Source organism: Vicia villosa, linkage group LG5 (genome assembly GCF_029867415.1).
Source record: "Vicia villosa cultivar HV-30 ecotype Madison, WI linkage group LG5, Vvil1.0, whole genome shotgun sequence".
NCBI classification, from domain to species: domain Eukaryota; kingdom Viridiplantae; phylum Streptophyta; class Magnoliopsida; order Fabales; family Fabaceae; genus Vicia; species Vicia villosa.
Window position 1 is genome coordinate 102,540,102 of NC_081184.1, and position 72,089 is coordinate 102,612,190.

The window sequence follows — 72,089 nt, forward strand, 5'->3', positions numbered from 1 at the left end:
AAAAAAGATACAGGGACCAAAATCCAAAACACGCTAACTTACAGGGACGAAAGCATTATTTAAGCCTTAAATTAATTAGGATAATGGATCAATCAGTGTAATGGGCCAAAACAACTTAACCAAGCATGTTGGGCGCGGTTTCGTACGGATCAGGGTGTAGTGGACTGGGTCAAACCCAGGACCCAACCCGGTCCTGTTCATCCTCCATCTTCCCCATGAAACCCTAGCGCAGCCACCAACCTTCAAACCCTAAAGCTGCGTTTTGCCCCAAGCCCATGAACTTCAATCAAATCCCAGCAAAATCTCAATCAAAACGAAATCAAATATATTATTAATCAATACAATCAAATCTAAAAAAAAATGAAAACAAATCTTCAAACAACAGAAAATGAGATCAAATCATAACTTAAACAAAATAATATTTTTCATTAATCAGAGACAATCTTACATTGAATCTAATCTTTAATCGAATCAACAATTAACAATAACCTAAACTAATTGAATTAAATCAAAACCTAATCTAATCTAATCTTTCCTAACTGAAAATCTAAACCCTAGGCTATAAAAGAAAAAGAAGAATTAGATGAGGGGAGGACGGAAATTTCTGGAGAGAACTTGAGGGCGCCGCGAACACCTTCAATCACCTTCATCGCACCTGCAATCACGAAGAAGAAAAGGAGATTAGAGAGGGATCGAGGGAGCATATGTAACACCCCTTTTCTAACCCCAAATATATCATTTAATCACACAGAGTAATCATGCATAAGGAAAAGGGAGTCACATGTTATTTTCATCACAATGAAAACCTAAAGCAAAACATCCAACATTCTTAATATGCAAAGATCATATTTGTAACACAATGTAAATCTCATGCTTTCATACATTATGCATAACGCTTGCGGAAAACAATTGAATTGCTATTAAAATTTCAATGAATATATCCCATACTATATTCATCTACCAATATCGAATTAACATTTAAATCCACAATCTTGGCCACATAGCCTCAAACAACATATCCGAGATCCCAAACAAATACGTCCGAATATCCAACAAAACATAGGGAATAGCAATATCCAAACATAAGCATAAGTCAAAAATAAAATCCCCCCCAAGTGTTACATGATCAGAGCATATGACTCGCTACCTAATCCAATAACAAACTCAGGAGCTCCTCGGCTAAATCCTCGGATTAGCTACTACTCGTCGAAACCTGCACGTTATCAACGAAGGATAACATTCAAACAGAAGGGTGAGAATTCAAATTCTAAATAGAAAATATAATAATGGGAAATGCAACATAATTAAGCATACATTTCAAGAATTCATCACTCTTCACAAAACATGTATTTATCTCCGATATAAAGTTAACATGTTCAATACAATTGATCATCACAATTAATTCACAACCTCATATATTGACAATTTACATATATACACATATATCACTCATACATATATATTTCACATTTCACATCAAATATGTATTAATCACATGTATCTCAATCTCATCACATTCTCTAATTCATATAAAATGATTCATCATTCCACATATATGCATATCAATCAAATTCACATCCACACATTCATACCACATAATCACACATAACAACATTTCACACCGACACGTGCGACTCAAGTGTGACTCTATGCGATATGCATGTGGATCCCTCCGTTATCATTTCCGGTCATGCCGATTGTCATTCTCTCTAGACTAGATAACCACCTCAAAGCCCCATACTCGTTAAGCTTTCAAACCCCGTACTCGTTAGGTTTGGGCCAGCAAATAACCTTCGCGAGATTACCCAACATTGCCACTTTCAAAGACTCATGCTTGTGTACGTGTGCAACAAAACAAGACTCATGCATTTAAGACGATCTCTCTATCTCTTAAACTACACAATCACATCTTTCCAACCTTGCACAACATTACACAACATGCAATTCAATCCAATCTCAACACAATTATCATTTAGCATTCCATTACATAATACATTCAATTACACCTCACACATGTTATTTAATCATTTAATAACACATTTTGAACATATAGAAGTAATAGGTATGCAAGTCAAGTCTTAAACAAACAAGAAAATATTTTTGAATATAGTTCGCGCCGCCAACCCTTGGTCGCGCCGCGAAGTAACAGACAGAAACAACGTATTTCAAAAATGCATTCAGTTCGCGCCGCATCCACATGTGCGCGCCGCGAAGTACAAGGCAGAACCAAATCATTTCAGAGATTCATTCAGTTCGCGCCGCCACCTCTCGTTCGTGTCGCGAACACAGTGCATAAGTGAATTTTCTGTGTAAACTCAGCACAGTTCCCTCTTTTTCATTTCACCACTCAATTCACAGTTCAGTTCATCATTTGCACACGAATTTCACATACATAACATACACATAACCCATATGTATCCTTAGATTCATCAAAGTTTCATTAATTATGCAAATCCATGAATTTCACCCAAATCCCAAAGTTAGGTTTTTACATTCTTTTCATCCAACATGTTATAAATCAAAACCCACCCATAGAATCAAGTAAAGAATCATGAATTACATGTTATTTCTACCCATTCCAAGCATAAACAACATCAAACAACACAAATCTCTTGGATTATGAAAATACCCAAAGTGAAATCCCATGTTTTTAACACATACAACATTACCCAATCATAGATTCTACAAGAACTTGTATTCAAACCCTTACCTCTTGAATTTCTCCTTCTAACTTCAAGAATCTACAATCCTCTCCTCTTCTCTCTTCTACTCTTTTTCCTCTTTTCTCTTCTCTACTTTTCTTTCTATCTTTCTATCTAATTTAGGTTAACTCATAAAATTCTCTTCTAACTCTCATTATCTCATTGGGCTTAACTCACCTAATACTCTTTCTCACTCAACTAAGCCCATTTAACTAATTTCAAATAAAATTCTACCATTTATTAATTAGATAAATAACATATTGCCACCCAATTAAATAATTATCGCGCAAACAATAATTAAATAAAACACATAAACAATTATCAATTATCAAATAATCCTAATTAATTAAATCTAATAAAAATAGGATGTTACAACTCTCCCCCACTTAAAAGATTTTCGGCCTCGAAAATTACCTCAAACAAACAACTCCGAATACGATTCCTTCATCTTATCCTCGAGTTCGCAAGTGATATTACCATTGGCGACTCCACCCCATACCACTTTCACCAAAGCAATCTCCTTACCACGAAGCTTCTTCACCTCTCGATCTTCAATTCGCATAGGTGATGTATCAACCATCAAATTATCTCTCACTTGAACATCATCTAATTGAACAACATGCGATGGATCCGCAGTATACCTCCTCAATTGAGACACATGGAACACATCGTGAAGATTAGAAAGAGACGGTGGTAATGCAATCTGATATGCCACTTCACCTACTCTCTCCGAAATCTGATAAGGACCAATGAAACACGGAGTCAACTTACGCGACTTCAATGCTCTACCAACACCCGTTATTGGCGTAACTCGAAGAAACACATGATCATCCTTCTCAAACTCAAGAGCCTTCCTCCTCTTATCATGGTAACTCTTCTGACGACTTTGAGAAGCCTTCATCTTCTCTTGAATCATCTTAACCTTATCCGTTGTCTCTTGAATTAACTCGGGTCCAACCACAACACTCTCTCCCGATTCATACCAACACAAAGGAGTCCTACACCTTCTACCATAAAGAGCCTAAAAAGGTGCCATTCCAATACTCGAATGGAAACTATTGTTATACGTAAACTCAACCAAAGGTAAGAAACTATCCCAATTTCCTCCTTGTTCCAAAACACAAGACCTCAAAATATCTTCAAGCGACTGAATAGTTCTCTCCGATTGACCATCAGTTTGCGGATGATACGCCGAACTCAAACGCAACTTCGTACCCAAAGCACTTTGCAAACCCTCCCAAAATCTAGAAGTGAACCTTGGATCTCTATCCGAAACGATACTTGACGGAATACCATGTAAACACACAATCTTCTCAATGTATAACTTAGCAACTCTTTCCATCGAATAGTCCATCCTCATCGGAATAAAATGAGCACATTTCGTCAATCTATCCACAACGACCCAAATTGCCTCGCAATTACTCGATGTCCTTGGCAAACCCGAAACAAAATCCATAGAGATACTATCCCACTTCCACTCGGGAATAGATAACGGTTGGATCAAACCAGACGGCTTTTGATGTTCAATCTTTGACTTTTGACAAGTCAAACACGAATAAACAAACTCCGCTATATCCTTCTTCATACCTTGCCACCAAAACATTTTCCTCAAGTCTTGATACATTTTAGTAGCACCGGGATGAATACTCAAACTACTTCTATGCCCTTCCTCAAGAATTCTCTTTCTCAAATCCATAACATCCGGAATACAAACTCGATCACGACATCTCACAATGCCATTCTCGTCAATCCAAAAATCACCACCTTTACCTTGGTTAATCAATGTAATAATGTCAACCAATCTTAAATGCGATTTCTGGCCTTCTCTAATCTCATCCAAAATATCACTAGTAAGCTTCAACATACCAAGCTTAACACACGAAGACGTCGCTTCACAAACCAAACTCAAATCTCTAAATTGTTCCAACAATTCCAATTCTCGAATCATCAACATAGACATATGCAATGATTTCCTACTCAATGCATCGGCTACAACATTCGCTTTTCCAGGATGGTAGTTCAAACTAAAATCATAATCCTTCAAGAATTCCAACCATCTTCGTTGCCTCATATTCAACTTTTTCTGATCAAACAAATACTTTAAACTCTTGTGATCACTGAAAACGTCAAACCTTGATCCAAACAAATAATGCCTCCAAAGTTTCAAAACAAACACAACGGCGGCCAACTTTAAATCATGTGTCGGATAATTCCTCTCATGAACTTTAAGTTGCCTTGAAGCATAAGCTACCACTTGCCCTTTTTGCATCAAAACGCCTCCCAAACCCAACAATGAAGCATCACAATACACCACAAATGGTTCAAACGGATCTGGCAAAATCAAAATAGGAGCAGAAGTCAACCTTCTCTTATGCTCTTGAAAATTCGATTCACATTGCGAAGTCCAAATGAAAGCTTGTCCTTTCCTAGTCAACAACGTCAACGGCAAAGATAACTTAGAAAATCCTTCAATGAACTTCCTATAATAACCAGCCAAACCAAGAAAACTTCTAATCTCAGAAACAGACTTAGGAGCTTCCCATTGAGATATAGCTTCAATCTTTGACGGGTCAACAGAAATACCTCCACTAGAGATCACATGGCCAAGAAAACTCACTTCCTTTAACCAAAATTCACACTTCGAAAGCTTAGCAAACAACCTTTTCTCCTTCAACACCGATAACACAATCCTCAAATGCTCAGCATGATCATCTTCATTCTTGGAGTAGATCAAAATATCGTCAATGAACACAACCACAAACTTATCCAGATAATCATGAAAAATCCTATTCATATACTCCATGAATACACCAGGTGCATTGGTCACACCAAACGGCATAACAGAATACTCATAATGACCATACCTCGTCCTAAAAGCAGTCTTCTGAATATCCTCCGCCTTCACACGAATCTGATGATACCCAGACCTCAAATCAATCTTGCTAAACACACCAGCTCCAACCAACTGATCCATCAAATCATCAATCCTTGGAAGTGGATACTTGTTCTTAATTGTCACTTTGTTCAATTGCCTATAATCAACACAAAGCCTCATAGAACCTTCCTTCTTCTTAACCAACAAAACAGGTGCACCCCATGGCGATACACTAGGACGAATAAACTTCTCCAACAAATCCTCAAGTTGACTCTTCAACTCTTTCAACTCAGAAGCAGACATCCTATATGGAGCCATCGATACAGGACTAGTTCCAGGAACTAAATCAATCGAAAACTCAACTTCACGTTCCGGCGGTAAATCACTTACATCCTCAGGGAATACCTCCGCAAAATCACAAACTATTGGCAATTCATCAATGGTTCTCCTCTCATGCACATTGTCGCTACCGCGAAAAATGGATCAGAGTCGCCACTAATATATTTATCCCATAAGGGAAAGGAATACCAGGAAACCTAACTCGAATAAGATCAAGGTCTTTCGACCAGAGAATAGGGTACGGGAGTCGGTTACGCAAGGGGAAGGTGCTAGCACCCCTCACGCCCATCGTACTCGATGGTATTCACCTATGTTTGTTTCTATCTAAAGGGTGTCTAATGTCTAAAACCTAAATGCGAATGAATGCAAAAGAAATACGGGGAAAAGAAGGAATTATTTACAAGTGTGCTCGCTTAGGCCCCGCGACCCAATGCATACGTATCCTTTTCAGGAATCAGAGCGACCGTAGTTTGGCTCCATAGTTTCCATTTGTTTTGTGTTTTTTAGTTGAACAGCGGTTAAGGTCACAATCCACGATGCTCGACCTTTGGAGACTTATACGCCTATTTTTGGAAAGGACTTAACTTGTTCTTAAGCAGAATGAACTTTGGTTTGTGTTTTTTATGTAACTACATGATGAACAAAACCCAATACAAGGTTCCACACCACTTCATTACTTTGTTTTAATTTGAACCTTTATTAGGTGTTTTAGATGTTTTTGGTTGGGTATTTTTTAAGGGGAATTTATTTGCGATTAGAATCACATAAAATGTATAATGATCGAGAAGCAGATTAGGGAATGAATCCCACTCACTTCTATCCCATTATATAATGTTCAAGAAACAGATTAGGGAATGAATCCCACTCATTTCTATCCCATTAATTAATGTTTGAGAAACAGATTAGGGAATGAATCCCACTCATTTCTCTCCCATTAGGTAGTGACCGAGAAACAGATTAGGGAATGAATCCCACTTATTTCTATGCCACTAAGTGATTGAGAAACAGATTAGGGAATGAATCCCACTCATTTCTCTATCACTTTCTTAATGTGATTCGCCTCTTTATTTATTAGTGTTTTAAAGTTGAAAAGAAAAAGAATGAACAAAGGGGAACTAATCTATTCTCTAATCTAAGTTATTCTATTCTACAAGTGGCCCTAAGATTAAGGATGAGGGACCTCTACTTATGTTATTATGCATAGATTACAACCTAAGTTGTTCTATGTGACTAATCTTAATGAAGATTGAAGTCACCGTCCTAAGGGAACATGGTAAGCATATGGTAAGAGATAAGAAAAGCAACAAGCAAGGTAGGTGACTTAATGAAGTCCCTAACCAAGTCTACTCCTAAGAGAGACTACACACAATGAATCCCAAGAGAAAACAATCCACAAAAGGTGAAGGAAGAACAAACAATCGTCGCCTCTTAAACTAACAACAATCAAAGTATGAAAGAAGAGGCAAAGCATGAAAATGGGAGAAGGGAGCTCTAAGTCAGTAGCAAACCAAAGAAATTAATGTCCTAAATCAAACACAAAAGCATCATAACATCTCACAATAATATCCACAAAAAGTTACCCAAGTATCGCATGAATCGTTACTTAACAATTAGCGAACAAACATCAATTAATCGAAACAAAAAGCAAAAGCAAATGAACGCATGAACTAAACTTGAGGTCAGTAGCATATTAATTCTTTTATAGGCCTAATACCTCACACCAATCTATGTTAGTCAACTAGCTTGAAGCAACACAATGTTCTAACAAAAACTAGACAAAACTAGGTCAAAACTAGCTAGTAAATTCAAATGGTGAGTGAAGTTAGAAAAATGTAATAAAATGATGGAAGTCAGTAGTGAACAGCCCCTAATATGTTTCTAAACTACCATAAAATCATGTCAAGAAGTCTCATACAAAAATATAGGTCATTTGGACAAGTTTTGATACAATCGCTAACTAAAAGCAAGTTATTTACATGTAAGAAAGGAAATTCGAGTAAAATAAGAAGACACAATTTAAAAATCTAATTCCAGGTCTTAGGACCTCTAAACATCCCTAATTATATGTACAAAAAGAACCCAAGTCAATTGCATAAATGCAAAGCAAATTATAGGTCAAATTCACATGGTTATCCGTTTAAAAACGCACATTAATCGGGTATGGAAAACCTAATGAAAACCTAACCAAAACATAGAATTAGACTTTTATTTTTTACACACAATATGGTGTATGAGTCTGCTGATATCACACAAAAAATGGCAATTAAATTCTATCCGTAAGGCATTTAACCCAATTATTTTGCAAAACATATCAAACTTAAAAAGAAAATGAACATGTTGAAAGAAAGGATTTATTAAATATAGAAAAACAATTTCTAAAAATCTACAAAAAACACTAAAATTATCTACACACATTGAACTATCTAAAACATATTTTTATTTATTTTTTATTTCAATAGAAAAGGATTTATGAAGCAAAAGTTAGAAGAGAAACAAGTTTCAAAACAATTCTCAAAATCTGTCAGCCAGGGGGTGTGTTAGTGAAATGGTTTGAACTAGAAACTAGTTACTAGCGTACGGGCCTGATTCTTGGGGGTGTAGGAATTAACTGGCGCTAGGCCCATATCAAAACGTGGCCCAGCTTCCATCACATGTCACTTTATTTTATTTCAATTATTATTTTATTTTTTAATCAGCATGTGTGTAGTCATCTATTAATGAAACGTGACACACAAATAAAAACCATGTGAAATCAATTGGTCAAGGCTCATTTAAGTGACTAACAAACAAAACAAACTCTGAGCCAATCGCGACTCAACACGTCACCAATTAATCATATGAAAAAGGACAAAATTGGAAAGAACATAATGCATGGGCTAATAGAGTGTTACCACGTCAGCTGAGCGGAAAAGAAAAGAAAAAACAAACAGTTGCCGGAATCACTATTCCGGTCTTCTTCTCCGGCGAGGAATACGGCGGAGCCACACATTTTTTTCCAGAAATGCAAAAAGCCTATGTCTTTCCACTCAAAATCTCACGTAGATCACAGATCCGGTGTTAGATTTTCCTAATTCGCTCTCTATCATGCAAACCGAAGGCGTCAAGTGAATCCTAACATTCAAAAGTTCCACTAATGCACACAAAAGTGACACCAAAATACTCCTCATGCTACAAGGAACTCAAATACGCAACTCATACATTCATACGAGAACTATATCACGCAAACCGAATTCATGTTCAATGAAAACAAATTCATGCACCATATGCAACACATACAATGAAAACATGGCGGTCTAATTGTCCTAACCCAATCCCTGATGACGGGTTCCAGGCCTATACATGCTTCTAATGCAAACGAGTAGAGCTTACTTGTTGCGAATCTTGATTCAAAGAAATGAAAGAAAATTCTACAGCTGCGTTCCAATCCTTGCTCCTTGAGAATGATGATGATGATTTGCAGTGGAGAATGAGTGCGCACTTGAGAAATGAATTCAATACTTGCAGCTTAAATGATGATGATACTTGCTTCTCTTGAAAGTGATGATCACAAAATGATTGATGAAGATGATGGTGATGCTTTGAAGCTTGTATCAAGTTTCGATTGAAGCCATAATGGTGATTGAAAGGTGATGAAGATGATGATTGTGTGAGAATGAAGATGAAGGTTGATGAGTTTGTTACAAAATTGTAACAAACTTTGTAGAGAGAGAAAGAAGAGTGATGAGAGAAAAATGAGTCGTGAGTCTGAAATGTGTGTGTGATTTTGATATTTATATCATGAGTGTGCATTGTTGGTTATGGTGAGGTGTAGCATAGCTTAGCCTTTCTCTTCCAAACTTAGTGTGCAAGGGTTGGTATTTATAGTATGGTCTTTCTTGCCTTTTCACGTGTGACTTTCTATGCATGGATATTTGGAGAATAATGATAATGATGTGTGCAAGAGCATGGCAGCAAACTGCAGCCATGGTGCCTCAGCCAGAAATTATTCCCTTCCAAGTCACTCACTTTAGAGTTCTCTAACTCTTTAACCAATCACCCAAATACTCAAATCTTGGTCTCATCGTAAAGATGGCATGTAATAGCACATGATTGGTGTTGGAAGGGTCTTGAAACGGAGCTTAGAAGCATAGTAAAAATGACCATGAATTCCACGTGCTGTTTATTGCAATACCATACCCAAGCATGACCTGAGTCCAAGCCTGGTATCCTCGCAAACGTGACTTCCAGGGGCACGACTTTGACGCTTTAAATTTCCTTAACCATACAACCAAAACGCAAACTCTCTAGTTCCATGGATAGAGGAGGCGGCAAAGAATAGAAGGGCCTTAGGTTTTCCTTCAAAAGATCTTTGTAATTCCCTGAAACTCAATTTGAAAATAGCGCGCCACGTGTTCGATCATTTGCTTGCGCTAGCAAAAAAAGCTGCCTGGAAACTTGACCTGACTCAGTGATAATCTTTCGACTTTGGACCTCCATATCTTTTGATCTAAGCATCCTTTGAAAAAACTTCAAACTACAAAGTTACTAAACTCCAAGAGATTAACAACTTTCATGTTGAACTCGTTTCAAAATTTTGCCAGATGACACATGTAATATAGGCCTGAAGTGAACTGCTCGACCATTCCCAAAACTTCAAAAATTTCTCTAAGTATAGAACTTTCCATTTATGGAAGCTTCATATTTCAACTAACTTCCATTTTTGGTAATTTTGACATTTCCTTGATTTTATTTATTTCCTCGACTTTCTTTGACCGACTTTCCACCAAAAGTCAATACTTGACAGTCGACCTCAATTTTGACCAAAAAGTTAACTTTTCCTGATTTTTCAAATTGCAGATGAATTTCCCGACTATTCCGTTTCGGAACCAATTCTCAATCAACTTCCAACCAAATAAACTCCAGTGAATGATATTTCTTTAAGACAGCCATATTTCACGTCCACAATCATTTCCTGATTAAATCTTGACCAGAAAGTCAACAGTGTTGACTTTGGTCAAACCCTAATTTGAAAGCTTTGACTCGGAAAGAATAAAACCCTGATTTTAGGAGTATGCCGATGGAAATGATCCTCTATAATCATACTTCAGATCCTTTCTTCTGAACCAAGAAATTTTCTCAATAGGAGCTCTCTTTGTCACTCTTCTTGAACAGTAACGGTAATATGGATGAATGTAATGGATGAATGGCCTATATGAGGTATGCACATGAATGTAATGTGAAGGCCAGTTGGATATAAATAAATGGGCAAATTTTGGGGTGCAGCACACATCTAAGGTTGCCAATAACATAAAAAATTCAGCCCCATCTTGAACAGATTCACCAACTTGCTTCGCAGACAAAAACAAATCTTCCTTAACACCAATCTCAGGAAAAATAACAGTCTTATCAAAACAATTGATATACACACGATTAAATTCTAACCAATTTATACCCAAAATCACATCAAGTTGCTCTAACGGAAGACAGACCAAATCAATCCCAAAATCTCTACCAAAAATACTCAAAGGCCAATTCAAACACACAAAAGAAGTAGAAACAGAACCCATAGCAGGTGTATCAATAACCATACTTCTACGCATATCAGATAACACAAGATTCAATCTCTTAGCACAATCCAAAGAAATGAAAGAATGTGTCGCACCGGTATCAATAATAGCAATCAAAGGTGTACCATTAATGAAGCACGTACCTTGGATTAGCCTATCATCGGTAGAAGCCTCCGCACTAGACAATGCAAACACTTTCCCTTTCGCTTGTTCCTTCTTTGGCTTATCACATTTGGTGCTAATGTGACCTTGCTCTCCACAATTGTAGCAAGTCACCTTTGAACCACCTCTACACTCGTTTGCTTTGTGACCACTCTTGCCACACTTGAAACATGTTACCTCGACTTTGGAACAATTAACAGCACGATGTCCCTCAACTCCACATTTAAAACACTTAATCGGAGCACTAGATCCTCCCCCACTTGGCTTTCCGCCAAAACCAGCTTTCTTCTTATTGTCGTATGGTTTTCCACGGAATTGACCTTTCTTATAATTCATCGCCTTGTAGTGAGAAGCACTCTCCCTACTATCCTCATCATAAATCCGACTCTTATTGATCAACTCATGAAAACGGGTAATTTGTTGATAACCAATCGCCTTCTTGATATCTGGTCTCAAACCATTGACAAACTTCAAACACTTTGACCTCTCCGCATTCATAGTATTGTAGTGAGGACAATACTTGATAAGCTCTTGAAATCTAGCAGAATACTCCGCCACGGTACCATTTCCTTGCTTCAACTCAAGGAATTCCACTTCTTTCTTTCCACGACAATCTTCCGGAAAATAGTTTTCCAAAAATGCATCGCGGAAACGATCCCAAGTAACTTGAATGCCTTCCTCATCAAATCTTTGAGCCATATTGCCCCACCAATCCTCAGCTTCCTTTTCCAGCATGTGAGTACCAAACTGCACTTTCTGAGCATCGGTGCAATTCATGACTCGAAAAATCTTCTCAATCGCCTTCAACCAAGCTTGAGCTTTATCCGGTTCATGCTCACCCTCAAAGATTGGAGGATTGTTCCTCTGGAACTTCCCTAAAGCACGGTACTCATCATCATCACCATTCCGATTTCCAGCATTAGCTTGAGGCATTTGGCCAAGAGATCCAGCCAACATCCTCAATGCATCAGCAATGGCATCATCATTCCTTCCAGCAACCATCATCCTACGACAACCAACAACCCAAAACAAACAAAACAGTATCGATCGTGTCAGATACACAAATCTAATACAACAGAATTAAAGACATTAACGACTCTGACCAACTGGTCGACCATGCTCTGATACCACTAATGTAACACCCCTTTTCTAACCCCAAATATATCATTTAATCACACAGAGTAATCATGCATAAGGAAAAGGGAGTCACATGTTGTTTTCATCACAATGAAAACCTAAAGCAAAACATCCAACATTCTTAATATGCAAAGATCATATTTGTAACACAATGTAAATCTCATGCTTTCATATATTATGCATAACGCTTGCGGAAAACAATTGAATTGCTATTAAAATTTCAATGAATATATCCCATACTATATTCATCTACCAATATCGAATTAACATTTAAATCCACAATCTTGGCCATATAGCCTCAAACAACATATCCGAGATCCCAAACAAATACGTCCGAATATCCAACAAAACATAGGGAATAACAATATTCAAACATAAGCATAAGTCAAAAATAAAATCCCCCCCAAGTGTTACATGATCAGAGCATATGACTCGCTACCTAATCCAATAACAAACTCAGGAGCTCCTCGGCTAAATCCTCGGATAAGCTACTACTCGTCGGAACCTGCACGTTATCAACGAAGGATAACATTCAAACAGAAGGGTGAGAATTCAAATTCTAAATAGAAAATATAATAATGGGAAATGCAACATAATTAAGCATACATTTCAAGAATTCATCACTCTTCACAAAACATGTATTTATCTCCGATATAAAGTTAACATGTTCAATACAATTGATCATCACAATTAATTCACAACCTCATATATTGACAATTTACATATATACACATATATCACTCATACATATATATTTCACATTTCACATCAAATATGTATTATTAATCACATGTATCTCATTCTGATCACATTCTCTAATTCATATAAAATGATTCATCATTCCACATATATGCATATCGATCAAATTCACATCCACACATTCATACCACATAATCACACATAACATTTCACACCGACACGTGCGACTCAAGTGTGACTCTATGCGATATGCATGTGGATCCCTCCGTTATCATTTCCGGTCATGCCGATTGTCATTCTCTCTAGACTAGATAACCACCTCAAAGCCCCATACTCGTTAAGCTTTCAAACCCCGTACTCGTTAGGTTTGGGACAAGCAAATAACCTTCGCGAGATTACCCAACATTGTCACTTTCAAAGACTCATGCTTGTGTACGTGTGCAACAAAAAAAGACTCATGCATTTAAGACGATCTCTCTATCTCTTAAACTACACAATCACATCTTTCCAACCTTGCACAACATTACACAACATGCAATTCAATCCAATCTCAACACAATTATCATTTAGCTTTCCATTACATAATACATTCAATTACACCTCACACATGTTATTTAATCATTTAATAACACATTTTGAACATATAGAAGTAATAGGTATGCAAGTCAAGTCTTAAACAAACAAGAAAATATTTTTGAATATAGTTCGCGCCGCCAACCCTTGGTCGTGCCGCGAAGTAACAGACAGAAACAACGTATTTCAAAAATGCATTCAGTTCGCGCCGCATCCACATGTGCGCGCCGCGAAGTACAAGGCAGAACCAAATCATTTCAGAGATTCATTCAGTTCGCGCCGCCACCTCTCGTTCGTGTCGCAAACACAGCGCAGAAGTGAGTTTTCTGTGTAAACTCAGCACAGTTCCCTCTTTTTCATTTCACCACTAAATTCACCGTTCAGTTCATTATTTGCACACGAATTTCACATACATAACATACACATAACCCATATGTATCCTTAGATTCATCAAAGTTTCATTAATTATGCAAATCCATGAATTTCACCCAAATCCCAAAGTTAGGTTTTTACATTCTTTTCATCCAACATGTTATAAATCAAAACCCACCCATAGAATCAAGTAAAGAATCATGAATTACATGTTATGTCTACCCATTCCAAGCATAAACAACATCAAACAACACAAATCTCATGGATTATGAAAATACCCAAAGTGAAATCCCATGTTTTTAACACATACAACATTACCCAATCATAGATTCTACAAGAACTTGTATTCAAACCCTTACCTCTTGAATTTCTCCTTCTAACTTCAAGAATCTACAATCCTCTCCTCTTCTCTCTTCTACTCTTTTGCCTCTTTTCTCTTCTCTACTTTTCTTTCTATCTTTCTATCTAATTTAGGTTAACTCATAAAATTCTCTTCTAACTCTCATTATCTCATTAGGCTTAACTCACCTAATACTCTTTCTCACTCAACTAAGCCCATTTAACTAATTTCAAATAAAATTCTACCATTTATTAATTAGCTAAATAACATATTGCCGCCCAATTAAATAATTATCGCGCAAACAATAATTAAATAAAACACAAACAATTATCAATTATCAAATAATCCTAATTAATTAAATCTAATAAAAATAGGATGTTACAACTCTCCCCCACTTAAAAGATTTTCGGCCTCGAAAATTACCTCAAACAAGCAACTCCGGATACGATTCCTTCATCTTATCCTCGAGTTCCCAAGTGATATTATCATTGGCGACTCCACCCCATACCACTTTCACCAAAGCAATCTCCTTACCACGAAGCTTCTTCACCTCTCGATCTTCAATTCGCATAGGTGATGTATCAACCGTCAAATTATCTCTCACTTGAACATCATCTAATTGAACAACATGCGATGGATCCGCAATATACCTCCTCAATTGAGACACATGGAACACATCGTGAAGATTAGAAAGAGACGATGGTAATGCAATCCGATATGCCACTTCACCTACTCTCTCCGAAATCTGATAAGGACCAATGAAACGCGGCGTCAACTTACGCGACTTCAATGCTCTACCAACACCCGTTATTGGCGTAACTCAAAGAAACACATGATCATCCTTCTCAAACTCAAGAGCCTTCCTCCTCTTATCATGGTAACTCTTCTGACGACTTTGAGAAGCCTTCATCTTCTCTTGAATCATCTTAACCTTATCCGTAGTCTCTTGAATTAACTCGGGTCCAACCACAGCACTCTCTCCTGATTCATACCAACACAAAGGAGTCCTACACCTTCTACCATAAAGAGCCTCAAAAGGTGCCATTCCAATACTCGAATGGAAACTATTGTTATACGTAAACTCAACCAAAGGTAAGAAACTATCCCAATTTCCTCCTTGTTCCAAAACACAAGACCTCAAAAGATCTTCAAGCGACTGAATAGTTCTCTCCGATTGACCATCAATATGCGGATGATACGCCGAACTCAAACGCAACTTCGTACACAAAGCACTTTGCAAACCCTCCCAAGGTGGTTTGGGGGGTGGTCGACGGTGGTCCAGGGTGTTTTTTCTGGATTTTTGTTTGAGTGTGAGGAGAGAACGAGTGAGGGAGAGTTTGAGTTTAGAAAGAGAAAGAAAGTGAAAAATGGGAGTGGGATGAGAGTGAGGGATGAGTGATCATCACTCTGAATTCTTGAACGAACGCCATGTGGCCCTTCCATAGCCACTTGGCAGGCATACCGAACATGATTCGGTGCCTCTCCTCTACCATGCACCCTCTAGATCAAAACATGCAGGCCATTGAGATTCAACCTGATGGATCCTGGCCTTACACGCCATTAGACGCACACCACACCCCATACGTCCTCGTCACACAGGATCCCAACGGATCCAAAACCTCATTGGGCTTGGCCCTTACTATTTGCACACCCCAAAATTGCTATCCTACTCAAAACACCCCCTGCAAAATAAAGAAAACTAATTAAATTATTTTGTTAATTTTAATTGATTGTTTAATTGAGTTCTTAATTTTCTCTTCGGTCCGATTTTATCTAATAGTCGTGTTGGTGAGAAATAAAATAATAAAAATACACTTATTTTGCTAAAAGGTTTTAACCATCTTATTGGTTACGATGACTAGCATATTTCCCTTTATCAATTCGTTATTATTTGTAATCAAATCTATTGATTATGAGGAGCAACGATAAAATTAAAAATAACTAATTTTTAAAATACATTTATTTGCTATTAGTGATAATCGTACCTATCGATTAGAATTGTTAACAATCCTTTACTAATCTATTAATTATGGTGATCAAACCTATTGATCATTGCGATTAATAGTGCGTATTTAAGATCAGGGTTGTACGCTGCATTTAAAACACTTTTCATCTTCAAACTACGGATTTTCAACACTTCGATAAGGTAACTCAAAATGCCTTCACAACCTCATATTAATTCTAAGGAGGAAACATGAATAGTGACGAGTAGGGTGTCCATATCCTCCTATTGAAATAGTCATGATCCTGATTCCTACGAAGTAGGCAATCCTCGAGCTTCATGGTCAAGGTGGAGCAGTTACTACTTCTCAAGAAGCCTTAAATCCAAAGTTATAGATCTCTATAAATATCTACACCCTGGGGGTGAGGGGGAACAATCCATTATTCACCAAAATTATCCTAGTAATAGAGCTTCTCACCCTCGCGAGCTAGCTTTGTCCTCACAAAAAACACCGCCTAAACATAAATCCTCACCCTCCTAAGCTTTCCCTAAACCTCCGAAATACTAAAGCATCTGGCCAACCATACTAGCTTAGGGGTGACACGCGTCTATACTTGTTTTAGCAAGAACTGGTATGAGAACCAATAATCCTTCCTTTGTTGTTATCACCATTAGACACAAAGCCTCCCTTTTCAGGAGAAAAAGAAGAGAATTGAGTTTTTTCTCAAGTCATATGCTTTGAATAGTCACTATCCGGGTACCACTTAGGGTTTGCTATTGTAAAGTATACCTGCATTGATAACTCAAGTCTTAACTTTAGGTACTCAAATTAACATGGGTCTTTTAATGTTAATGTAATGCATATTCTCCTTATATTTCCAACTAGGATCATAATTGTAGAAGTAAGATGAAACGAGCATTTCTTTTCATTTTCATTTCATCATATTCTTTATAGAAGTGAGAAGGTAGATAAAGATTTTTACCATCATAACTTTTCTTAACTACAAAAAATAGAGCGTCATGGCTTTTTTATTGCAATAATTACATTTAAAAGTGTTGCATTTAGAGGTTCATAATCTAGATCAACTTTTTTATAAGATTCTCTTTGATTAACTAAATAAGATTCAAGTTATTTCTTCTTTTGATAAACTTATCAAGTGTGTTATGCCAATCGTCAACTTTATTTTTCAAATTATTGCATTTTTCACACTTGGTAGGTTGAACCATACTCTCTTGAGAAGGAGAATAAGAGGAAGAGTTTTAAATTAAAAATACTTTGTTTCCCTTTAAGGATATATATTCTTTCAAAAACTTTTGATTGTCTATTTCACGAGAAGAGATGGTAGTATTAGAGGTAGAAACAATATGTGTTTAATTTACTTGATTCTATATCTATTTTTTACATATGAGAAATAATTCATTATAAGTAAAGTAAGAAGTTACTTCATCATCTACATGATTTTCCATAAAATAGATGTTTAGTTCTTTTTTTATTATTAATATTAGGATTCCATATCATATCCATTCCTTGATATGTATGACTTATTTATTTCTTTTTTAGGTCTCCTAAATTTTCAGATGTCTTCTGATTCTGGTTCTAAGAGAAATTTGGCATTATATGACCTCTCTTTTCAAATTGAAAAAAAGGTCGGGAGAAACAAATCTTGATGCTTGTCATGCTTCATGAATCTTTTGAATTTTATAACTAGCAATGTCATATCTTTATCGGTATTTGAATATTTGTCTTCTTCGATTTTGAGAGATAGATTTTTCTTCTTTTTGTCTCCTTCTTCATCATCAACTAGCCTTTTCAGGTCCATTTCATGTTCTTACAATTTACCAAACAAAGTAGCCAAATTCATAGAAGACAAGTCCATAGATTAAAAAATCAAAGTGACTTTAGGGTGAAAATAATGTTTTAAGCATCTAAGAACTTTTATAACCAAATCCTAATTTTAGAAAACTGTACCTAGTCTTATCACGATTAACAATGTGAATAAAATGTTTTTCTATATCTTGGATGTTTTCTTCAAATCTGTACTCGTGGGTCAATGTATTCATCTTAACCCTTTTTACCTTGGTATTACTTTCATGAGTAACTTGAAAGGAATCCCATATTTCATTTGTAGTTTCACATTGAGAAACACGCAAGAACTCATCGATATCGAGAGTCGTAATGATAATAAGTTTTGCTTTTTTACTGCCTTGCATTTTTTCCTTATCCTTTTTGGTCCAAATATTTATATCTTTGTTTTCTACAACTACATCAACTAGATGTGTGGGATCAAAATGATTATTTTTAATAAAAGTTTAGATATCATAATTCATCCCATCTATAAATATTCTCATATTCTCTTTCATCAAACCATACCCTTCTCTATTGAAGCATCAGAGTCTGTTAAGTGAATAATTTAAATTCATTTCCTACCTCTTTAGATGATTAGTCTTATAACAGGAATTAGGCTCTTATAACACTTGTTAACCAAGCGACTCCAAATATAAGGGGGCGACATGTGATATTCTGATTTCAAAAAATAGGTATATATAAATGATTTGATTTAAAATGATTTATGTTAGAAGATAAAGATATGCATAGGTTAATTATCATAATAAAATAAATGATAATACACAAAGAAATAATTAGCATAACAAAAATAAATATTAGAAAATAAAAGAGGAAAGGAAAAAAAGATCACGCTTGATATCTATTCTGGTTTGGATAAAACCACTATGCTTACTTCAATCCCCGAGACTTTTCTCTTGAGATTTTCACTAAAATAAACTTGAGCTCCTTTTGCAGAAGCAACCTAAACCACTGATCGCGACTTTACGTGTCTATAAATCTGATAACTGCAAGTGCACAGTCGTGTCGTGTAGTTTTAAAAGATATCGAATCCACAGGGACTATGAATCGATCTACCGTTATCTAAGGTTACTATGTAAAGCTAGGAGTACTAAAATTTCGATTGTTCCTAAGGGAAAGTGATTGTGAGAAAATAAAGAATAATAATAAAAGACAGGTATCAGTATGTATTTCGTTTAACTAAAGGTAATCCGAAGGTCCATTGGCTTTTGCATAATTAAATCAAAAATCTTTACTAATTCCATTGATTAAAAATCCTCGTCTCAAACTTTCGCTCTGTTGATTCAGACTACTATCCTAATCCTAATGTACGCTTTCGCCATCCCATTAGATTTTAGAAGAGCTTTTTGGAAACAATGTAATTAATAAAATGCCTATTTTACGAGGTTGTTATCTATTTAAATCTCCTAATCTCAAACTTTCGCTCTGTTGACTCGGAGCAAGCTAATAACCCTAACGTACGCTTTCGCCATCCCGCTCGAGTGTAAAAACAATTTTTGAAAATAAATAAGTTCCAATTAGTTTTAATACGCTTTCGCCATCCTTAAAACTAATGTCCTATGTCTACTATCTGGTTAAAGATCTCAAACTTTCGCTCTATTGATTTTAACCTTTGACCGTCCTAACCCCTCAAACTTTCGCTCTATTGGTTTTAAGACTTACTAATTAAATTAGACATATAAACCAAAAATAAGTGATAATTAATAAAACATAATTAAGCCAATTTATTTCGGATCCCTACGGTTAACTTACTTTACATACCGACACCTTTAGTAATTTAGCCAGACATATTAATACGATTAAACATGCATAAATCGGTTCGGTTCATAATAATAAGCATATTAAATGGCATATAATATATCATGCAAACAAATATAAATAAGGCGGTAAATAAAAACCTGAATTAAATAAATGGTAACTGGATCTTCAAGTACTGAACTTCCACCACAGGTTGGCTGGATCGTTCTTCGGAATTTAAATGGCAGAAAATAAAAACAAGGAAATAAAACGATAAATCTAACGTAAGGCTAGATCTACGAAAAGTTCACAACAATTTCCAGTGTAGAAATCGTTGTGAGAAAATAAACGGTTGAATGAAAGCAGAATAAAGAAAAGCGGTTCGCGGTACAATTTCGGCAGCACTTCGTTGGCAGGAAATCAGACAGATTGAAGTGAAGTGGCTGGCTCTATTTATAGGCGAGGCTTTGAAGTTGCTTTGCGCGAAAAGAGGAGCTTCCAACAGACTTGGACTCGGAGACGTGCGTCTCCGCTTTTTTGGGGACTTCGTTGAAGACTTGAGACGTGCGTCTCAAGTGGAGAGAATGTAGGGGACTGGAGACGTGCGTCTCCCTTCTGCTGACGTGTCCATTGAGACGTGGAGACGTGCGTCTCCACTTGCTTGTATGGTTTGGGCTGCTTTCCTTCGTGGGCTGGATTGCTTCATTTGGTCTTTGGGTCTCTTTCAGCAGACTTGGGCCTTATTTGCACTCCCTTTTTACTTCAGCACCCATTTTTCATCTTTTAGGCACAAATAGTGGTCGTTTTAGCTCCATTTCTTCTCTTTTTCACAATTAGTCATAATAAGAGTGTAAAACCTGAAACAAAGCAAAAACTCGCGTAATATCATAATAAATCAATATAATAAACGGAAAATGCTATAAATATCTATGGATTTCAAGCTAAATATACGATATAAAATCGTGTTATCAAATTCCCCCAGACTTGAACCTTTGCTTGTCCTCAAGCAAAATAATAAGATAAAGATAAATGAAACACACTTCCACCACGTCGTTCGGTCATACTCAGCTACATAGTGTTCTTATTTGAAAATAATGATAATGATCCTAGCAATAAACTTATAGTAACAACACTAAACAACTCCCAGTATGCATACCAATCGGAATCATGCCATTATAGCTCGACCTTTTTGACTCGTCATCATGTTTTACCCTTTTCATTCGTGCGCAATCACATTAAGCCCATTATCTTGACACGCACATAGCAGAGTAGTCGGTTAGTGACTATGATCCTTCTCATGGAGTTCTGGCACAATATGTGGTATACTCCTTAGCACTCATTTGTAGATTATGGGGAATCGGAAAATAGTCCTTCCTACCAAGTTCAGTACCAGACGACTTCTGAACCAATCGACAATGAGTTTTTAAATTCTTTGTATTTGAGATTTGCGACCGTTAGGTTAAATGATCTTGTGAGGATCACCTTACTTAGTAGGCACATTTCTTCTTATGGTTAAGCACATAATTATTATTATGAGGATCATACACTTATATTCATCGACTCTCTGCGTAGTTTGTATCTAAGACGGTGCCGACTGCTAGAATAAACTACTAAGGGTTATTTCAAAACTTAAAGTCGATGGTTTTGGTATAACGGGTATTCAAATCGGTTACGCATACTTGGGGGTTTTAGAGTGTTGGGACAATAAGGATATTGACTATATTTAGTTTCAATGCGTTGAGTGTTTGAGTAGCTTTGTATTTCTCGAACGTGTGGGGTTTGCGTTTATCGTTTAGGAGCAAAAATTTTTGTTATGGCTCAAGAAAATGGAAGAAATTGAAATAACTACGGAATTATACATATAAGACTTAAATTCCATAAATATTCTTTATTGAATTATAAAAACATTACAAGGAAGGGAAATAACTGAAGGGAAAAATAAAACTAAAGGAAATAGAAATAATACGACTCCCCCAGACTTAGATGATGCAATGTCCTCAGTGCATAAGAACTACTCCTCATTGTTGCGGTTTCGAGAACTGCTCGCGCCTCTTGTACGAACACAGCGACGTCTATCAGGAGGAGAGTCATTCACACGAATGTCAAGATCATGCAAATATGTAGCAATTTCAGTGTATTGACTTTCGTTCCTAATAGCATAGTCACGGTGCTCCTGTTGCATCTCTCGGATGAGCCTAATTGTTTCAGTTTGGTTTGTCTGCATAGCTTGAACGAGTTGATCTTGGCGTTGAATAGCAGCATACATGGCTTCAAGAGTGATAGGCGGAGGGTTGTTTGGAAGAGGTTGGTTGACATCAGCTTGCCCTTGGTTGAGTTCTTCTTCATTTGCATCCATAGGTTCATTAGGATGTTCTTGTTGGTCATCTTGAGGGTTGTCTTCAATAAGCCTCCAACGCTGAACATAACGGATGTTGATTCTTTCAGGGCATGGAAGGATGACATAAGGAATAGGAACTTTGTTGACGACCAAAGTGTATCGGCCATCATGGCGGGGTGAAACCAAGTGGGAGTCACGGCAGTAGGTGAGATCGAGTGACTGAGCAGGCTTCATGAGATGTGAGAGTGAGAGGAGCTCGTCACCAAGACCAAAAGCACAGGCCAAGGAAGTAATAATGCCGCCAAGCAAGAATGGATTTGTAGCGGGGGCGTTGACTAAACCTTGGATGTGTTGGAACATAAACGGTGCGGCATTGAAACAGATATTGTTAAGCGCACAGTAAAGGAAAAATAATTCATTTTGGTTTACCTTGTGGTTGTTAGATCTCGCAAAAATAGTATGCCCCAAAACACGTTGAAAATAACGTATAGCGGGGTTTTGAATGTGAGAAGCATGGAGAGCTCTCCAACCGGTAGGATTTTCTCCAGTGAGATTGAACCAAAATTCAAAAGCGAGATCCTCCCAAGATCGACCATTTAGTTCTTGAAAGATTGAGCGGTGAGCAATTGGTGCATGATTAAAATGCAAATATGAAGCTACGACATCTTGATCTAGAGCATATTCACGGTTGAACATCTGAAATTGGATGCTACCGGTTGAGAGTGGTTGATTAGAGGGAGTGTCGTAGTTGAAAGAACTCAAAAATTCTAAGACGAGCGGCTCATAAGTAGGTACGGGTTCGGTACAGAGATGGTGGAGGCTAGATTTAGTGAGCAAACGGGTAACACCATCAATGAGATCCAAAGTTTCTAGACACTCGGTGTTCACAAATTTTGTGGGAACAACCGAATGTTCGTAGAAAGCGACATATTTTGTTCGTTGAGCATCATTGTCATCATCTCGGAAGATAATGTTTGAAAGGTCGGGAGGTGGTCGCTCGGGACGCTCACTACGGATGAATGAACGTGGAGGCATGGTGAGTATGGAAATGAAAAATAGAAATGTAGTGTAGAAAAATAGAGAATGGTATGAAATTTGTGAAGAAGAAGAGTGGTGGTGGTGTGGTTTTATAGTGAGGTTTGAAAATGGTGTGGTTAATGGAGAATTAAAATGGATTAATGGTGGTGTTTGAAGTTTGAATAGAATAGAGAAGTGGGAAATGAATGGAGTTTAAGAGGTGAATGATGGAGGATGAATGAGGTTTATGGAGTTTAAATGGAATAAATAGGGGAAGAATGAGGAAGAGTGAATTTTGAAATTCAAATTCAAAATTCAAGAGGGAAAGAAAAATGGTCTGCGTGGTCAAATGCAGACTGCTGGCCTTGGGAGACGTGCGTCTCAGGCAGTCAGTCTGCTGGGGCAGAGCATGGAGACGTGCGTCTCCTGTCCCCTGATTCTTGTCAGCTGGTCCCACACAGATAGAGACGGGCGTCTCCTGTTGCAGGCAAGTGGGTCACGCATGCAAGTGACCAGACAGTGCTGACAGATACCATAAATTGTCCATCAGTTCAGAACAGTGTCGAATTTTAATACTATTAACAGCAAAAAATGATAACCAGGCAAGTATATATAGCAGTCAATAGCAGTGTAATATAACACAGTAGCAGTAATCAAAAGAATTTTGCATTTAATATTAAACCAGTACTGAGTGTTAACAGAAGCAGAAAGTAAAAGTGCAGAAAAATGAAAATCTAAACTAGGAATAGAAATTACTAAAACTAGAAATAAAATATAATAGTCTAATACGGTAACATCTAGCCACGTCTATTGTTGTGCTCATTAGACTGAATGTGTTTGAAAACTTCGTCGAACTGAGCATTTACGGTGTCGATAAAATCGAAGAACTGCATTTGCAAAGTGTGTAGCTCGTTGCGCACATGTTGTACATCTTGTTGTAGCGCAGTGATGGCTTGCTCGTGCGTATTCAGATTAGGCATTCTTTGATTCACCGATGCGGTAGATGTAGCGGGTTGTTGTTGCTCGAGCTCGACATCAGTCATATCAACAGTGTAATCATCAACGGAATCTTCAGAACGAGTTTCAGGCTCATACTCAGATATAGGTTCATCAACAGGAAGAGGTTCATAATCAGGAATGGGTTCATCTTCAGGATTAGGTTCATAGTAACCAGGAGGTGTTTCAGGTTCAGATTCAGATGCAGGCATTTCCTCATCAAAATGTTCATAAGCTTGAGGAGTTTCAGGTGATGGCTCTCTCTCAGGAATCTGACCATAGTAAAGCCAGTTGGCAGGGTTGTGCACACTCGTCCTAGGATTCGGTAAGGTGAACTGATACCAAACTTTGTTATCAATGAGCAATTCAAACCGATTAGGTCCAAGGTTACCGATGATACCTCGATTAAAGCAGAAATTGATGTCCATAGAGGTATGGGTACCATAAGGTGTCAATCTAAGCAAAGGCACTCTCATTCCTATGGCATTAGCAATCATAGTGACAAATCCGCCGATCCTAATGGGTGAAACTTCGTCTTGCGTGATGCGCTCGAAGTTTGTTAGCATGAATGCGATGGCATTGACCGGGCGATTCTGAGAGGAGCAGAACATGATGAATAACTCTTCTCTAGTAACTTCAGTGACATTATCAGGCTTTCCAAAAATATAGTGAGCAAGGATCTTGTGAAAGTAGCGGAAAGCAGGATTGTGGATGTTCTCAGATTGAAATTCATTCTCTTCAGGGTTGTCGTTTCCAGTGATCTTGCCCCAGTATTTTTCCAACTCCCAGTATGGAAGATTTTCTTCAGCTACTTTGGCGTATGCATCAGGTCCATGAGGTAGTTCTAACATTTCAGCAAAATCTCGGATGCAGAAATTAAACTCCATACCAAAGAGTCTAAAGAGAATAACTCCTTTTCTCAGCCCTTGTCCACAGTTTGGAAGATAGGTCAGGGAGCTCAAGAATTCCAGAGTGAGCTTTCGGTAAGTGCTAAACTTGCGGAACAAGTGAGAACCAGTCCAACCAATTTGGTTAAGCAGGTGTAGGATGCTTTCTTCGATACCAAGTTTCACCATAGTTGGTTGGTGAGGATAGCAAGTCAAATCCATGTGTCTTTCAGCCAGCTTATTAAATCTTGCTTCTTGTCCTCTACCACGGAACACAACTTCCATATTATCAACTTCTTGCATCGTAGTTAGTAGTTAAATGAAAAACCTAGAAGTTGAAAATATTAAGATTAAGTTAGAACTAGGCTAGTGTTCATTTTTAAAAAAAATAAAATTAAATAAAACAAGTTATAATAATAATTATAATTATAAAAAGGAAGTATTTTCTCGAATTAAGATAGCAGCTATAATTATAATAATTATTATAAGATGTATGAAAAAAAATAAGAAAATTAAAATTTAGAATAATTAAAAATAGAATAATTAAATGAAAATTAAAGGTTAAAAATTAAAAATAAAATAAAAATAAAAATAAAAAGAATAAATAAATGTTGGTTGTCTCCCACCAAGCGCTTTGTTTAATGTCGTAAGCTCGACGATTTTAAAATAGAAAGCTATTTTTTCGAAAGAGCGGGCAGTTCGTCAAGTTTAAAAACTTCGATGTTTTCATCGTATTCGAGATGATGGTAGTACTTAAGACGTTGCCCATTTACGACAAAAGGTTTGACGGTTTCTCCTTTGATTTCTATCGCTCCACTTGGAAATATGTTAGTTATTTCGAAAGGGCCAGACCATCTAGATCGTAACTTACCAGGAAATAATTTTAGTATAGAATTAAATAAAAGTACTTTATCGCCTATGCTAAAATTTTTCCTAGATATACGCTTGTCGTGCCATTTTTTCGTTCGCTCTTTATAGATTTTGGTGTTTTCGTAAGCGTCTTGTCTAAGTTCTTCTAATTCGTTTATGTCTAGAAGTCGTTTCTCACCAGCTGCAGTGTAGTTTAGGTTTAAGTTCTTAATGGCCCAATAGGCTTTATGTTCTAACTCTACCGGTAGGTGGCATGATTTTCCATAAACGAGTTTGAATGGGGTAGTTCCTATTGGAGTTTTGAAAGCTGTTCTATAAGCCCATAAAGCTTCATTTAGCTTGGTTGACCAATCTTTCCTAGATATAGCAACAGTTTTCTCCAATATTTGTTTTATTTCGTGGTTAGATACTTCTACTTGTCCGCTTGTTTGTGGATGGTATGGTGTGGCTATTCGATGATTCACTCCATATTTTCGAAGGAGTTTCTCAAGTATTCTTGAAATGAAATGGGAACCACCATCGCTAATTACCAATCTTGGCACACCGAACCTAGGAAAGATGACGTTTTTGAAAAGTTTGATAACTACTCGTGTATCGTTTGTAGGAGAAGCAATAGCTTCTATCCATTTTGAAACGTAATCGACGGCTACGAGTATATATTGATTTCCAAACGACGACGGAAACGGTCCCATGAAGTCTATTCCCCAGACGTCAAATATTTCTACTTCTAGAATGCCTTTTTGAGGCATTTCATCGCGTCTTGAAATGTTTCCAGTTCGTTGGCATCTATCACAGCTTAGTACAGCAAAATAAACGTCTTTCCACAGGTTGGGCCAGAAGAGTCCAGATTGAAGGATTTTGGCGCAGGTTCTAGATGTGCGATGGTGTCCTCCACACGGTGCAGAATGGCAGTGTGTTATTATGCTTCTTATCTCTTCCTCGGGTACACAACGTCTAAAGATTCCATCGGGGCCTCTTTTGAACAAGAGTGGGTCGTCCCAATAGTAATGTTTTAGGTCATGGAAGAATTTCTTCTTCTGTTGGTAACTTAGATCAGGAGGAAGCACACCAGCAGCTAGGTAGTTTACGAAATCTGCATACCAAGGTGTGTTAGATTGGGCTAAAGCTATTTCTGCTAATTTGTTGGTTTCAGAGTTTGGATGGTATGGTTCGAATTCATTTGCTTCTAATTGAGCGATGAGTCTTTCGTAAGGGAAATCATCGTCAATTGGTACTTGTTCGGGTTTCAGATTTTCCAATCGAGAGAGGTGATCTGCTACGACATTTTCAGTGCCCTTCTTATCTTTAATTTCCAGGTCGAACTCTTGTAGTAACAAGATCCATCTCAAAAGTCTTGGCTTAGCGTCCTTTTTGGTTAGGAGGTACCTAATGGCGGCGTGGTCAGTGTATATGATTATTTTGGCTCCTACCAGGTAAGAACGGAATTTGTCTAATGCAAATACGACAGCTAATAATTCTTTTTCTGTCGTGGCATAATTCATCTGAGCTTCGTCTAGGGTTCTACTCGCATAATATATGACATGTAGTTTCTTATCCTTTCTTTGTCCTAGAACGGCTCCTACAGCATAATCACTTGCGTCACACATTATTTCGAAAGGCTCATTCCAGTCGGGAGGTTGCATAATTGGCGCAGAGATTAATGCTCGTTTAAGCGTTTGAAATGCTTCAGTGCATTTATCGGTGAAAATAAATTCGGCGTCTTTCATAAGTAGTTCAGTTAAGGGTTTGGTTATTTTAGAGAAATCCTTAATGAAGCGTCGGTAAAAACCAGCGTGTCCCAGAAAACTTCTTATTTCTCTAACGGTTTTGGGAGGTTGAAGGTTTTCGATAATTTCGATTTTTGCTTTATCAACTTCGATTCCTCTATCGGATACAATGTGTCCAAGTACAATTCCTTGTCGAACCATGAAATGACATTTTTCCCAATTAAGGACTAGGTTTACGCTTACGCATCGTTTAAGCACCATTTCAAGGTTTTCTAAACATGTTTCAAAACTTCCTCCACAGACAGAGAAGTCGTCCATAAAGACCTCCATTATTCCATCTAGGAAGTCGGCAAATATTGCCATCATGCATCTTTGGAAGGTCGCGGGTGCATTGCAGAGTCCAAAAGGCATTCGTCTATAAGCGAATGTACCATAAGGACAGGTAAACGTGGTCTTCTCTTGGTCGTCAGGGTGAATAGGAATTTGGGAAAATCCGGAGTATCCATCCAGATAACAAAAATGCGAGTGTTTAGCTAGGCGTTCGAGCATTTGATCTATGAAAGGTAAAGGGAAATGGTCTTTTCGGGTAGCTTTGTTTAGCTTCCTATAGTCAATGCACATTCTCCATCCAGTTTGGGTACGTTGTGCTACAGATTCTCCTTTTGCATTAGTGATTACAGTGACTCCTCCTTTCTTTGGTACGACGTGAACAGGGCTAACCCATTTACTATCGGATATAGGATATATTATTCCAGCTTCTAGCAGTTTTTGGATTTCCTTTTTAACCACATCGCTCATAATAGGATTTATTCGCCTTTGATGTTCCCTAGAGGTTTTACTATCGTCTTCGAGCATAATACGGTGCATACACAGAGAAGGGATTATACCTTTCAGATCTGATTTGTTATATCCTAAAGCGGTAGGGTATTTTCTTAGGACATTAAGTAATTTTTCAGTCTCGGTTCGTCCTAAGTTGGCGTTCACTATAACTGGTCGGTTTAGTTCTTCGTCTAGAAATTCGTATCTAAGATCGGTAGGAAGTGTCTTCAGCTCTATAGCAGGTTTCTTAGGTCCAGGTATAGGATCGGGAGTTAAGGCTAAGCATTCACTCAGGTGGTTATCTTGATATTCCTCACGCCAGTTGTCATCTTCAAGAATTGGCGGCATAGGAATTCTTAGGATCTCGGTTTCCTTATTTGGTTCGGATTTTATTTCCTTGACACACTCGTCGATTATGTCAGCAGAACAACATGTGTCAATTATAGAAGGTGCTTTTAGGAATTGGGAAAGTATAAATTCTATTTTCTCTTCTCCTACTTCGAAAGTAAGCTTTCCTCGCTTTACATCTATAATTGCACCAGCGGTTGCTAAAAATGGTCTTCCTAATATGATCGGGATGTTAGAATCTTCTTGGATATCCATAATGATGAAGTCAGTTGGGATGTAGAATTGACCTACACGAACAGGGATATTCTCTAACATTCCTACAGGGTATTTAACTGAACGGTCAGCTAGTTGAAGAGACATTCTCGTTGCTTTAAGCTCACCTAGATTGAGTTTCTTACAGGTCGAAAGAGGCATCAAACTAACACTAGCTCCTAAGTCGCACAAGGCTTTCTCTATGATGGTTTTTCCAATTACGCAGGGTATAGAGAAACTACCAGGGTCTTTCAGTTTTGGAGGCATGTTATTTTGGATGATAGCGCTACATTCAGCGGTAAGCGTTATAGTTTCGTTATCCTCGAGTTTCTTTTTGTTTGATAAGATTTCTTTTAAGAACTTAGCGTACGAAGGCATCTCAGTTATGGCTTCTGTGAACGGTATGGTTATGTTTAATTGCTTCAGAAGTTCTACAAATCTTTTAAATTGCGCTTCGGTTTTTGATTTAGCTAATCTCTGAGGGTAAGGAATTGGTGGCTTATAAGGTGGTGGTGGAACATAAGGTTTCTCTTTTTCGGGTTCCACTTCGTTATTGTTCTCATCAGTCTTAGCAGTTTGTTCGTCAGTTGTTTTCTTTTGGGTTTCCTTTGGCTCTTGTTGTGACATGGGTACGTTTTGAGTTCTAGGATCTATGGGTCCATCGTAACTCGTTCCACTTCGTAGTGTTATCGCGTTCGCATGTCCTTTAGGATTGGGTTGAGGTTGAGCAGGAAACGTGCCAGCAGGGGCAGCAGTAGGTGCTTGTTGTTGAGCTACTTGTGAGATTTGAGTTTCTAACATTTTGTTATGCGTAGCTAAAGCATCTACTTTGTTCGATAGTTGTTTTAGTTGCTCGCTATTGTGGATGTTTTGATTCAGGAAGTCTTTATTGGTTTGTTGTTGGGAAGCTATGAAGTTCTCCATCATGATTTCTAGATTTGACTTCCTAGGGGTGTTTTGAGCAGCTACAGGCGCTTTTTGGTAGCCAGGTGGTACAGCAGGTGCTTGTCCAGGCGCGTACAACGCATTGTTGTTCTTATAAGAAAAGTTCGGATGGTTCTTCCATCCAGGGTTGTACGTGTTAGAATAAGGGTTTCCTTGAGCATAGTTTACTTGATCAGATGGGACTCCAGTCAAGAGTTGGCATTCAGCAACTACATGTCCAGTCAATCCACAAATCTCGCAGTTAGGTGTTACAGCGGCAGCGGTGGCTGAAGGAGTGATGGTTAAGTTCTCGATCTTTTGAGTTAAAGCGTCTACTTTAGCGTTAACGCGGTCTATACCACTTATTTCGTACATTCCTCCTTTGGTTTGGGCTTTCTCTAGAGCGGCTCGTTCTCCACCCCATTGGTAATGGTTTTGTGCCATGTTCTCTATGAGTTTGTATGCTTCATCATGGGGTTTGTCCATTAATGCTCCGCCAGCAGCGGCATCTATAGTCATTTTAGTGTTATATAAGAGACCACCATAGAAAGTATGGATGATCAGCCATGGTTCGAGTCCATGATGAGGGCATATTCTAAGCATGTCCTTGTAACGTTCCCAAGCTTCGAAGAGTGATTCGTTATCTTTCTGGGTAAATCCGTTGATTTGACCTCTAAGCATAGCAGTTTTGCTAGGCGGAAAATATCTAGCTAAGAATAATCTTTTCAATTCGTCCCATGTGGTTATGGAGTTCGAAGGCATGGATTGAAGCCACGCTCTAGCTCTATCTCTCAAAGAGAAAGGGAAAAGGCGTAATCGAATAGCTTCGGAACTAACGTTGTTAGCTTTGATAGTGTCGGCGTATTGCACGAACACAGATAAATGGAGATTGGGGTCGTCTACAGGGCTTCCAGAGAATTGATTCTGTTGAACAGCTTGGACCAACGAAGGTTTGAGTTCGAAATTGTTTGCCTCAATTGCAGGTGGTGCGATACTCGAATGCGGTTCAGCGCGCGAAGGAGCGGCATAGTCTCTAAGAGGACGAATAGCAGCCATCTCTAACTTCGGGGTGATTTGATTAATTTGATCAGTAAAAATCAATTCCTGATTAATCGGAATTTCTGCTACTTCGGGAAGATTGCGAGCTCGACGTTTGACGTTAATGAAACGTTCGATCTCGTTAATTCGTTGTATTAAATCTCCTCCTTGTGAACGAGTATTTGGCATACAATCGTTCAGAAAGAAAGGGAAGAATTGTCCTAGTCTCTACGGTGTAACAGTGAGTTACGATATCGACTTAAATAGTCCCCGGCAACGGCGCCAAAAACTTGATCGCGACTTTACGTGTCTATAAATCTGATAACTGCAAGTGCACAGTCGTGTCGTGTAGTTTTAAAAGATATCGAATCCACAGGGACTATGAATCGATCTACCGTTATCTAAGGTTACTATGTAAAGCTAGGAGTACTAAAATTTCGATTGTTCCTAAGGGAAAGTGATTGTGAGAAAATAAAGAATAATAATAAAAGACAGGTATCAGTATGTATTTCGTTTAACTAAAGGTAATCCGAAGGTCCATTGGCTTTTGCATAATTAAATCAAAAATCTTTACTAATTCCATTGATTAAAAATCCTCGTCTCAAACTTTCGCTCTGTTGATTCAGACTACTATCCTAATCCTAATGTACGCTTTCGCCATCCCATTAGATTTTAGAAGAGCTTTTTGGAAACAATGTAATTAATAAAATGCCTATTTTACGAGGTTGTTATCTATTTAAATCTCCTAATCTCAAACTTTCGCTCTGTTGACTCGGAGCAAGCTAATAACCCTAACGTACGCTTTCGCCATCCCGCTCGAGTGTAAAAACAATTTTTGAAAATAAATAAGTTCCAATTAGTTTTAATACGCTTTCGCCATCCTTAAAACTAATGTCCTATGTCTACTATCTGGTTAAAGATCTCAAACTTTCGCTCTATTAATTTTAACCTTTGACCGTCCTAACCCCTCAAACTTTCGCTCTATTGGTTTTAAGACTTACTAATTAAATTAGACATATAAACCAAAAATAAGTGATAATTAATAAAACATAATTAAGCCAATTTATTTCGGATCCCTACGGTTAACTTACTTTACATACCGACACCTTTAGTAATTTAGCCAGACATATTAATACGATTAAACATGCATAAATCGGTTTGGTTCATAATAATAAGCATATTAAATGGCATATAATATATCATGCAAACAAATATAAATAAGGCGGTAAATAAAAACCTGAATTAAATAAATGGTAACTGGATCTTCAAGTACTGAACTTCCACCACAGGTTGGCTGGATCGTTCTTCGGAATTTAAATGGCAGAAAATAAAAACAAGGAAATAAAACGATAAATCTAACGTAAGGCTAGATCTACGAAAAGTTCACAACAATTTCCAGTGTAGAAATCGTTGTGAGAAAATAAACGGTTGAATGAAAGCAGAATAAAGAAAAGCGGTTTGCGGTACAATTTCGGCAGCACTTCGTTGGCAGGAAATCAGACAGATTGAAGTGAAGTGGCTGGCTCTATTTATAGGCGAGGCTTTGAAGTTGCTTTGCGCGAAAAGAGGAGCTTCCAACAGACTTGGACTCGGAGACGTGCGTCTCCGCTTTTTTGGGGACTTCGTTGAAGACTTGAGACGTGCGTCTCAAGTGGAGAGAATGTAGGGGACTGGAGACGTGCGTCTCCCTTCTGCTGACGTGTCCATTGAGACGTGGAGACGTGCGTCTCCACTTGCTTGTATGGTTTGGGCTGCTTTCCTTCGTGGGCTGGATTGCTTCATTGGGTCTTTGGGTCTCTTTCAGCAGACTTGGGCCTTATTTGCACTCCTTTTTTACTTCAGCACCCATTTTTCATCTTTTAGGCACAAATAGTGGTCGTTTTAGCTCCATTTCTTCTCTTTTTCACAATTAGTCATAATAAGAGTGTAAAACCTGAAACAAAGCAAAAACTCGCGTAATATCATAATAAATCAATATAATAAACGGAAAATGCTATAAATATCTATGGATTTCAAGCTAAATATACGATATAAAATCGTGTTATCAACCACCTTTCAAAATAACCCGAGCTTTTGCACATGATTAGCTAAAAGAACCTTTCACAAACAACCAGAGCTTTTACAAAAGCTCAACTCAATAAGATTTTACCAAGTTTTTAACAGGTTTAGGTTGTAACCTTCAATTATATTACAAAGAGATTATATGAAAACCATAATCTATAATTAAGAATTTCACCACTACACCATGACAACACAACTCTAAATTGAAACTTTGCACTATCTTGGTACTAAGACAACTCTAGTAAAAATGAACTTCATAAACAAATGAGAGATAAAAGGATAGTAGAGAGTATTTATTTAGAAAATTGGTGTGTTTTGAAATAAGGATAAATTTCCTTTATTTAGAAGAATATATCCTTTATTTAGAAAAAAATGTGGCTAAAAAAGGAAAGAATACATAAGCATTTTAAGCTTTTAATAGATTGAAACATGCACCAATCAATTAGTCGACTTTACAAGATATTTTTCTTAATTCAACATAGTCTAGCACTTTACAAGTTATTTTTCTTAATTTAACATAGTCTAGCACTTTTAGCAAGAACTTGATACATTTGTGTGACGAGAAGTGTGAGTGATTTTTTCTTGTTTATCTTAGCCATTGAAAGATTTATCAGCATCAAAACCATTTAACGACATTACCTACACAACACATAGAACCATACATTTTATGTTGGATGACAATGACATAACTTCCCTCATCAATTGTGTTACCAAATATGAAATCACTCACGCCTTAAATTCAATTAAGCCTTTCAAAAACCCTTGTCCGGGTAGGTTTTAATGCATTTTCATTAAGCCGTAGTGGCACATTATGGGTGAAGAAGCTTTTAACTTGATCAAATCTGCTTTCTTCATAAGACGTTTTGATCCCTCCATCTCTGGAACATTAGTAGCCTTAATTCATAACGTTGACACTCTAACAACCTTTAAAGATTTGAGAACTATAAGCCTCTATAACATTGTGTACAAAATTATTATCAAATTTTTGGTCAACTGTATTTGACATTTCCTTGACACCATTATTGGCCCTTACTAAAGTGGTTTCCTATTAGGTATGTGTAGAGGTGAAATTGGTGAGACTAAAGCCATGGGAAAGACTTAGCTCATTTTGTTTCAAACAGAGTCGCCACCGCGCTTTATTGTTTCCAAAAAGGAATGAGAGAAAGAGCGAATAAAACCCAAGTTTTTAAAATCAAAACTAATAAATTTATCAGAGATTTGGGTAATGGGGTTTGTTATACAAGGGGAAGGTTTTAAGCACCCCTCATATCCTTGGTACTCCATGGGAACCTCTTTGAAAATGTTATTGTTTTTGTGTACATCTTTTGAAAAAAACATATGTGAATTTGTTGAAAAAGAGTGTGGGGATGGGAAAATAAGTTCTTAAAAGTGAGCTCGATAAGACATCGCATCTTAGGCCTACATACCCTTTTAAAAATAGGAAATTCAGAGCTTTTGTAGTTCCTCTTAAAAGGAATATAGAAGGACCAAAGCGGCCAAAATCTTTTTGGATGTTGAGTTTTAACAATACTAAGTACAAAGATAAAAGAGATTAGAGATTGAATACCTTGACAATTTTAGTCAATACCATTCCCATTCCTTTGGATTTTTCAACAACAACTTAAGCAATCAATACCTTGGAAATCATTTCATGTATGAATAAAGATGATGAATGATGGATGGATAAATATCTCATGCAATATGGTTAGTACCCAATGTATATGTACAATGGATAAAGTACAAATGTACAAGGATAAAAAACAACAAGTATATGTACATAAACAAAGACAATGATCAAAGAACAAGTTATATTGACATGGAAAAGATAAAGATCAAAGATTCAAATTAGGGTTTTAAAGACAAAAGTTTCACATTCTAATCATGCTATAGTCATTTGAAAAAGAATAAAGTCTAATTAATTCATGGTATGAACAACAAAAGACAAAGATATTCCAATGGTATGGCACTAATATCAACATTTTATCAAAATATTATATTAACAAGTATTAAAAATTTATACCAATTAATTTAAAGAAAACATATTTTTTTAATGATTTTTTGAAGATATTAAATATAAATGTATAAAAATTAATCATTTACTAAACATAAAACAATTTGAATCAAACATCTTCATGGTATTAATCTTCACTTAAACATGGTATAAACCCCAAGGAAACTAAAGTCATACTCAAGTAAGCAAGTTAATTATGGTATCATAGCATCAAGAGTTTATCAAGAAATTAGACCACACAAAATTTCAACAAGACTTAAATGATTTAAACAACAAACATATTTTTTTGGTTTTTTATTTAATTCATAAGATAAAATAAAGTTAAGACTTGATTAAATAAAGGCTTAATACCCTTTTTGGTCCCGTAACTATGCTTCTGGGTCCATTTTGGTCCTCTTCCTTTTAAAAGTTTCAAATTGGTCCCATACGTTATTAAAAAGGTGCCACGTTTGTCCTGACTGTTAGAAACGTTAGTTTTTTAACTTAAAACATGCTGACATGTTAAGTTATTGCTGAGGTGTAATGAAACCATTGCCTAGGTGTCAATAGAGTTAGGATTTTATTAGTTGGTTTATTTCATTATTTGGTTTATTGACATATGCTGAGCCTCAGTTAGAAAGCCCTAGCAGACGAAGAGAGAAGACGAAGAAGACGAAGAGAGAAGACGAAGAGTGGAGACGAAGAATGCTGTGAAGAAGACGAAGACTTAACTTCTAAAAACGGTCAGTTTGCATGTCTCTGGTATCTATGAATGTGTTGTATGAATGTATGTTTACCTTGTTGCGTTAATCTGAAGTGATTAGGTTTTTAGGTTTTTTTGCCCCTTTTGAAATCTGGTAGTCTGAGACGAATACTTGCTTGTGTGTAATGTGTTTTATTGTTTGTAATGTTAGTTTTCTTGTGTTAGGTAGAAATGGAAGATATTATCACCTTGACTTTGCATCATAGTGGTCATTTTGTGGATTCCGAAAAAACTGATTATGTGGGGGGTAAATGTATCCAGTTAGATGTAGACGTGGATAGGTGGTCATACTTCGAATTGGTTGGTGTTCTGAAAGATTTAGGTTACACTGAGGTAGCCACTATCTACTACAAAGACCCTCAACTTGGGATGTCTGCACTTAAGGATGATAAGGGTGCAAATGATGTAGTTGACCTATTTAGGGTACATTTGGAAGTTCACATTTTCATAGAACATGTCTTATCCCAACCAAAGTTTATTGAAGAACCTTTAAATGTAGAAGAAGAACCCATGGATGTAGACCCTTTAAATGTGAGTGAAGAAGGTGTTTTGGATGAATCCATCATTGATGATCTATTTGAAGATGTCATAAAAGACTTAAATGATGTGAACAATGAGGGTCTGAATGATGTGAACAATGAGGGTCTGAATGATGTGAACAATGAGGGTCTGAATGATGTGAACAATGAGGGTCTGAATGATGTGAACACTGAGGGTCTGGATGATGTGAACAATGAGGGTCTGAATGATGTGAACAATGAGGGTTTGAATGATGTGAACACTGAGGGTCTGGATGATGTGAACTCTGAGGGTCTGGATGATGTGAACACTGAGGGTCCGAATGGAGTAGATACTATAAGCTCTGATGACAGTGAGGATGAGAGTTACAAGTATGACAGTGCTTTGGCATTTAGTGATTCTGATATGAGTGAGGATTATTCAGATGAAGATTTAGACAATCTTGTTGAATATGATGGAAACCATGAAGGAGCAAGTAAAAGTAAGAAAAAGAAATGGGAAGAAGAAGACAATGGAAGTTTATGTGATAGTGAGGAGTTAGATAGTGGATGTGATAGTGAGGAGAGTGATGCACCAAGAAAGAAGAAGTATCCCATTTTTAAGTTAATGAAAGATATGTCTAAATATAAATGGGAGTTGGGAACTTATTTTAACTCAAAAGGTGAATTTAAGGAAGCAATTCAAACCTATTCTGTCCAATGTGGTAGGGCTCTTAAGTTTGTGAAAAATGACAAACAGAGGGTGAGGGTTGTGTGTAAGGAAGGCTGTCAGTGGGAAGCTTATTGTGGAAAGCTGCCTAATGAGGAGACTTGGCAACTTAGGAAATTAGTTGATGTACACAGTTGTTCTAGGGAATACAATGTGAAGATGATGAGTACAAAATGGCTTAGCAAGAGGTTGCAAAACTCATTGAAAAATAATCCTAAGTTGAAGCTAAAGGATATAAAGGAGAAGGCTCTAAGGAAATGGAATGTGGGGGTTAATAAGACAAAGGCAATTAGGGCCAGATTTGCAGCTAGGGATATGGTTGATGGCTCATTTTTAGGAGATTATACAAGGATATATGATTATTGTCATGAAATTCTAAAGACAAATCCTGGTTCAACTGTGAAGTTAAATGTGACACATGTACAAGAACAAGCTGAGGACAGAAGGCCTTATTTCAAAAGGTTATATATTTGCTATGCTGCTTGCAAAAAAAGTTTCAAGTTATGTAGACCTATTATTGGTCTAGATGGATGCTTCTTAAAGGGACTTTGTGGAGGTCAGATTTTGGCAGCCATAGGTACAGATCCCAATGACCAAATGTTACCTATTGCTTTTGCTGTGGTGGAAGGGGAGACTAAGGATAGTTGGTCTTGGTTCTTAGAACTTCTAATTGATGATCTTGGTGGAAGGGAAGAATGTAGAACATATACATTCATTTCTGATCAGCAAAAGGTACCACTTTGATTAATTTCTAAAATTCAGTTATGATAATTTAGCATTTTCAGTTATGGTTTAATCTTGCATTTTCTTTAAATTTTGCAGGGTCTTCTTCCTGCAATGGATGAATTACTACCAGGTGTTGAGCAAAGATTTTGTGTGAGACACCTATACAATAATTTCAGAAAGAATTATCCAGGAAAAATGCTGAAGGAGATAATTTGGAAGGCTGCAAGGGCTACTTACCCACAAGCATGGGAGAGGGAGATGAGAGGGATGAGACAGATACATGAAGATGCATATAAGCACATGATGCAGACTCCACCAAGATTTTGGATCAAGTCATTCTTTAGGACAACTTCAAAGTGTGATGCTGTGTTGAATAATATGTCAGAGGCTTTCAATAGTGTGATTGTAGACTCAAGAGCAAAGCCACTAGTGACAATGCTAGAAGAAATAAGGGGATATATTATGGAAAAGTGGGCTACAAACAGGTTGAAATTCTCTTTACTGAGTGATGGGGATGTTCTGCCAAACATCAAGAAGAAAGTGGAAAAAGCAAGTTGTTACACAAATTCTTGGATTGTAAGGTATAAAAGTTATTTAACTTGACTTGTTTTGTAGTTTTGTCTTGTAGTTTTGACTTGTTTTTATGACTTGTAGGATGTCATCTGAGTTTATATTTGAAGTCAGACACATTGAGCACCAAGGTGACATTTTTGGGGTCAACCTAAAGGAGCATGGTTGTTCATGCAGAAAATGGCAACTGACAGGTCTACCTTGTGTTCATGCTCTGGCTGCAATGAAGAGTAGAAACATTAATGTTGATGATTACATCCCAGATATCTATAAGAAGGCAAGGTATATATCCGTGTATGAACCTATCATATATCCTGTTAATGGGACAAATTTATGGGTCAGAACAGAGTATCCAGATGTGCAGCCACCAAAATTCAAAAAGATGCCAGGAAGACCAAAGAAGAGGAGGAACCGTGAGCAGGGTGAGATTGATGGAACAGACAGAAAAATAAGAAAAACAGGTATGGTCCTTAGGTGCACCAGGTGCAGACAGATTGGACACAATAAGTCCACTTGTAAGAGGACACAACCACCACAAGATACACAAGCCACTGCAACTCAGCAAACACCTTCACAAGTTACTGCAACTCAGACAACAACAACTCAGCAACCACCTACTGCAACTCAGACAACAACAACTCAGCAACCACCTACTGCAACTCAGACAACAACAACTCAGCAAACACCTACTGCAACTCAGACAAGGGCATCAGCAAAAACCACTCAGCCAACACATCCCCAACCTACTGCAACTCAGCCAAGGGCACCAGCAAAAACCACTCAACCAACACCTTCACAAGCTACTACAAGTCAGCAAAGGGCACGAGCAACACCTACAAAGGCTGCTGTTACAAGGCCACAGAAGTTGCCTTACAAGAAGCCAAGACAATAATCTGTTACAATACATTCTGCTTCGAAGGGACCAACCACAAGATTGAATGCGTCACAAAATGCAGTTGGACCTACAACTAGGAGGACCACTCCAACAAAAAGGAACAACACAAAGAAGTCATTTTTTTAGATTTATGTACCTTTCTGTTTTAAGACTATTTAGTTTATAATTGTTGTTTTGAACAAAGTTTAGACTTGTGTTTTGGTTTCAGTAACAAGCTGTGTTTGAACAAAGGTTGTATTTTGGTGTGTACCAAAGGTTTGAACAAGGGTTATATTTTGGTGTGTAACAAATTTGAACAAAGGTTGTGTTTTGGTATCTAACAAGTTGTGTTTTAGTATGTAACAAGTTGTGTTTTAGTATGTAACAAATTTTTGTTATGTTAACAATTTCTCTCATTAAAATAGTAGATGGACTTAAAGCAATGTGTAACAAATTGTTTATCAAACTTAAACACTAAAATGAAGAAGACAACTTGGATATTCCATATCATTAAATAGAAGATGGACTTACAGCATATTGATTACTAAAACAAAATAGACCAACAGTTTATGGTCTCCCAATGTCACAAAATAGAGCATAAACCTAATACAAAATAGTAGATGGACTTAAAACAACTTGAGACATCCCACTGTCACAACAACTTGAGATCTCTTACAACATTTTGACTGCTAAGACAAATAACACACAAAAAAACATAAACTTCCAAATCTTCTTCCACCTAATGTTGATCTTCAAAGTATCCTCTAATTCCATAATATTAAGCCTCAATATTTCAACCTGTTTTTTGGCTTCTTCCATCTCTTCACTAAGAACTTCAAACTTCCATTGATCATTCATCAAGGTTTGCTCAATTTCACCTTTACATTCTTCATAGAACCATTGAAAAAATCCACAACCAGGATTACTGTGACCCTGTACATGTTGAGAACGAAAATTGGGATGCATTAGACTAACATTACAACAGCAATAAACTTATCACAACTGAAACTAATCCTTACCTTAAAATGTTGACAACCCCAAAATAGCTTTCCATAGTTCTTGACAGTTCGTGCCTTGCGAAGAGCCGCGTTGTCTCCACAGCGACATAGAGGCTTCCATGGAAGATTAGATGTGCTGAAAGAAGATGACTCACTTAGGTTTCTATTTGTTGATGATGAGCGACGCATAGAACTCATGATTACTAACAATTTAGGTTTCAATTTGGGATCTTGGGAACCAATTTCATCTAGGGTTGAATTTGGGGAAAAATATGAACAACCTTCAGCAAGCAATAAAGAAGAAGATAGTGCTGACTAGACATTCCACTATGCAACGGCTCTTTCCACGTAATCAATTTTAACGCCGTTAGACATTATTTGACAGAAATTACCAACTTGTTTCTGTTAAACAACGTATGGGACCAATTTGAAACTTTTAAAAGAAAGAGGACCAAAATGGACCCAGAGGCATAGTTACGGGACCAAAAAGGGTATTAAGCCTTAAATAAATAAAATATTTTTGGATTTTTTTTATTGCATTAAAACTAAATGAAATCATCATAAATGATAAATAAATAAATAATGTAAACCAAAAGGAAAATGAAAAGACAAAAAGAAATAGAAAAAAAAAATAAGAGCTCAAGTGAGCAAAAGACAAATGATGTAAAGATAAAATGCAATGGAATGCAAAGATCATAAAATAAAGAGCATGATATAAAGTGCGAAAATATAAATTGCGGAAACATAAATCAACTACCTAACTAAGAATATAATATACCTATTAACTCCCTTAATTTCCCTTTTGCTTTTTTCGTTTTGCAATAACATATGCCCATTTTGGTAATTTGCTAAATCAAACTTCTACTAAACCAATCAAATGTACCCATTGTTCCAAGTGGCACCATTTTTTCAATTTTGTTATTGCTAAACAACAATTAACCATTGTGTAAAAATAAAGTTTGGGGAACCCTTTTACACGCTAGACAACAGGGGAACCAATTTTCAATATTTCCCTCTCATTCTCTCCTTTTCATTCATTCTTCATACGAATTGCTACTCTCTTTTCATTCTTCATACAACTCTGCGCATACCACAACCACATGTACCACATCAATGCTTTAACCCTTCTCTCTTCTTCTTCTTCACCGCGCTTCAAAATGAATGTTGTACCGATTTACATAGTATTCTTCTTCTTCTTAACATTTCTTTTCTTCTTCTTAACTTTTCTTTGAAACACAATAACCACCGATTCAAAATTATGTTAAAATTATGATTTTTATAGTGTTGAATGATGTTGTTGAATGATGTTAAAGTTATGATTTTTATATTGTTCTTCACAAACACACAAAGTTTAGATGGTCTAATGATGTTCAAAACACATAAAGTTTGGATTTCTTTGGTGTATTCAGGTTGAAAACACATGAAGTTCCGATTTTTATATTTAAAGTTATGATTTAAATTTATGATTTTTATTTAAAGTTATGATTTTTAAAGTTATGATTTTTCTTTCTATTTAAAGTTATGATTTTTATTTCTATTTAAAGTTATGATTTTTAAAGTTATGATTTAACCTTTTCATTCCTTCTATTTAAAGTTATGATTTTTATTTTGTCCTCACAAACACACAAAGTTTAGATAGTCTAATGATGTTCAAAACACACACAAAGTTTAGAAAGTTATGATTTTCTACTGTTTGGATTTTTAGAAAGTTTAAATGATTGTTAAAGGATTGTAGTTTACATAAGGGTCTGTTTGGTTCAACGGAGAGGAGGGGAGGGGAGGGGATTTAATCGAGGGGAGGGGAATGGAGGGGAAGGGAGGGGAGGGTATTTAACTAAATATATGTTTGGTTCAAAGAAGGGGAGGGGAGGGTATTTAACTAAATATATGTTTGGTTCAAAGAAGGGGAGGGGAGGGATTTTTAACAACAAGTATGTTTGGTTCACAAGGGGAGAGGAGAGATTTTAAAATCAATTTACCTTTTCATCCTTATAAATATTATTATTTGTGCTTAGTAAAAATAATTCTTAATAAAAACTTGTTCATTCATAAACCATAATATAACCGTAAACAACAACACACATTAGTTGAACTATATATCTTCAACGCAAATCAAACTATTATCTGATCTTATGATTCATCTAACTCAATAAAACAATTCCTATAATTAAAAATAAATAAAATAAGGTTAGAATATTAAAAAAAATTAAATAAATAATATTAGAGTTAAAATTTTTATTTATAACATAAATATATTATATTTACATATATTGTATAATAATAATATTATTATTATTAATAGTATAATAAAAAAAGTCTTATTACTATCATATATAAGAACCGATATAAGTATAAGTATGTTATTATTATAAAAATAATAATATAATATCAAAAAGGGAACTTCAACAAAATAAAAAGAAAAAAACTCACCTGAGAGGAACAACGCACCAATAGCAACTACACAATAGAAAAAAATAAACGTGAAATAATACGGAGGAAAAATCTAGTCTTTAATAATTCAATAAGGACAATCTTGGAATTAAAAAAATAATTGAGGTTAAAATAGGAAAAATAATATAATTATGATTACTAATTCTTCCCTCCCCTCCGAATCCCTCCAATTTGGAGGGGAGCAAAAAGTGGGTCTAGGAGGGATTTTGCTCCCCTCCCCTCCCCTCCCCTTATTAAAAATGAACCAAACACAAATTTTTATAAATATCCCCTCCCCTCCCCTCCCCTCCCCTCCATCTACTCCCAACCAAACGGACCCTAAAGCAAATAGTTCTTTGCAATCAGCTTTTGACTACACAACTACAATAAATATACATGTTCTAATTGTATCATTAATAGACATGTTATAATTTTATTTATTTTTGTTTTTTTATTTGAGTTCTACTATTTTTGTAGAATATAAAATTGGATTTGACAATGAGTGTTTTGTTTCCCGAAGATATTGCTAATGTCATGGGATACATGCTATGTTTTTTTGGCTGAGAAGAACATGGATTATGGGCTTAACTGAGCTGTAAATATTGAGACATAGGAGATATTTGGAGAACATGGATGGTTATTATCTTCTCAACAAACCTGTATAACTTTAATTTTGTTTTGTTGTTTCAGCCTTTGCAAAATACACATGAGTAGAAACAAACTCCACTTGACGGAGAACAACTACGGTAAAATCAATTTATCTTTATAGACCAGTTTATTTTTCTTACTTTTGTGTCCTCCACATGCTTGATATAACGTTTCTATGAGCTTTGAAATCATTGTTGTCCCACTCTCAACTCTAGACACACCATTGGCTTTGTACTACCTGATATGGTGCATCTGTTTGAATCTCACATATGTCTAAATCATATTCAAGTGGTGGTTACTCAAGTGGTATTGCAGGTTGCTCACATGATTCCAAGGAGATGCTAGAATATTTATAAAATTTTGCATTTTATGGCAGGTTTGAATATCTCCTTTCAATGTGTTTTAACATTGCTGAAATAGTTTTCTTCTCGAGTGCTACTATCACAAATTATAATCATTTTGCAGGCATCTCTTTGGAAAAGTCGGTTGTGGCTTCGTGTGGAACTGGAGTAACTGCATGCATTCTTGCATTGGTATTGCTATATCTCTTATCTAAGCTTATGTTTTACAATGTTTTTAGACAGGATGCTTTAGTATATAACCTGGATTTTTTTCCTTAGATCATAGGGGTTTTTAGATTTTTTTGCTTACTACTTCCATATAAAATAACCTAGTTAATTGCTTTTTTGATTCATTTTCACTACCCAATGTTCATGGTAGTAAAAATCTAAACTAGAGACTGTTAATGATTCAGCTTGAATCAAAGTGTTATTAAGATTTGTTAATTCAGTATTATGCATTATTAGTGATAGGTATTTGGTTTGTGATATGTGCAGTCTTGGCAAAAACAACACCTTTGGCAACCTTACAACACTGTCAATGAATTCAAGTTTGTCATACCCTAATTTTGACCCCCCCTGAGATGTCATATCTTTTAAACTTTTCATCAAAGACAAAATAGATACTTAGAGTAGTCATTTATTCATCTGATACTTAGTCGAAGGTGTTCAGGAACAAAAGAACTCAGGCAAAGGATCAATCAGAAAAAGGAATGGTCTCTAACACAACTATGAGAATCAAAAGCTTCATTCTATCCACCTATGATTGATTAGATACCCATCACCTGGACTCAGGATTGCTTACCTCACCAGTCTAGGGTTTTGAGCCCATCAAGGACTAAAATCAGGGATCACATTTTGGAAACCCTAGAAAACTCAAAGGTATCACTCAAAAACTTCAATAATTCTCAAATAGCTCATATGACAATATCCATTGGGCATTACACTCCAATCCAAGATCCACAGTCATCAATTTCATCTGGTCGACAATTAGGGTTTTTGACCTAATTCACCAAGAAAGTTGACTTTTAATCAAGACATGGATCCAAAACTCAAGACATGGTTCAAAGACTTCTACTAACTCAATATAATCCATTTACATCACTCATTTGAGGAGAAGATCTTGATTCCACACAAAAGTCCAAAATCTCACTTTATCAGGAAAAAGTCAACTGTATAAGATCACCTTTGACTTTTAAGATTTTTGGTCAAACCATGACTTTTAAAGATCAATATCATCAATATATGGTTATTAAAGTCATTTGACCAAAGAAATTCAAAGAGATTCATCAAGGAGCAAAAAGTCGGGAATTAGGGTTTTTGAGGGCATTGTGGGAACTTAAAATTTCACCTACACAACTCAAAAAACTTCCAACATGAAAGTTGTAGATCTTGCAAAATAAAACAACATCTTACAATGCAACTTTTTTCAAGAAATCAATCATTTAAGAGATTTGGAATTTTCAAGCTTTAGGTTATAAAAACTTAGAAATTTTTCTAAGTGTTTTTAACCTATTTTTCATCCAACTTTGGGCTCATTTTTCACAATTTTCCCAAATGATTCTGAAGAAACCCTAAACTAATGATTTGAATTAGATGTTTAGGGATTTCCAAATTGTGCTCAACCTTCTCCAAATTCATTTTGAGCTAGGAGTTATGCATGTTCAAAGTTGGCCTCATAAAGTAAAATTATAGGTCATGCATCATTTTGGAACTTTGCAATTTTGTGCATATAACCTCACTTATGGCTGCTACACGACCCATAACACATCTGCAAACATGCCATGCATTCAATTTCACCATAGCATGAAGATTGAAGAAGATTCCCAAAACAAGAACATGTGATTATGTAATGATTACATTTAGGAATTTATGGCAAATTGATGAATCATCAAAGGAATCTTCACACCAACCAATTAGAGCTCATTCTGCATCAGAAATGTCCCCTAAGATCAGATGGAATCAATGGATAGAGAGCTAGCTCGAAAATGCAATGAAAACACTTGGATATTTTCAAACTTTCTTCATGCTTAAGAAACCAAAATGACTTCACTAAGCAAGCTCACTCCTCTGCAACTATACTGAACCATTTGCCTATAAATACAAGTGATATCCTTCATACAATTCACACCAAAGCAACCCTATTCCTTGCTTTCTCTTTCTCTTCTCATGCTTATGGTTTTTCAAAGTTCTTTGGCAAGAAGAATCGTTTTCTTCAAACCAGAGCTTCTCTTTGGAAAGTAAGCATTCTAACATCTCAAGGGGGCTCATTTGAGGTGATCCAAGCACCTGGATCACTTCTGTAGGTGGAGGAACACCATTGTTGCATTCACTTTGGAGCTGTTGCAGTTGGTGGTCCATAGAGCAATTCAGAAGGTTTCAAGCAAAGCCAAGCATCCAGACACGTTCCTTAGGGCATAGTGAAGCTGTTCAGATGGCTGCAGCTCATCTATAACTGAAGATTCATCCTCCTCCATGTCCACTTGAAGCTCAAATCGAAGGTGTCGGGTAGAGAAATTCAGAAGGATTGAAGCCACAATAAGCATTCAGTTAGCATCACTGAGTCCCAAGGAAGCTTTTAGGATCACTCACACAAGCCCAGGTGTTCCTCATCATCCTCACGACCTCCATTTTCAGAGGTATTTTTTCAAACTCCAACTCACTTATTTGAGTATTCTTTCTCATATAGCTCGATACTATCTTGTTCAGCATCATAAGAGGATTGAAAACCCTCTATCATCATTCATTTATCTTTCAGTATAGCCATTTAATTTGATTTTCAAATTTTAGGGTTCTTCACGTTTTCTAGTAAATTAGTTAGATGTAGTTAATATAAATCTGTGTTAGTTATATATTTGAGTTCGTGAGGAAATTTAGAGCGAAATCCATGTTTACATCACCTTGTTTGGTTGAGAAATGAGCAAGTTCACAAATTCAAAATTTGAGAGCTTGAGGAAGAAGACGACCATGGCTGTGGCGCGCAAAATTCAAATCCAAGGGCAGGGTTTATTTTATTTTGAGTGGTATGCGTTTTACAAACGAATTCATCGTTTGCCCTAGTGGCCTCACATGCGCTCTTAGTCTCCTCATGCCTCAAGTCTAGGGTTCGAATCCCCCCCGCCCCAGACTTTTTGATCCTTTTATTTTTTTCAGATTTTCTAACTTGTTTTAAAACAAAACCAAATGCGCGCGTGTTATAGTCACCAATTGGCGTTTGGCCCAGTGGTGTTTTTTTGAGTGTGTGACTATAAGGGCGTGAGTTCAAGCCTTGCTAGGACCAAAACCTAATTTTTTATCACTTTTCTAACTTAATTCCTTCATAACTTTAACCAATTATTTAACTTATCAAATTAATTAATTTTGATTTCATTTTTTAAACACTTGTTGATTAATATATATATTTTATGAATAACCAAAAAAATCACAAAAATATTATTTCCTTTATGTATTTTTATTAGGTAGAAAATAGTGTTGTTTTAAGTATTAAAAAATATATATATGTTTTCATTAAGATTTCAAAGCCTAATATTTCATAAATATTTTAGTGGAAAAATCCTAACCTCTTAGGTCTTAATTAGGTATAGATTTTGTCTTTACTTTAATTAAGTTGACTTTTGTCAAAATTCAAACTATTTTCAAATTCCGAAGTAAACAGACGATCGAGGTTTTCAAACAACAGAACCTCGTATCTTTTCAATTGTTTCTCATAAACAGTGAATCATTTTCATTTGGGCCTCTAATAGAGTGTAAGTCCCAGCACCTTCTTCTTTTCTTAGTTTGTTTTCAAAAACTGTATTTACAAAATCTTCTTTCTGTTTTCAAAACATTCTTCTGGTATTTGAAGGGCATTATTCCCGGTGAAACTCTTCAGATACCTATGTGACCTTTGTCCATCTTCACTTCTTCTGTTTTTCAAAACCATTAACTGTTTATCATAAATAATCAACTGTCATCAATAAAATTGCTGTTGAGGCTTTGTACATACTTCTTCAAAGGCCTCCACTCCATCCACGTTAGGCTTTACAAGCTTTCAGTTTACTGTCTTTATTTAAATTACTGTCAAATATAGAACTGTTTATATTTTGTTTAGAACTACGTTTGAGTGTAAACCCTAGGACAGTTAAACTATATATATATTATAGGAGTATGGCCTAGGATTGAGAATGTCTTCCCGGTGAAGGCTCTTTCCTAATTAGAGATCTGTAGTTCAAACCCCCAAGATGAATTATTCCCAGTGAAACATCTTGGTAAAAGCCTTAGAACCCAAAATAGGACACATCCACCCAAAGAGGAATTATTCCCGGTGAAACCTCTTACCTATTTGCTTAGAGCCAAAATAAGTTCAAAACCACATAGCTTTCTCTTGTGCTATAACAAGGACCCTCGATGACCCTCGATTAGCCTCCTCTTGGGCTTTGTACAAGGACCCACAGGCTTCTTAAAAGCATTTCCAGCTTCCTCTTGAGCTTGTATACAAGGACCCATCAGGTTTCTTATAAAGATAGGAACAGGTCTTTAGTTACCTTTTAGCCTATCCTGGTGAGTTTCTTCCATTCTTTAAACCAGACTTTAAACAAGCTAAGTTTGTCTCAATCTCATATTGAGTACACTTTTTGGAATGAGAGACATGGACAGTCTCTGTCACCCTTATCTTCACCAATCTTTCTTAGCAGAGTCTAGGATCTATGTTTGTTTATTCTCAGTCAGTGTCAGCCTTAATCTTGGGCTTTAAAACAAGAAGTCTCCATTAGATAATCTTTCTGCCACACATTCCTTCATCTTAACAAAAACCACTGGAAAGGGTTAGCCTCCAAATCATTCTTCCATTTTAACAAAAACCCCTGGAAAGGGTCAGCCTCCAAAATCACTCCTTCAAATCCAAAGATTCACTCTTTTAAAAGATAAATTCCCCAAAAGAATCAAAACCCCTGGAAAGGGTCAGCCTCCAAAAAATATGATAAAAATCCAGTCGTTTAACAGACTATTTCTCCAGCTGAGTCAAAATCCCTGGAAAGGGTTAGCTTCCAAAAAACATAAAAAATAAATTAGTTTGTTAAAACCTCTAGCAGAATAAAACTCCCCCAGTGAGTCTTTCATTTTTTTTAGTAGCCACAACCTTGGGCTTTGTACAAGGCAGATAAACCATATTTCCCTGTGTCAAAGATTCCTAAATCTCTAGGATCTTTTTCCCATAGAGTCTTCCATACTCAGTTTCTTTAAGAGTCCGCCACAACCTTGGGCTTTGTACAAGGCAGAAAATAATCTCTCCCCTAGCTAGAGTAGCCACAACCTTGGGCTTCATACAAGGCACATATTAAATAACTTCCACAGCTAAGAGTCAGCCACAACCTTGGGCTTTGTACAAGGCACACAAAATAGAGTCATCCATAATCTTAAAAAACTCAGTTATCCTCAGCAGTCAGCCACAACCTTGGGCTTTGTACAAGGCACACAAATAGAGTCTCCCTAAATAGAGTCAGCCACAATTCTGGGCTTTGTACAGAACACCAAATAAAATCCATCAAATAAACACTCTCCAACTAGAGTCAGCCTCAATTCTGGGCTTTGTACAGAACACAAATTCCCTGTAAATAACCCCCAGTAGAGTTATCTCCCAGAGTCAATAAAAACAATCAAAAAGCCTCAAGCTTGGGCCTCATGCAAGCCAGCTAAATGTCAAATCTTTTATATAGTAGATAGACATAGCTTATCTCTATAGAGAGATATTTTTACTACTCTACCACATTCATACAAACAAACATCACATTTCATTTTAATTTTAATCAAGTCTCCCATTTAGGATTTTGAAAGGCATGAGCTGGCAGTGAAACCAGACATGTGATTAACTTTCCCTAATTTGGATGAGCATCTTTCTTTCACTCAAGAGGCATGTTGGCTGTCATACTTGATCAACCAAGTAGGCTCCCTCTCTTGAATGAAATGAATTCAGTTATTCGGTCACTCTTTTAATGTTTGTGGTGGAATAGTAGAAATACTTCTCTATAAAGATGACTTCATGTCTCTTTACTGTAAACAGAGATTTAATTCAAAGCTTCAACCTTGAGCTTCAAGCAAGGCACCAAAAATCTTTTAAAATCCCTAGTTAGTTCCCCGAACTACATTAAGCTCTGACTTCCATTAGGGATATGTAGGCATGAGGTTCACAAGGAATCTCAGCGAGCTAATAAAATACCAAAAATAGTCAGTTTGTCTGTCTGTCTGTCTGTCTTATTTTTATCAATTCAATTCTCTCTCCTAACACAAAGGAGAAACTTTCCCAATCATTAGCAATAAACACAATCATAATGACACATAGAAGGTTCCCGTAGAGTACTACGGATATGTAGGGTGCTTAAACTCTTCCCTATGTATAACCGACCCCCCGAACTCCAGAATTTCTAGTCTAGGTTAAATCCCCACACTTAGCAAACTCCTAGGGTTTAGTTGAGATCTTTTTTCCCCTTTCCTACTCGTAGGACAATAAGAAAGTTCGTGTGATATCGTAGGAAGAACTGAAACAAAATTCATCCCACCCCGGACGCATTCTCCTTCCAAATTTCGCGTGAAGGGTCTAGCGTGCCGTCTTCCCAAGTGAAACGGGGAGGTAAAAAAAGCGACACCACAAAGTTCATATTCAGCCTATTACATCCACAGCAGTGAATTGAGAATTAGAAGTATTCTAATGGTGACATGATTTCTAATACCAGGAGTGTTTTTTCTGTAGTTGGAATATATTTAATGAACAAATTTTAGTCATTCAAAAGTTGTGGAATATAGTTTATAATAATACATTTATTATATTCAAAACTTTAAAGAGCTACTAGCAAGCAAGTACATTCACTTCTTTGGCATTGGTTTTGAAGATTAGGTAATGAAATTTTTCCTATAACCTTTTGGATTCTTGGCAGATACAACTATATTATGAAACGATTTTCTTTTTTTATTCTCTCTTAGTAGTTAGGTGCAGGATTGATGAAAATGAAGTTTGGAGATTGTGAGGCATGATGATTAGCATGATGATGATGTTGCAAGGCTGTTTGAAGTTTGGAGATTGTCAATTTGAGTACATCAATGGGTATTTGGATGAATCCATATGGAATAATGTTAGTAGTTCTTAATTCTTAAGCAATTTTGAGTTCAGTAGCAGTCTTATGGTTTTACTTAAGTCAAGTCTCATTATTTCTGGTTTATATGTCATGGTTTAAATGTTATGCTTTTTTTGGTCTTTTTTGGTTTAAATGTAAGTCTTACACTTTTTGTTTACTTCATCAGTTCTATGCAGATTACTTTCTATCTTCTTTTTGTTCTAAACATTTTCATCAACAATCTTAAATGGCTTTCATTGTTAGTTGTATGCTTACTTCTACACTTCTACACTTATTGCATTTTTTGAAAGTGAGGTGTGAATGTGGAGCACAAGATGATAACTAGATGGTGAGGTGTGAGTTGAAATGTTCGTTCATTTTTTGGTTTTATGTATTAGTACTTTCCCAGTAGAAGGCAAATGTAATCTTTAAGACATCATGGCTAATAGATTCACTATATATATATATATATATATATATATATATATATATATATATATATATATATATATATATATATATATATATATATATGAACTTTTTAATGTATTTTCTTTTGGTTTCATAATTGAAATTATCAAAGGATAGCTGACCAACTTAAGGCTCTCTCCAAAAGTATTGAAGATATGTGAGATCTTTCTTTCTGTTTCATTTTTTGCCTGGAAGGTTCAGAAATTCCCCCTATAATTAATGAAACACTGTAAAAAACATTAATTGAAAAGATTGAATTATCAAATCCATTATTTACTCTTATAGTCAAACATGGTTGTAGTAAGATTTGATTTTATATTATGTTAAAACATAGGTTGTAGTCTGTGTTTGAATGGTTTTACTTGCAAAATGATTTCAATAAATTGCATATGAAACTTCTAATGCAGTTAAGAGTACTATCAATAAAACATTTAATATACAAATAGTTATGTTGTATATGCCAGGATTAACCAAGAGAACAATGACATCAGTTGTTTTGGGAAAAAATTATATCCTAATTTTACTTCAACTTAACTCTATTTGACGTGGTGGAGCTAACAAATTTAGATAGTACTAACTAATAAATATTATAATCAATCATATTGAGCGTGGGTAAGAAGAAATTAATATGTAAGTATCGAAAGTTTCATAGGTGTAAGAAAGGTCAAAATTAAAAGTTAAATAAATTCATATAGTTAATAAAATTAAATAATGAATTAAGGGTTAAAAATTAAATTAAATTTTGATATATTCTCATGCTTTAAGGGTTAAGTAATTATCTTACTTTAGTTATTAATAAATTATTTTTTTATTTAATATATTCAATTATAAGTAATATTTTTTTGTCTCTCAAATTATTTTTTTAAATAATATTGATTTCACACTTGATTATTTCCATCATAAATCTCGTCAATATTTTATATTTATTTTACGGGTCACTATCACCAGCTGGTCTAAGATACCAATTTTTTTTTACTGAAACTCATTATTTTTACAGGTCACTATCACCATAATACATTTTTATGTGAACTTTATCACTGAAACTTACTATTTTTATAGGTCACTATTATCATAATACATTTCTTATGTGAATTTTATCACTGAAACTCACTACTTTCACGGGTCGCTATCACCATAATACTCTTTTGCCTATTTCATTTCTAATTATTATTATTTTTAAATAGCTACTATATATAGCTTCATTACATCTATATTATGTTTTACGAATCTTAACTTAATATTTCTCATTCGATTTTTTAAACTTCTTTTTATGCGTTTGTAATACATTATTCATCTTAAGATTTTTAATTATCCGTGCGGACGCACGGGTCTTCTACTAGTTGCGTTAAAAGTAAAAGTTAGTACAAAATAAGGTAAGTGTAAACGTGGGTGGATCAAGACCTGAGTCAAGGAAGCTTATGAGATCATTACATCAATCAAACATTTCTTAAGGCCTTAGGACAAACTTATCACCATCCCAAAGTACTCAAAGTAATCTCATGATCACCTTAAAGTAGATTTGAAATGATGAAAGTTCATCAAGCCTTAATCCATACCTAATTGAAAAAGAGGAATCATCAAATTCCAATTGATCCAAAAAATAAATAAAAAGAAGAAGATGGAGATGGAGGTTCAAGAACACTTTTCAACTCTTGATTTAAAATCAATTGAGTTTTTCATAAAAATGGTGATGATTAAGGTACTAAATAAACAAAACAAGAGTAAAAATGCAATAGAATTAAATAAATAATAAGCATAAGAGTCTACCAATTTAATAACTTGAAATAAAATAACCAACAGGAAAAATGAAGAGTTTTGGCTTAGTTTGCATAGAAATTGCTTGGAACTCAAAACTCACAAGTTTATAAAAAAGTGGAATTTTGGAGCTTTCAAGTGAGGGAGTGAGTTGGGAGATTTTTTTTTGTGTGTCCTTGAAACAAGAGGCAAGGGCCTCTATTTATAGGGAAATTTTGTGATTTGTGGAGGGAAAAATATAATATAAAAAAGTACCAAATTTAAATGGTGTTAGGTTGCTTTTTCTGAAGAAAAGTGGAAGTTATGGTTCCCATGAACTTTGACAAGCTTTATTCATGAACAATAGGGTGGCTCCTATAGTGTTATATGGTTGATTGTTGGTTTTGTGATGTTACAAAGTTAGAAGCAACAAAGAGTGGGCTCAATGCATAAAGTTTTGTGATTAAAGTGGCTTTTCCAAAATGACAATGGTACCTTTAATGTAAAAATGAAATGATTTAATGGACTAACACTTAACCAATTGGATAATGCTTCAATTAATGGTGTAAAGATTAAATTATGGAGATATTTAGAAGCAATATAGGCTATAAAACAGATTTGTAGAGAAATGATTTGAGTTTTGCAACTTGGTTGATCATGGAAAAAATAACTTCATGGTGCCATCTTCATAAATTCATATCTCCTGGCTCACAAATGCTATGGAGGAGTTCTTGTAATTTTTGGAAAGCCCTAAAAATCCTCTACAATTTTGATGTTTAGTGTTTTCTCAAATTCTCAAAGGAGCTTGATAGCAAATGGGCTCAAAGTTGGGCATAAAACATGCATTTCTTCTATAATAACAAATACAACTAATAATAAAAAAAATTAGTACAAATGATGAAAATAATACAAACTAAAAGAATAAAATAAAATCAAGAAGAAAATGTTTTAATTTTATTTTTTTTCGAAATAAAAACAGGATCGGAAATAACAAAAAACGATAAAAAAAGGAGTCCTAATTAATCAAAAAAAGAAAATGAATATATTAAAAGAAACTACATACAACAAAGATTAATAAAAAAGACTGCAAATGATCAAAATCGAATATTAAAATACCCGGTTAAATAGACACTGACGATAAAAAGCAACTACGAACTGCACCGAAAAAATAAAGCGAGCACACAAACATGATCTACGTGAAATGTAGATTCACAAAGCAGACAATTAAAGGTCAAAACTCGAAATATTTTTCTTTCTAATTTTCTTACAGTGTTGAATCGTTTTTTATCGGTCTACCTGTAGAACCAATTTTTTTAAGACAGTAAAATAATTCAAAAAGACGCTTAAGGCGCTAAAAATGCATGAAATGCAATGAAAATGTGATTTTCGGTTATTTTTTACTTTAAAAAGATGCAAAGGCAAATTTGTAAATGTGGTTGGATCTTAGGGTCAAAAATTGGGGTATGACAATATGGAAAACACTGAAAATACTATTATTTTGCAGGAAATTGTTCACTGCATATGCATAAGAAGAAGAGAAATGGTGATGTTGCCTTCAAACTAAATCTCTAGAATGTTTTTACAATGTTAATTGGGAGTTCCTTTGAAGCTTCTTGAGGGAGTTTGCATTTCCTCCGCTTATCATTCAGCTCATTATGCACTATATCACCTCCTCATTTTATTAATTTAATGGAATATAGATAAAAGGTTAGCATTCAAGTCTTCTCATGAACTTCGGCAAGGGGATCCTTTATCACCTTACCTCTTCATCATTTGCACAAAGAAGCTTTCTATTGACATCATTGATGTTGTTTGTAATGGTTATTGGAGTCCTATTTTCATCTCTAAAAATGGACCTTATTTGTCACATATTCTCTTTGCGGATGATGTTCTCCTATTCGCAAAGGCAAAGAAGTCTCAAATTCAAGCTGTTGCCACACTTTTGGAAAGAGTTAGTTGTTCATCAAATTTTAAAATTAATATTACCAAGTCTCGTGTTTTCTACTCTTATGACATCCAATATAATAAAATTAATCAACTTACTATAATCTCAAGCATTTAGAGTGCTACTTCTCTGGAGAAATATCTTGGTTTTCCTATTCTCATAGGGAAAGCTAAAAAATATGATTTTAACTTGATCATAGAAAAAATGCAAACACACATGGTTTCTTAGAAAAAAAAGCATCATAACATTTGTAGTAGAGTAGCTCTTGCTACATTGATACTCGCCTTCATCCCCTCTTTTATTACATGCAAACGACATGGCTCCCTAAAAACATTTGTGACACAATTGATCATATGACTTGAGATTTTATTTTGAAGGGTACAACCACAACTTGTATTCATTTGGATGACTTAAAAAAAGTATCTTTCTAATGAGTTTGAGTGGCCAAAAGAGTTCAATAAACTAGAGATGTCAACATGTGCCTCTTAGACAAACTGGGTTAGGATATGCTTTAAAATAGTGGTAAGATTTGGGTTTTCCTCCTATATCATAAGTATTTTTTTCATGATTATTATATGATATTGAAAATTTAATTGATCTTCTTTTTTCATTTAATTTAATTATGGTTTAATGTTCTAATTGTTTTATTATTTTCTTTGGGTCTAATGTTCTAATTGCACCCCCCATGTTACTTTTCCCTTTTGCCCATTTATGTTTTTTTTCTTCACATTTCTTGTTTATTAGTATGCTAAGTTAAGATGATTAGATTAATAAATCTTAACTGATCTAATTGATTAATCTCTATTAATTAATTTCATTAACTATTCTTTATTAATAAATCTATTAATTATTTTTTATTAACTAAATTAACTAACTTAGTTTTTTAACTAATTAGTTGGTTATTCATTTAGAAAAGTTAACTTTAGGTTTATTTATATCTTGTTAATATCTTGTATGTCCTAATCACTTCCTTTGTGCAATTTTTTAATATTTTGTGCTTATAATTTTGATTGTCACTCATGATTATTCCCACACTCACATAGCTTACTCTTGGACTTTCTCATGATTGATCATTTGTTTTTTATTATTCATTCACTTGTTATTTGGTTTGCTTCATTTGATCCCCATTTGATCAGTTGTAACCCCCATCCCATTGTGATGTAATAATTTTATCGCTTTTGTATTGTTTGTGTTCATTGCTTCTTTTACTTGACTTACATACTAAAGACTTTTCAAACTAATTCTTGATCTCATATCAAGCCATTTTCTACCATAAGTCGATTGCTTCTTAAGCATTACCATCAACCACACTTGCACACATTTACGGCTTAATCCTGGGCTTTCTCAAAGTGAAACCTATTCGATTAATTGCATTCAATTATTCGTCTAGAAGACTAGTCCACTTTGCTAGTACACATGTAGTTTAATTATTTTACTTGCTTTCCTTTAGCTTTTTATAAAATTGCTTATTTGAACGAATAAACTGTGAACCCCCTTCACTCTTGGTCCATATACCAAGCCCTAGCCCACTCTTTGTAAGTCGGTCACCTTGCGCCTCGCCATCAACCTTGCTGCTCAAAACCTTAAACTCCTTCATAATAAACCTTGACCTTTTTCAAGTGACCTCCAAAAACATTTTTCTCAAATAAATGTTAAGACATCTAAAGCATATTCAAACCTTTTCATTAAAACCTAAAAAATATCAAACTCATCAAACTCTTTTTGTGCACTTGCACTCTTTTTTATTTTAAAACATTTTCTCAGTAAAAACAAACAAAACAAACTTCCATGTTTCTTCTTATAGCAGTGAAAAATTGATACTAAAGCCATTGATTGATTTAAATCAGACATTTTAGTAGAGTCGTCACCGCGCTTTATTGTTTCCAAAGGAAATGGGAAAAAAGAGCGAAATAAAAACCAAAGAAGTTTTTAAAATAAAACTAATAGAGATCATAGGTTCGGGGGTTGTTTATGTAAGGGGAATGTATTAACACTCCTCACATCTACGGTACTCCATAGGAACCTCTTTGAAATATATATCATTGTTGTTGTTATTATTCAATGTTTATGTGTTTTGTTTAAATAGAGTGGGATGATGAGAAAAGAAGATTTTTAAAGTGTACTCAGCAAGACATCGCATGCTGTGCCTATACACCCCTTAAGTTCAATAGGAAAGTTAGAGCGTTTGTAGTTCCTCCTAAAAGAAAAATAAGGAGCCAAGTGGCAAAATCCTTTTGGGTGTTGAGCTTTAACAATACTCAACGGGTTTTTAAAATGTTAAGCTTTAACAATACTTAACAAGTTTTAATAAGGTCCAAAGCTGTAACAATACATGGCAAGGGTTGATTTTAAAAGAGTGGTGGTTTATATTTAACAATACAAAACCAAGGGATTGAACTTAAAAAGGTTGATCTTTAACAATACAAAACTATTTTTAAAATAAGGAGAAAGTGCTAAGCTTTAACAATACTAAGCACAAAGTAAAAGAGTTAGAAAAGAGAGTGAGTACCTTGACATTTTTAGTCAATAACATTCTCATTCCTTTGAATTTTAGAAACAATAAGGAATCATACATCTCAAGCAAGCATTAAGGGTGAGTGTCTCAAGTGGTGTGTGAGACACATTGTGTGTATCATGGATACAAATCAAAGAGTGAGTATAAATAAAGATATCAATGTAAATAAACTCAAGGGTAAAAGGTTGATGAATAAAAGTGATGACATACCTCAAGATTATTTCATGTATGTATGAATATGATGTGATGATGGATGAATGTGTCATGGATGTGGGGTTATTAGACAATGTATATTTATAAAAGGATAATAACATAACCAAAACATAAATGCACAAGGATGTAAATCAACAAGCATATGAACAAGTGGGTAAACAAGACGAGATCATGTCAATCAAGTTAATATCAACATGGTATTGCATTAGGATCAAAAGATCAAAGGGATCACAAGGTTAGGATTTTGATTACCTAATCATAACTTAATCATTTTAAAAGTTGAAATAAACAAAACCCCAGGTGAATCAACTAAGGTATCGTGCTTTTCTTTTTAAGACTAACTTATCTTAACCCTAATTAGTTTACATGGATATGTATAAGTCATTTAGTGAGAATTCATTTGAGAATATTTAAATTGAAGGCCTTTAAAAAGCTTAAAAAGTATTACTTTTGACTTGATTAAAACATGATCAAATAAAAATATATTTTGGGATTTAAAAATATGGTCTAAAAATATGTCACACAAACAAAGTGTGTACAAAAGATTAGACAAAAATAAGTTGATTTGATTGGTTAAATTATTAATCAAAATTGTAAAGAAAAATAATAAAAATAGTGATAAAAAATAGGAATGCTTCCAAAGGGGGTTGAATCCACGCCCTAATGGTTAACATGCCAAAAGCTTACCATTGGACTAACACGCTATCACTGATAACTATCCATATACACCCTTAAATATATAATTAAAAACATGTTCAAAGTTCATTTGAACTTCATCTTAATCCTCGCTTCAAATGATTTTCTGAAATCGTGTTTGTGAAGACGTGCAAAGTCTAAAAAATTTATTCGAAGACGTGCAAAATATTTGGACTAACAAAAAATTCCTTATGTGATGAAAATTTATTCGAAGAAACTTTGGAAGACGTGCAAAGTCTAAAAAATTTATTCGAAGAAACTGAAAATGTAAAGGGATGAAAATGTAGAGTGAGATAAAGTGAGAGTGTGGTGTGTAGTCAGATTCATGTGATCAGAGTTATGTGCAGGGATTTTTAGTCTTTTTCATATCCATCTTCATCAAAATTTATAGAACCGTCAGAATTTATTGGATTAAACCTCCTAAAATTTATAGTTATTCTTGGATGAATTTTTCTATGGTTTCTCATTTTGTAGTATACCTGTGAATGATCTCCATAAAAATGTCCTTCAAAAAAGTCTAAATGAAGTGAAGTGGAAGTGAATTCATTTAAATTACTGACTAGACATTTCAATTCATGTTTTTCAAAATCTTTTTCTATTATGTCTTGTAATGTCTCTAATGTTATTTTTTCTTGAAAATAAGAAAATTTTAATTTCTTTAGAATAATTTTAACTAGATCAGGGTATGAGAATGCCTGAAGTAAATATGTTATTTTTTCATCAAAATTTTGGATAAACACGAGTCCTGATAATTATTTGGTGGAGTTATGTTCAGAATAATCAAATCCAAAGTAATTTGAAAAATACCCATGTGTTGTGAAATTAGAATTTTTGTGTTGTGAAATTAGAATTTTTATTTTCGAGGTCCATAATGTAAGTTTATTTTCTTTTGGGTGAAAGGTGTTTTTGTTTTATATTAATACTCCTTCTTCCAATTGCTCGTTTCTCTTGAACAATGTAGGACTAACCATGAGACAGGCTGATGCCATGAGAGATTTAGAACAAATTCAACTATATGATTGGAACCATATAATAGAATTTTTACAAGATTTTTATGCCTTAGCAAGCACTTCAGGAAACTATTTTTCTACAGAATTAGGAGAAAGATTATTTACCAAATTACCAGGACCATTAGGTCACGAAATCCATGAAAATTTGAATAAATTAGAAGTTCATATAGAATTTGATAACATTGGAATAAGAATACAATACATTATTTCTGAATTAAAAAAGAAATGTACTTATATTCAAATTCCAAAAGAATTAAAACAAAAGAATGTAGGGTTCTGTAAACAAATTTATACTCCCCAACAATATGGCAAGCATCCTGATGATAAAAATCAGAAGAATCAGCCTAGATTTAAGAGAAATTATGTAAAGAAAAATTACTTAAGAAAATCTAATGCCAGAAAACTGTATTTAAACAAAGAAAAACATGTTAGAAACTATGACCCTAACAAAACTTATAAAAATACAATTACTTGTTTTGCTTGTAGCAAACCTGGACATTTATTTTCTGTCTGTCCAAACAAACAAAATTTTTTTACAAGAGAATCAAATCTCATATCCACTATAAAAAAAGATATTTTAGAAATAACTTCAGATATTTCAGACAACTCTGAAATTTGGAGTATTTGCTCCCTAGAAGGAATAGAAAATGAAAAAATTGAAACTCCTTCCGAAGATGAAAATAATAATAATTATATTCTGTTAGAAAAATTGAAAAAATTCACTTTTAAATAAAATAATGGAGCCAAAAAATAATCCTTTAGATTGTGACCATAATTGAAACCACAAAGCTGGAAGTGACAACATTAGATGCTTTAAATGTAATTGGTTTTCTTCTTTTGATAAAAGATGGAAATGCCAAATTTGTTTAAAACAAATATGTTCAAATTGCATTAAAAAACATTTTAGCATAGAAACAAAAATTCAATAAATATTAGAAAATTCAAATCCTCCAAAAGATAAAAATTATTCAGAAAATAAAGTAGAAACCAAATTTAAAAACTTAGAAAATAAGGTAGACAAATTAGAAGCAAGACTTGAATGTTTAGAAGAAAAAATTAAAAAACTAACCGAAATTATTGAAAAAGGAAAATTACCAGCCTATGAAACTAATTTTAAATTAACCAAAATTACTCAGGATGAAGTTAACATTATAAATAATATAGAAAAACCTTGTGAAATTCCTGTTCCACTAATTTTCAATAAAGAAAAATTAATACAAATTCTAATACCAGCAAAAATTAATATTCATGGTTATGAAAATACTTTACCAATTTTAGTAGATTCTGGAGCAACTTCATCTACTATAGATGTAAAAATAATCCCAGAGGGCTTAAAAAATAAAATTGTTAAAGTTAAACCATCATATTCTACACAGTTTGGTGGAACTAAATTATTGACAGATTCACAATTTAAAAATATCCAAGTAAAATTCCAGACAAATTGTAATTATTGGTCCGATTATTATCAATGGCCAAAAATTTGGGTCAAAGACATGAATCTTTCTGTTCATGTTATTATGGGATTAGACTTTATTCTTCATAATTCTGGACAAATTAGTATTAACAAGGATTATGTGACAATAAGTAAAAAAATTTCATTAATACCTATTATTTCAAACTTTAAACCACAAATAAAATCTGAAACATGCAATTGCAAGGGAAATAATGATGAATGCTCTTGCAATAATATAGAACAACAAGATTTAGATTTAGACATAGACAATGGTATCAGAGCTTGAGATACCAGCCATAAATGGAATCCAATATAAATTACCTCAAAACTTGTTTAGATAAACAAAAAAAGAAATTAGAAATTTTAGAACAATTATTAAGAGAAAATATAAACTATAATAAACAAATTTTAATTATTTTAAAGGAGCAGGTAAACAATAAAACACCAATACTTATCACCCTTCATATGCAATCAAATATATCTATGCTTTTCAACATGCTTAGTCTCAATTTCCAACACTAAATTCCTTATTCCTAATTCCTAGGACTGTTCAAAAAATCCACGAACTGAACCGAACCGCTAAACTGAACCGAACTGAAGTTAAAATAACCAAACCATTATATTTGGTTAGTGAACCGAACCGCTATGTTATTAACGGTTCTAGAACCGAACCAAATTAAAACTAACCAAACATAAACCAAAACTGAACCATTAATTTTAAAAGATCAATATTAAACTATAGTTGAAACCAAAACACTGAAACCATCGTTGAAAACCAAAACACCAAAAACTGAACCCAAATTGTTGAAGCTAGAAAGAACCCTAAATTCCCAAATTGTTGAACTTGAAGCTCCAAAGATGAAGAACCCTAAATTCCCAAATCGTTGAAGTTGTGTTTCCCTCTCTCAGTCGCATTTGCATTTTCATTACCAAATCACAAGCTCTTCACCGCGCACTCGTTCTGCTCCAGTTCAGCTTTCAGCCATCTCCTCTATACTGTGTTGATTTTCATCTTTCAAAGGTTCATAACCCAAACTAAACTTGTAGGTAATAAAAGGGTTTCTTTCTTTTGTGCTTGTATTCTCTTTTATTGGGTTAAGAGTGTATATTTTGTATCATATTTGTGTTTGGCTACTGTGATTTTGAAGGTGTTTTTCAACACCCAAACTTGGTTTATTTGTGTTTGGAGCTGTGAATTTTGCCTTGGTTTGTTCCATTATGATGAATGATTTGAGTTATATTGTTTTCTCATGGATTGATGCAGATTTGAGTTATATTTGTGCTATCTCTTCTTTCTTTCAGAAATGTTATGTTGTTGTTACCAACCAAAACCGATATATTGACATCTCTGAATGATATTTCAAACGTGTCTGTTATGTAGTTGTGTCAATTAGATTTCCAATATGACAGGACAAACAATTATATAACACCATGCATATTGGAAACAGGTCATACTCATAGTCATACTCACACTTCCCTCGGGAATTGCTTGAGCCAAAACAAGTTTTACACTTACCCTTGCTTACAAACAAGAATAGAGTCTGTTCCATATGCAAAATACAGCATGCACCAATAGTTTCTTATCTTATACCTGCCATTTCATGATCTAAGACACTAGATTTCAAATCATTACGAAAATAATACCTCGTGCTATATAAAATTTTCCGAATGTTGTTAAGAAAAAACAACATTCATAGTTCATTACACCTTAAACACCAATTCAAGTACTAACTAAAAACAAATAACAATACAAAATACTCATAAAAAAGCAAGTTTACCCTTTACTTCACTCTCATATTCCAAATCACCATCACCATCAAGATTAGATGTCTAGAAAACCTTTTTTTAATGACAGGAAGTTTTGGTACCTAGGTACTGTGTGTATATTTATATGCACTTTAAAGAAATCTTCACTATTAGTATTATCCACATGGTTTGAAAATGTGATTGGTCCCTTATGTTTTTTTATGATACTGGTTTATAAAATTGTGCCTCAAGTAGTATGGTGTTGCTATTTTATTGCATTGCAGTTTCGAAGTCCTCTTTTGTATACCTTGTAAAGTATTACTTATCTAGGTTCACTTTGATTGCTAGTTTAACCATTCTAGTTTTCTGAGCTCTCTTTGATTGCTTGAATTTAACTATACAATAGATCATCTAAATCATAGAATAAAGAAATGACTAGATCCATTTAGAATATTGTTTTTTCTGATTTCATTAAGTCCATTTCTCTTTGGTTTAAAAAGAAACCTTACTTTAATAATCCTAGTAGTTTCTGCAGAAGAAAAAACCACCTGGTTTAGCAGACAAATTGCATAGTTTCTTTCGTAACTGAGTAGTATATTTGAAGTATGATATATTATAGTAATAATAATTGAGTAGGATCATGGAAAGGCAATGGAGGAGATTATGAGAGGGTGTGAGTTTGCCAACCAGCTCCAACAATTACTGCTCAACAATAATAGTAATGATTTGACAAAAACAACTTAGTTTGTTCAAAATCTTGTATACCTTGAAACATGAAAAAGTGCTTGATTGTTTGGAGTTTTCCCACATAAAACTTGACATTTTATATCATTTTAGCTCGAGAAGTGTTGGCTATTACCGCATCTACTGTAGCTTCAGAATCTGCTTTCAGCACGGGTGGAAGGGTTGTTAGTGATTATCGCACTTGTCTAACACCTAAAATGGTAGAAGCGCTTGTTTGCACGCAAGATTGGTTGAAAGGAAAATCCATCTCCTTATTTTCTGAGGAGGACCTTGATGAGATTCATCAATTAGAGCAAGGTAAATCAATTTTCTAACCTTTTTCTGTTATATTTCCATTTTTTTATTTTTCATGGTGATGACTTATGACCATGTCATCTTATGACTAGTAGAATTGTCAATTAAGTTGATTTTTTTAGTGATATTATTGTTTTTGATAACTTCATATGCATTATGTTGTCAGAAAGAATTAGATTCTTTGTTGTCAAAGTTTTTCCAATTGGGTAGTGGATTTCCTTTGGTTGTCATGGTGCACTTTCTTTTTTACCTTTGGTTTCTTTTCCTTTATCTCCACTAAGGTTCTACTTGATCTCTTCTCATCACCACTTTTTTTTAATTAAACTTTTAAACTAGTAAATTAACTACAGTATACTCCATTTTTCATTGAGGTTATGCGTGTCTGAGAAGGTGGAAAGTGACTGGTTCAAAAAATAAGGAAGAGGGTGAAAGTGTGAATAGAGACTGTGGTAGGAGGTATTGATTTTCATATCTCACTCATGGTTGCTGAGAAATCACTTTCATTTTATGGGAGTGACCAAATTTTGTGAGGTGGAAATGAGTTGCACGCAAGTTTCAACTTCCCTACATTTTTGTTATGTCAAGCAACTGTGAAGGGATCATTTTCTTTGTAGATAACTTTTCAAATAAATCCTGAGAAAGTATCATTTTTGTTTCTGTTTGTGTTTTGTATTTTTTCTGTGTTACATGATTAGTTAGATACTATATGTGAGTCAAGATTGGAAAGATGATTGTTGATATAAAGTCATCTTGTTGTGCTTCTTGAGTTTCCATGTGGTATGAGGCAATGATAATTGAAAATAAATAATCAATTGAATAGTTTGAAGTTCGAAAACGATTGTTACTTGTAGTTTATTCTTAAATTCGGATACATTTAAGTACTAATTTTGGAAGACATGTTGGTTATGGTTATGTTGATATCTTTCTTATTTGTCATTGTAATTTTGGCTTACATTTTAGTTGTGATATCTAACTTGGGTATGGTTATGTGATATCTAACTTGTCGTTGTAATTTTGATTTTGTTTTGTAGAGATAACATCTCCGACATCGGTAAATCTTGATGATGATGAAGACTTTGCAAGTTAAAAGAGTTTCAGAAGACCCTAGTTTAATTTTAGTTGATTTTGGTTTAAGAACTAGTCCGAATAAATTTTTGTTTAAGAAATGGTTCGATTGAATTTTGGTTTAAGAAGAGTTGTATTTAGATACTAGGATTGACTTTTTTGAGCTTATCTACTGATATAAGTTTTGTGACACTGTTTGCGAGACTTTATCAAAATAGCTTATGACATTTTTTATAAGCTTTTTTTAGCTTATTTTTATAAACTTCAAGTTAGCTTACGGAAACAACTTATAACACAAATAAAAACGATTTAAATTTATTTTATTTTTTTTGCTATTAAAATGACTTATACAAATTTTTTCATAAGTGCTTATTTTTATAAGCACTTGTGCTATAAGCCGTAAATAAGTTGCTTATCCAAATAGTCCTAAATATTGTAAAAATTAACTAATTTATGATTTTTTAATGAGTTTTGACTTTTGCAATTTTAAATTAATTTGGATTTTGATTATGAATGTAGATAAAAAGAAATTAAGTTAAAAATTATGTATAATAGTATATTAAAAAAGTTTATAAGAAAATGCTAAAAATAAATTTAAATAGATTTTTTATTAAAAAAATTTAAAATTAAGTATAACGGTTCGGTTCTTTAGTAAATGGTTCGGTTTGTAAAAATTGTCTTCTAATGGTTTGGTATGGTTCGGAATTCCGAACCGTTATGCCAAACCAAAACTTTTGGTTCAGTTCGGTTCTAAAAAAATTGAAACGGTTCGGTATGGTTCGGATGCCTTTATATAATGGTTCAGTTCGGTTCAGTTCAGTTTTCTGACATAACCGAACCATGAACAGCCCTACCGACAAGGAGAATATGATGGGGCATATCAATCAAGATTGAAAAGTTAGAAAAAGTGAGAGCTTAATTGTATATAACCAAATTAGATGAATGGCTGTGAATTATGCAATGTATTGTTTTTAATTAAGATCATGGTGGCTGTGTGCAGTTGTAGTAACGGTGATGCGATTGTGGTAGTTGTAATTACAAGGATGTAGATTGCATAAAAGAATTTTAAAACATTTATGTTTGAATTTTATCCCTTAAAATTGGTTCAAAAAGCTAGGTTGTCCAAACCCCACCAACACGATCTTGATACTACTAATTGTTTATGAGAAGAAGCGTTTACATTGAATCAAGAGTAATGCAGGTGAGAAAAATCACTTATTCAATAAAAATTTTAAGATATTAGATATATAAGTTTTTTCATTAATAAAATGTTTAACCTCTATTTTTTAAACCTCTGAAAATATATTATTACAATTTTACTATTATATTTTATAAATATTCAATTTGCATATGTATCCTATTTTGTTAAAATTTATCTTCTATTTTGTCAAAAATATTTGACTCTTAACTCGTATTTAAGGGGAAATATTAGTTTTAAGCCTAAATCATAAAAAAATAAAAATCAATTTGTTTAATATAAAATATTTCAATATGAGAGTGTAGAGTGAGGGAGGGGGTAATGTAGAGTGATGAAAATGTAGAGTGACATAAAGTGAAAGTGTAGTGTGTAGTCAGATTCATGTAATCAGAGTTATGTGCAGGGATTTTTAGTCTGTTTCATATCCATCTTCATCAAAATTTATAGAACCGTCCGAATTTGTTGGATTAAACCTCCTAAAATTTATAGTTATTCTTGGTTGAATTTTTCTATGGTTTCTCATTATGTAGTATACTTGTGAATGATCTCCATAAAAATGTCCTTCAAAAAAGTCTAAATGAAGTGAAGTGAAAGTGAATTCATTTAAATTACTGACTAGACATTTCAATTCATGTTCTTCAAAATCTTTTTCTATTATGTATTGTAATGTCTCTAATGTTATTTTTTCTTGAAAATAAGAAAATTTTAATTTCTTTAGAATAATTTTAACTAGATCAGGATATGGAAATGCCTGAAGTAAATATGTTATTTTTTCATCAAAATTTTGGATAAACACGAGTCTTGATAATTGTTTGGTGGAGTTATGTTCAGAATAATCAAATCCAAAGTAATTTGAAAAATACCTCTGTGTTATGAAATTAGAATTTTTATTTTTGAGATCCATAATGTAAGTTTATTTTCTTTTGAGTGAAAGGTGTTTTTGTTTTATATTAATATTCCTTCTTCCTATTGCTTGTTTCTCTTGAGGTATGAGTTATTCACACTTGTTTAACTTATTTATTTATGTTTATTCTTATTACTAGTAAATAGTCATTGTTTATCTAAGAATCTCACCTTTTTATCCCTAACATACTTCCACAGAGTTTCTTCTAGAGACAACCTCTGCGTCAATGTTCCTTATCGTCTAAGAACCTCATCCTAGCGGTACTATTTTTCCTTCTGGAATTTCCCTATCGGATTATTTCTTTAGACTAGAACACATTCGGTTCAAGCAGGATTTACGTATTTTGATTGTGAGATAAACATGAATTAATACTAGTAATAAAAATAAACATACATAAACAAGTTAAACTAATTGCTTAAAAACTCATACCTTTTGAGAGCAATATAGGAATTAGTAGGGCTGTTCATGGTTCGGTTATGTCAGAAAACTGAACTGAACCGAACTGAACCATTATATAAAGGCATCCGAACCATACCGAACCGTTTCAATTTTTTTAGAACCGAACTGAACCAAAAGTTTTGGTTTGGCATAACGGTTCGGAATTCCGAACCATACCAAACCATTAGAAGACAATTTTTACAAACCGAACCATTTACTAAAGAACCGAACCGTTATACTTAATTTTAAATTTTTTTAATAAAAAATCTATTTAAATTTATTTTTAGCATTTTCTTATAAACTTTTTTAATATACTATTATACATAATTTTTAACTTAATTTCTTTTTATCTACATTCATAATCAAAATCCAAATTAATTTAAAATTGCAAAAGTCAAAACTCATTAAAAAATCATAAATTAGTTAATTTTTACAATATTTAGGACTATTTGGATAAGCAACTTATTTACGGCTTATAGCACAAGTGCTTATAAAAATAAGCACTTATGAAAAAATTTGTATAAGTCATTTTAATAGCAAAAAAAATAAAATAAATTTAAATCGTTTTTATTTGTGTTATAAGTTGTTTCCGTAAGCTAACTTGAAGTTTATAAAAATAAGCTAAAAAAAGCTTATAAAAAATGTCATAAGCTATTTTGATAAAGTCTCGCAAACAGTGTCACAAAACTTATATCAGTAGATAAGCTCAAAAAAGTCAATCCTAGTATCTAAATACAACTCTTCTTAAACCAAAATTCAATCGAACCATTTCTTAAACAAAAATTTATTCGGACTAGTTCTTAAACCAAAATCAACTAAAATTAAACTAGGGTCTTCTGAAACTCTTTTAACTTGCAAAGTCTTCATCATCATCAAGATTTACCGATGTCGGAGATGTTATCTCTACAAAACAAAATCAAAATTACAACGACAAGTTAGATATCACATAACCATAACCAAGTTAGATATCACAACTAAAATGTAAGCCAAAATTACAATGACAAATAAGAAAGATATCAACATAACCATAACCAACATGTCTTCCAAAATTAGTACTTAAATGTATCCGAATTTAAGAATAAACTACAAGTAACAATCGTTTTCGAACTTCAAACTATTCAATTGATTATTTATTTTCAATTATCATTGCCTCATACCACATGGAAACTCAAGAAGCACAACAAGATGACTTTATATCAACAATCATCTTTCCAATCTTGACTCACATATAGTATCTAACTAATCATGTAACACAGAAAAAATACAAAACACAAACAGAAACAAAAATGATACTTTCTCAGGATTTATTTGAAAAGTTATCTACAAAGAAAATGATCCCTTCACAGTTGCTTGACATAACAAAAATGTAGGGAAGTTGAAACTTGCGTGCAACTCATTTCCACCTCACAAAATTTGGTCACTCCCATAAAATGAAAGTGATTTCTCAGCAACCATGAGTGAGATATGAAAATCAATACCTCCTACCACAGTCTCTATTCACACTTTCACCCTCTTCCTTATTTTTTGAACCAGTCACTTTCCACCTTCTCAGACACGCATAACCTCAATGAAAAATGGAGTATACTGTAGTTAATTTACTAGTTTAAAAGTTTAATTAAAAAAAAGTGGTGATGAGAAGAGATCAAGTAGAACCTTAGTGGAGATAAAGGAAAAGAAACCAAAGGTAAAAAAGAAAGTGCACCATGACAACCAAAGGAAATCCACTACCCAATTGGAAAAACTTTGACAACAAAGAATCTAATTCTTTCTGACAACATAATGCATATGAAGTTATCAAAAACAATAATATCACTAAAAAAATCAACTTAATTGACAATTCTACTAGTCATAAGATGACATGGTCATAAGTCATCACCATGAAAAATAAAAAAATGGAAATATAACAGAAAAAGGTTAGAAAATTGATTTACCTTGCTCTAATTGATGAATCTCATCAAGGTCCTCCTCAGAAAATAAGGAGATGGATTTTCCTTTCAACCAATCTTGCGTGCAAACAAGCGCTTCTACCATTTTAGGTGTTAGACAAGTGCGATAATCACTAACAACCCTTCCACCCGTGCTGAAAGCAGATTCTGAAGCTACAGTAGATGCGGTAATAGCCAACACTTCTCGAGCTAAAATGATATAAAATGTCAAGTTTTATGTGGGAAAACTCCAAACAATCAAGCACTTTTTCATGTTTCAAGGTATACAAGATTTTGAACAAACTAAGTTGTTTTTGTCAAATCATTACTATTATTGTTGAGCAGTAATTGTTGGAGCTGGTTGGCAAACTCACACCCTCTCATAATCTCCTCCATTGCCTTTCCATGATCCTACTCAATTATTATTACTATAATATATCATACTTCAAATATACTACTCAGTTACGAAAGAAACTATGCAATTTGTCTGCTAAACCAGGTGGTTTTTTCTTCTGCAGAAACTACTAGGATTATTAAAGTAAGGTTTCTTTTTAAACCAAAGAGAAATGGACTTAATGAAATCAGAAAAAACAATATTCTAAATGGATCTAGTCATTTCTTTATTCTATGATTTAGATGATCTATTGTATAGTTAAATTCAAGCAATCAAAGAGAGCTCAGAAAACTAGAATGGTTAAACTAGCAATCAAAGTGAACCTAGATAAGTAATACTTTACAAGGTATACAAAAGAGGACTTCGAAACTGCAATGCAATAAAATAGCAACACCATACTACTTGAGGCACAATTTTATAAACCAGTATCATAAAAAAACATAAGGGACCAATCACATTTTCAAACCATGTGGATAATACTAATAGTGAAGATTTCTTTAAAGTGCATATAAATATACACACAGTACCTAGGTACCAAAACTTCCTGTCATTAAAAAAAGGTTTTCTAGACATCTAATCTTGATGGTGATGGTGATTTGGAATATGAGAGTGAAGTAAAGGGTAAACTTGCTTTTTTATGAGTATTTTGTATTGTTATTTGTTTTTAGTTAGTACTTGAATTGGTGTTTAAGGTGTAATGAACTATGAATGTTGTTTTTTCTTAACAACATTCGGAAAATTTTATATAGCACGAGGTATTATTTTCGTAATGATTTGAAATCTAGTGTCTTAGATCATGAAATGGCAGGTATAAGATAAGAAACTATTGGTGCATGCTGTATTTTGCATATGGAACAGACTCTATTCTTGTTTGTAAGCAAGGGTAAGTGTAAAACTTGTTTTGGCTCAAGCAATTCCCGAGGGAAGTGTGAGTATGACTATGAGTATGACCTGTTTCCAATATGCATGGTGTTATATAATTGTTTGTCCTGTCATATTGGAAATCTAATTGACACAACTACATAACAGACACGTTTGAAATATCATTCAGAGATGTCAATATATCGGTTTTGGTTGGTAACAACAACATAACATTTCTGAAAGAAAGAAGAGATAGCACAAATATAACTCAAATCTGCATCAATCCATGAGAAAACAATATAACTCAAATCATTCATCATAATGGAACAAACCAAGGCAAAATTCACAGCTCCAAACACAAATAAACCAAGTTTGGGTGTTGAAAAACACCTTCAAAATCACAGTAGCCAAACACAAATATGATACAAAATATACACTCTTAACCCAATAAAAGAGAATACAAGCACAAAAGAAAGAAACCCTTTTATTACCTACAAGTTTAGTTTGGGTTATGAACCTTTGAAAGATGAAAATCAACACAGTATAAAGGAGATGGCTGAAAGCTGAACTGGAGCAGAACGAGTGCGCGGTGAAGAGCTTGTGATTTGGTAATGAAAATGCAAATGCGACTGAGAGAGGGAAACACAACTTCAACGATTTGGGAATTTAGGGTTCTTCATCTTTGGAGCTTCAAGTTCAACAATTTGGGAATTTAGGGTTCTTTCTAGCTTCAACAATTTGGGTTCAGTTTTTGGTGTTTTGGTTTTCAACGATGGTTTCAGTGTTTTGGTTTCAACTATAGTTTAATATTGATCTTTTAAAATTAATGGTTCAGTTTTGGTTTATGTTTGGTTAGTTTTAATTTGGTTCGGTTCTAGAACCGTTAATAACATAGCGGTTCGGTTCACTAACCAAATATAATGGTTTGGTTATTTTAACTTCAGTTCGGTTCAGTTTAGCGGTTCGGTTCAGTTCGTGGATTTTTTGAACAGTCCTACTTGTCGGATAAATGACAGCATGGGATCTTCACAACATCGTACCATCTAATTCCTGTATTCAATCACCATTGTCTCTATCTTCGTTGATGTAACACCTTATTTTATAAGTTCACAAATCACAATTAAAGGTTTATTACAAAGCCTTTTTACCTACATATCATTCTCTCCAACCTATTATAAAAGCTTCCTTCTTAGCATCATCAATACATCAAATGCTCATTGCACATACAATTGTAACCATACATAAACACACTTCAATATCTTCTTTTAG

At 34.6% G+C, this 72,089-nt stretch overlaps 3 protein-coding genes, 2 long non-coding RNA genes and 1 other non-coding gene across 6 annotated transcripts in view; 3 read left to right on the forward strand and 3 right to left on the reverse strand.

The window, feature by feature from the left end:
• Positions 1-29,341: 29,341 nt before the first annotated feature.
• LOC131601911 (uncharacterized) lies at positions 29,342-30,035 on the reverse strand (the record flags this gene model as incomplete). The annotated part of the gene is made up of 1 exon (XM_058873842.1): positions 29,342-30,035. A coding segment is annotated over exon 1 (579 nt), but the record flags the coding sequence as incomplete, so codon positions are not given.
• Positions 30,036-31,040: 1,005 nt separating this feature from the next.
• LOC131608336 (small nucleolar RNA R71) lies at positions 31,041-31,147 on the forward strand. The gene has a single exon (XR_009285602.1). It is a non-coding gene; the product is annotated as a small nucleolar RNA R71 (small nucleolar RNA).
• A 9,066-nt stretch (positions 31,148-40,213) lies between these two features.
• LOC131601912 (uncharacterized) lies at positions 40,214-41,207 on the reverse strand. The gene is made up of 2 exons (XM_058873843.1): positions 40,735-41,207; positions 40,214-40,648 (listed from the first exon to the last, which is right to left on the reverse strand). Exons 1-2 carry the CDS (start codon positions 40,909-40,911, stop codon positions 40,388-40,390), a joined length of 438 nt encoding a protein of 145 aa, XP_058729826.1. The 5' UTR covers positions 40,912-41,207; the 3' UTR covers positions 40,214-40,387.
• A 20,591-nt stretch (positions 41,208-61,798) lies between these two features.
• On the forward strand, positions 61,799-65,337 carry LOC131601914 (uncharacterized). Its single transcript, XR_009283879.1, has 3 exons — positions 61,799-62,298; positions 63,835-64,038; positions 65,067-65,337. It is a non-coding gene; the product is annotated as an uncharacterized LOC131601914 (long non-coding RNA).
• A 2,935-nt stretch (positions 65,338-68,272) lies between these two features.
• Positions 68,273-71,811, reverse strand: LOC131601913 (uncharacterized). The gene is made up of 3 exons (XR_009283878.1): positions 71,312-71,811; positions 69,572-69,775; positions 68,273-68,543 (listed from the first exon to the last, which is right to left on the reverse strand). It is a non-coding gene; the product is annotated as an uncharacterized LOC131601913 (long non-coding RNA).
• A 231-nt stretch (positions 71,812-72,042) lies between these two features.
• Positions 72,043-72,089, forward strand: part of LOC131601909 (fasciclin-like arabinogalactan protein 12) — a 1,092-nt gene continuing 1,045 nt past the window's right edge. Inside the window, exon 1 of the mRNA XM_058873841.1 lies at positions 72,043-72,089. This exon is cut by the window's right edge and continues 1,045 nt beyond it. The gene's annotated coding sequence lies outside the window, so the exon portion shown is untranslated.

Excerpts from the sequence above, each read along its gene's own strand:
- LOC131601912 (XM_058873843.1), bottom strand. The coding sequence starts at position 40,911 with ATGAGTTCTATGCGTCGCTCATCATCAACAAATAGAAACCTAAGTGAG. Across the intron at positions 40,649-40,734 it reads GGGGTTGTCAACATTTTAAG|GGTCACAGTAATCCTGGTTG; the intron begins GTAAGGATTAGT and ends CAACATGTACAG.